This window comes from Chelon labrosus (genome assembly GCF_963514085.1).
Source record: "Chelon labrosus genome assembly, chromosome: 15".
NCBI lineage: Eukaryota > Metazoa > Chordata > Actinopteri > Mugiliformes > Mugilidae > Chelon > Chelon labrosus.
In genome coordinates, this window is record NC_140348.1 from 27,543,884 (window position 1) to 27,604,415 (window position 60,532).

The 60,532-nt window shown below is 42.9% G+C and overlaps 1 protein-coding gene across 1 annotated transcript; it reads right to left on the reverse strand.

The window, feature by feature from the left end:
• Positions 1 to 16,906: 16,906 nt before the first annotated feature.
• LOC311500729 (TBC1 domain family member 12-like) lies at positions 16,907 to 35,412 on the reverse strand. The gene is made up of 13 exons (XM_084562302.1): positions 33,912 to 35,412; positions 26,359 to 26,494; positions 22,463 to 22,587; positions 22,159 to 22,241; positions 21,965 to 22,082; positions 21,764 to 21,870; positions 20,927 to 21,010; positions 20,738 to 20,832; positions 20,588 to 20,659; positions 19,993 to 20,121; positions 19,633 to 19,742; positions 18,406 to 18,664; positions 16,907 to 17,042 (listed from the first exon to the last, which is right to left on the reverse strand). The coding sequence occupies exons 1-13, from the start codon at positions 35,096 to 35,098 to the stop codon at positions 16,971 to 16,973; spliced, it is 2,577 nt and encodes an 858-aa protein (XP_084418428.1). The 5' UTR covers positions 35,099 to 35,412; the 3' UTR covers positions 16,907 to 16,970.
• Positions 35,413 to 60,532: the final 25,120 nt, after the last annotated feature.

Sequence of the window (60,532 nt, forward strand, 5' to 3'; positions counted from 1 at the left end):
TTTCATGTTTCATCTCTAGTTCACACCTTGACTCTGGAGACTCTGGACGTTAATTAGAGAATCATTCACTGGAGAAATTAAACTAGAAAGTTTAGATTCTCCATCGAATCTCCTGATCCATCAACATGTTCAATTCTTACCTGAAAGAACCTGATGTAAAGAGTTAGATCCTCGTCTTCTCCTCATCATTCCATGCTCTACAGTCTGTAGCTCTTGGCAGCCGTATCCAAAATGGCCACCTTCATGGACCCTCTAGTTTTTTTGTTTTTTTTTTCAGGAAAATCTTTGTTAATTTTGAAAACAGATTAAATAATATTTACATTATTAAAGCGACCTCTGATTACTGCATTCGTTATTCATCATGTTATTATTAAATCATGTTGTTGAGTAAATATGATGCAGCTACATGTGGTCAGTTACATCGTTAGTGTCATGATGTCATGCTAATTTAATTAAACTGATTATTTAAAAAGATTAAAATGTTATCTTAAAATACATATTAATTTATTCCATGTTGGAGGAATTCTAGATATTTATGAGATTTTTCTGTTCAACCTAATGTGGAATTAGTTGATCAATTAAATGACTGACTAACTTATATAAAAGATTATCCTGTTTGAGAGAAAATATAAATAAATAACCAAACCAACAGAAATTATTTAAATGTTCCAAATACAATAAATGTTTTAGTTTTGTTTTATATCAGATAAAACACTGGATTTATTGTTACTGCACATTTTTGCTCATGGTTGTTTGGTTGTAAATTCATTTCATTTCATTGTAGTTTCGTTTTTAATATTCATTTATTTTATTATTATTCTAAATATTGTGCATAGATCTTTGTTTTCCTGTCTTATGTCATGTTATATATTATGTACGGTATGCTGAGTGCCTGTACATGCTGCTGCAACAGTCTGTCTATCTGTCTGTCTGATAAAATATGACTGAATATGAATATATGTTTAAAGGACCTTTAAGTTCTAGTATTTCACAGACCAGTAGATATATTATTATTATTATTATTATTATTATTATTATTATTATTCATAATTACAGGGTCTGATCTCTAACCTCTAGTTGTTCTTCTACTTGTCCTGTTTCCAGACTCTAAACCACTGAGCTCCGTCCGTTGACCACCCACAACCACAGCCCTACCTGAGCGACTACCATCCTCACCACAAACACACAGTCCAGCTGTCCCTGCTCCATCAGTAGCTGGAGCCCCCCACCACCACCACCACCACCTACCCTCCATCTCTTTCCATCTTGGAGCTGATGAAAGCGACGGGGCGGTTGGCGTGACTGCAGCGGTGGCATTAAGTGCTGCAGCTTGTTTCCACAACAACACACCACAGATTATTAGAAGGTGTCACTTCCTGGTTTGGCATCCCCACAGCAACCGAAACTATTAAAGAGGAGGGGCCGCCTTTGGCGCCGGTCAGCTCCCAAGGTTGTGTTGATGCGAGGAGCGTTGTCTGATCATCTGACCCCAGCGACGCTTTCACTCGCTCACGTTTCTGTTCAATCTCTAAAATATTAACAACAAATTGTTTTTTTATGAGCTACTTAAATAAAAGTCCTAAGTTCAAAGCTTAAATTATTGATCTGATATGAAAAATGTTTTATGTTGTAATGTCGTCAAATTAATTAACAGCTATTTTAGGTGCAGGAAGCAGCATTCAAATCTTCATACACGACAGGTGGGAAATACCACATGCAGTAAACTAGCCACTTGTGCATTAGGATTCATTTACAGTATCTTCTGTATTTCTAAACCAGTTAACGCTGAAGAGGCACAAACTAAATACAGAACTACGGAAATGTGCAGCTTGTAAGAAGCCCTGGGCGGAACATGAAGGAAAATGTTTCAGAAAATGAACTTTTCCATTTAACGTTGAGCCAGAAAACGTCCTGGCTTTTTTAAAAATCTTCCAGAAAAGGACACGCTGTGGATCAGTAGCTCAGCAGTGAGGTCCCTGGTTCAAGGCCTTTAAGAATCGAGGCAGAAAATGTCCTGACTTTCTTAAAAACGTCCCAGAAAGGGAAATTTCTGCGTTGATAGCTGAATGGTAGAGTGGTGTAGTCCATGCTCAGGCTTCAAAGGCTTCAAGCAAATACATGAGCATTATTTCTGGAGCATTTAAGAATCTGAAGCAGATGATTTCCTCAATTTCTTAAATTTTCCAGAAAATTTTTCACCTTCTTAAGAGTTCAAGAAATGTTCTAGAATATAATCAAACTTTTTTTATTTTTCCATGTTGCACCACGTTACCATTCATCTACCTGACAATGCTCTAACGCTTGTACTCTATTCTGCTTCATAAATATCTCCTTGGCTCGTCCCTTGTCCTCGTCCAGGGATAAAGAAGAGACGCGGACATGAGTGCATTAAAGACGACGTCTGTCAGAGAACTGAAATCTAAAACCAAACTGACATAACTTCCCGTCAGCACCAGCAGGCCTGGAGGAGTGTGTGTGTGCATGTATGTTCCTTCAGAGGCCTACCCGAAAACATCTAAAGAAGGTGATAAGTGACGAACACAAAGCGTTGACTCAACCTGACAAGGTGAGTGTGAGATGTCCCAAAATGGCCACCATAGTCTCAGCGCTCGCCCTTCTCGTCTGGCGCCACCCTCAGGACGAACTCCTGACTTGCTGCTCCTTCTGTGGAAGGATTACTAATTTTTATCCTAAATATTCATCCTCTAGCTCCATGTGGATCCACGGATGCAGACTAGACGTACGTGCAGAACGTTTACATGCAAAATAAATAAAAAAAGAACAGTTTATGTTTTTTAAAAACAACTTCATCTTCCTGACCAGACCCAAACACGTGCAGACATTTCCTCCGTCTGTTCTCATCAGCAGCCCTATTGACAGCAGCCTCCATCCCTCCATCCCTCCTCCGACTCTCCCTCCATTCTTCAGAAGGGCACAACCTGCACTAATCCGCCACCCGGCGCTGGTTCATTCCCTCGTTCACCCTTCTCGTTCGTGCACAAGAAGAATACCGGCTCCTCTTCCCTCTGTTTTTCTTTCTCATTCTGCTTCTGCTGCTGCGGGGTGAACGGCAGGTCAGCCCTATTAGCCTTTTTCACTGTTAGCGGCCCGCTAAACAAGACAAGCTTTTATTTCACTGACAGAAAGAGAGACACACACACACAAACCGGACGGACACGAACGGTTGACCACCAACAAACTCCCTAAATCACTTTGTTGTTGTGTCGCTCGTCTTTTATGTGATTTTTTTTATGTCTTTTCTTCTTATTCTTCATCTATACGTCCAACTAATACATAAACTGATTCTCTTTAGTCGGGTGGGAATGGAGCAAAAAGTGGTGCAATGATTGCAAAGGATCATGGGTAATGGAAGGAAATACAATAGATAAATCAAATGTATTGTTTGTGTTAGATTTAAAGCTGCACCATAGCTCCATTAGCTAGAACACCTTCTGCTAATGCTGGCTACCAACTGTAGCTGCTAATGTTGCTAGCATCTCTTGTTCCCTTGATGGAAAAGTCAAAGATCAGCTTTAGCAGCTAATGTTACATTTATTTAGATATTTATACATGAGTGCCACTGGCCGTGCTCTAGCCTAAGTTAGCATCTAATTATTAACGTTGTATATTCATTTAACATTGTTAAATTTTCTTTGTGATAGTATTGTATGACAGAAATTAGCGGCTAACCTCATCAAGATGTTACTAACTGTAATGGCTGACGCTGGCCATGCTGTAGCCAAAGTTAGCAGCTAATTAACACTGCTAACTTAACACCAACTAGCATGCAGCTATAAGAAGCGAGCTAATGTCAGCAGTGTGTATAATATCGTTTCTTTTTTTTTGTTTGATAGACAACACAGACAGTGTCAATGCTAATGTTTTGGTTTGCATTATTTTCTTTAAGTTTAGCATTAGCGTAGCTTGCCAAAGACCAGCTTTAGCAGCTAATGTTGGCTGACGCTGCCTGTGGTGTAGCCAAAGTTAGCAGCTAATATTAATTAATATTAACTAATATTAATGCTGTGTGTTAGCTTAACCCCGACTAGCATGCGGCTATAAGAAGCCAGCTAATGTCAGCAGTGTATATACTATCATTTCTTTTTTTTGTTTGATAGACAACATGGATGTGTCAATGCTAACGTCTTGGTTTATATTATTATTTTTGAGCTAATGCTACATGTGTTTGGCTGGTAACACTGACATTGAGTTAGCAGCTAATATTAGCATTGTATGTTTAACAGCAGTAGTCGTGTGGTTTAAATTTGGTACTGTGGGCTAAAGTAAAAGGTTCTCTTGTCTTATTTTACTAGATTTGAGCCAATGTCATTTACTTATTGTTCGTTTTCTTACCTGCCCTCCCAAAGATCCGCCGCTGCGTTTCCCCCCGGACATTTTCCTTTGGTTTCAGATGGTTTTTGGCTGTTAACCCCAGCCCTCTGCTCGCCCTGGGTGTGCCAGAGAGGAGTGGATGTGAACTCTGGGGAAACGCCGGAGCTGATTAGGCCATGTCCTGCTGCTGTCATTAGGACACAGTGGAGACACTCAGCTTAATGGGGGAGACACATCGCAGCTAATTGCCTCAATTTGGATGAAGCCCTGTGACAGCTCGCTGGTGAGGAAGGGCACACACAAGGTCAATTGTCCTGCGCCTGAATGCTAAACTCATTTCTGATGTGTTATGATTGACTGAGTAGACACTAATGAACAAGGAAGGGTCATTATTTCAGGGTTCAGGGAGTACAGAAACCGCGGACAAGCACAAGGAGCCCGTTTTCTGCCTCGGTGCACCGAGCTCGGCGACCAAAATCATATCATTTCAACTTTCGTCATTCCAACGTCAGGCCCTGTCATTTGGAAAATGACCTGCGATAAAGTGATTCCCAGAACTTTATGTCCTCCTCCTCCTCCTCTAGTGATTAATTATTAAATCAAACAGCGTGATCAAAAGTACAAGACGTACAGAGGCCCGAGAGCCTTTGAACACAGCAGCGGGCTGCCAGCGCCAACGGATGGCTGCGACCACGTAAATGTGTGCATCATCGTTTATGGACAAAGTACATTTTCATTAGTAAAATCAATGGAAAGCCACAATGAAAGGTACAAGAGGAGCAGTGACGCTGAACGGACTGAACACAAACGCTGACTGATGGGAAGACCGTGTTTGGTTTAATTAAGACCTGGAAGAGAATCTGTGCATCGTTTATTGTGAGTTTTAAAAAGTAGATTTAAACGATCACGGTTTTAATTCTCATAAACGACTATTTATTACTGTAAAAGTTGTAACTTTAAGAGTCTGCAGCTGTAAATGTTCTCCTACATGCAGCCTAGACTGTGAGCATTTATTCTCGTGCACCGGTTCTGCGGTGGTTGTTGTGCCGTTTTCTTTTTTGTTTTTTTGTTTGTTTGTTTGCTTCAAACGATGGCGACTGGAACTGAGCGGCTCACGCTGGAGTTGGAGCTAATAAATGTTGAGCAGCAGTCACTCCTACAGAAAGAGAGAGAAGATGTCAAGGTTGATGGTGTTTTGGAGGAGGAAGAATTTACAGAAGCTTTACAGAACGTAGAGCAAGAAACACACCTCCCTCTAAACGGGAAGAAACCTTAAAGCAGAACACTGTCACAAACGTCTCTACCTGGTGAGGTGCATGTCAAGTAATGCTGCAGGGTACAGGGCAGAGTACCTGGAACAAAACCAAGGGTGTGAACAGAAGCAGAAACTTGTCTTTAAAAATAACTATGAAAGAGCAAGAAGAAACACTGGGAGAAGTTTGAGACGTTGGAAAACAGATAGAGTACGAAGGAAAGAAGATAAAGGATGATGCTGATGATGGTGAGTCAAGGCTTGGGGAAAATTCACATTCTGTCAAAGATCACTGGGTATTTTCTGTAAATCAACATGAAAGTTGACGCATTCAGCAACAGAACTGGAATAAAAGCAACTGAGGACAAAAGTTAAAAGACAAAGGAGATGAAGAAATAAACGAAGAAGATGTTGACGAAGGAACGACTGAGATAAGACATACATGGAGGAGGACGAAGATGAGGAGGAGGAGGAGGACCGGCGCTGTGGGAGCAGGACGGAGTGCGTGTCTCCAGTGTCTCCGTCCCAGACACACTGGAGACACTTCAACAAAGACAGGACAGGAGACGACATGCAAACATGACACACTAATGAACACATGAATCCTTCACGTCACATCACATCATTCAGAACTGTATCTGCTGGAAAAGGGTCACATGGGCCGGGTTAAATAATAATAATAATAATAATAATTGTAATTATAAATTAGAATTAAATTAAAGAACTATACTACAAGATTTATTTATTTTAAGGAGTAATCCATGAGTTAATTAATAAGAATTCAATAATAACAATAATAATTATTATAACAATTTAGTTCTAACACTTTTCATTCGTTATTAATTTTAATTAATTTTATTAGTTATTCTGATTAAATGTAAAAAATATGAAATGATCCAAAATAAAAAAAATAACCTTTATAAAGTTATAAAGATAAACCTAATAATAATAATAATAATAATAATTTCCAATTCAATAAATACATTTTTTTATATGCATCTTTTTTGAGTGCCTCGGATCTTTCTTCTTTTTCTATATCTGGAATCCCTGCACCGAAGAGCACCTAAAAGGATTTACACCTTGCAGCACTCCAAACAGACCTGTTTTTCTGACTCAATAAATACATTAAATGGATTTTTTTAATATTTAAAAAATGTATTTAATGTATTTAATTTTTTATAAAAAAATAAATTTTATAATTAAAAATAAAATAAAATATTTTAGGACGTATGTAAAATATAATTAAAAAGTATTTCAGGTGTTTTTTGGGGCTAAATAATACACAATAATATCAAGTTAAATTAAGAACGAAAATTGAAGTCATTTAATTGCAGGGATAAAAAAATAAAATAAAATAAATAAAATAAAAATAAATAATAATGCCGGATCCCTTAAATCAAAGCTAAATAGTTTGCTGCATTTTCCTGAAATTATAATTTATTTTCTAGTCAACTTAAAATTAAAAAGTCAGTCTTATATTTAAATCGGTTTCAGTGAAACTTGTTGGTTCATGTGATTATTTTTATTAAACTAACATCAGCAGATGAAGGACAACTAATAAGCAAATAATAATTGTTCATAACTTGACTGTGAAACAAACACAAAGAGAAGAAAAAACAGCAGAAAGGTAGAATATAATGAGAAAGAAGAACAAAGAGGAGGAGAGAAAAGAGGAGTGCAGTGTTTTTGTGCCCTTTTCCACTCTGGAACACCACTGGTGGCACGTTCAACCGCTGAAGCTGCTAGCCAATCGCCTCTCCTCGTTTGCCATGTCACCCTGCATCATTAGGGTCAAAGGGCGCTGTGCCTCCCAATTAATGAGCCAGCGAGAGCCCCGGTCCCCCTCTCCACTCCCCGAACTCCCACAATCCAGCGGGGGACAGAAACCTCAGCGGGACGACGAGAGGAAACCTTCGTCAGCTGCACCTGAAGCCGAGCCGTTTGGTTTCCTCTGCGCTGAAGACGAGCCGCTGACGATCTGTTTTCTTTCTGTAAAAACCACAGAGTTGTCTCAGATAAATAAGCCGAGCGCTGCAAGTTCCCCTTTTCCCTGGCGGTAACTGTTCACCCTTGTAATCAGATCATGCCTGCTGAAGGGTCAGGAACAAAGACATGCAAATTCTAATTAAATGCGCAGCGTTGGGACAGGCCCCGTTTGATCGCTGAGCCCTTTCATGCCCCCTAATCGCTCCTGACAGCCCCTTCCAACAGATTCTGTGACAAACTTCTCAATTCAACTGAGGGGGATTTTTGAACTTTGCTTGCTCCTGCGGCCTTGGCTCCGGGTCTGTCAAACAATCCAAATCAATGACCCAATTGACCACTGGTCCCCTTGTTGATAACCTCAATGAGCTCTATGTTGCCATTCATTGTGTCAGAAGGGCTAGATGCCGATAGCATTTTATGGTAATTAAACATTCGTTTGGTTCCTAGCTTTGAATACAAACACTGGAGGAGGGAGGGGGGGGCGCCGGAAAGCACGGGGCGGCACTGGGAGGGGGGATGCAGGTGCAGGGAGAGGACGGCGAGATGGAGGGCTGAAGCGGGAGGAGGGGCGGGGGCGGTCCACCGAGAGACGGGTACAACCTCGGCACTTTCCCACCAACATGGCCCGGCGCCACCGGCACACTCATTAGGTCATTACAATAAGGAAGGAGGCATTTTTTGTTTTATTAAAAATCTCATTAATCCCACAACAAAAGGCACGTACTGACCTCATTGGTGCCCCTGTTATCTGAATATGCCTTTATATAATGGAGTGTCTAATTGCAGCTCGGCGCCGAGCGGTTTCCCTCCGTCCGACCCGCCGGGGTTTGGTGTGTGTGAGGAGTGAAAGGGGAGCTAAAGAGAATTGGCCTGTGGGGGCGACCGCTGACCTAATGGGAAACCGGCGCAGACATGAGTCCCTGCTCGCCGTCGGACGGGCCCAAGCCTTTCCACAGGTGGGACGTCGAGTTGTACGGCTCCTCCGGTTCCTCAGTTTGCTCATAGACGCTCTGGGAGGAGAACGTCAGGGGTTTGTGGTTTTAAAGTTTGGAAGAAAACGTGAATCTGAGAAGTTTGTGGAAGCTGAGGTTGATTCACCTGAACTCTGATGTTAGCATGTCTGCACAGGGTGCTACGCCAAGGGATTCTCTCATCGTCCATCTCTTTGGACGTCCCAGGCTCTGGTCACCGAGGTAACACTCATAGAGCCAGATCTTCTTCGTCTTCTTCTTCATGGTGTCATGACCTGACTGCAAGCTGATATGTTCCTACAACAACCACAACCCAGAAAGGAGACAGACACTGAGACCACCTGCCCCAGTATTTATAGGTGGGCAGTCACAGGTGTCAGCAATTAGGGAAAACAAGCCCCTCCCCAGATCCTAGCAGCCATCCTTAACAGGAAGTAGGCCTTGAGGCCCAAGGGGGTGTCACCATGGTGGATCTGGTGGTGGGAACCAAAGTGGCGGACGGTGTTTCCTTCGGTGTAAACCTGGACCTGCCAAACTAAAAAACGTTCATGGAGGAAGACGTCAACGTTGCTCCATCTGGTTCATCTGACGACTCTGGTGGTTGGAACCAAAGTTGTGTACGGTGGTTTCCTTCAGGTCTGTGTTGGTGTAGGAGTTTCTCTCGTTGGTTGTTGAAGTTGGTTCTCTCCAAGTCGCCTATCAGCCCCACCTGTAGAGATGAACACATGAATGCTTGATTTAATGATTTCATCCATCTAAATGGGTTAAAGACATCTCCACTGTCCACCCTGACATCCGTCCAGACTCTGATTTACATATTTCATGAGTCTTCAGAGACAAGAGACAGAAACGTTACCACAAATAGGGTTTAGGTCATTTGAGGTGTAAATTCTACTTTAATTTCTACTTTACCAATCACAAACACGGTCAGTTCACACAGGATTAAGATCATAGACGACCTCCGACATGATTACAAATTACCAGAGGCACCCCGATAAAACTAGTCCCATGTGAATAGAGCTTTAATCAAAACTACATGAACTCCTGTCTCCTCATCACTGCTACGTCTCTTAACTGGTCGTAAACAAAGAACTGAATAAACTAAAAGTCTGACCTAAAGGTTTGTTATCAGAAAACCTTCAGCTTATTTTCTCCTGCACGTTAAACTACAGATTCATGGGCAAAGATCTCGTTGTTAATATAACCGAGCCCTGATAAGATCACTGACTGAGTAAATGACTTGTAAATGTAAAGTTCAACCTTTAATCCGTTTCCTCTCCGTCAGAACAGAGAGGGAAGCCCCGGGCCACATGGATGAGCCGTCAGCCGGAGCGTGTCCCTCATGCAAAACCTTCCGTCTCTTCTCACGATGAGTCAACGGGATCAGAGGAGCTTCAGAGGAGCAGGTGAACGGGAAGCTTTCTGAACGTTTGTGCTTTTAAACCACACGTCAGATCAAACTCAGTCAAAACAGGAAATTCATCTTGTAGCTGTTTGGATATTCAAACCTGACGTCGTGTGTTTCTTTCATCTGTGTGAGTCGACGGCTTCTGTGTTATTATAACATTTATATTTAATTCTTTTAGATATTAGAGCGGACGTCATGAGGGAGCTGATCGATACTCTGAGAACCACGAAGCCACAGAACAACAACAGAACATGGTTATGATTTAGGAAAACAGATTCTTCACTGATTCAGTCTAAATGTTTTAAACTGAACCTTTAATCACGTTGTATTTACCAGTACTGACCTTAGTGATCACTCTAACCTTCTAACGTCCTTCTTCTCTTGTTGTTTCACTCAGAATTTTGAGGCAGGGATGTTTGTCATCTTCATGTTTTTTAAAGTTCTGAAAACGTCAACGGTGAAAGTGAAAGTGTTTCTGGAAGCTTTGTGCATCTCAAGCTTTCCTCTGACGCTGTGGTTTGTTCGCTGCGCTAATATTACGCTGAGACATCCTCTTGTTGTCCGTCTCTTTGTAGCAGACACTTGGTCTCTAGTGGACGTCCCAGGCTCTGGTTGCCATGGTAAAACTCAACAAGGTTTACCTGACACTCCAGGAATCAGAATCATTTCATTCATCTTCTGTAACCTCTTGTTCCTGTGAAGGGTCATGGGGGTCTGCTGAAGCCTATCCCAACTGTTACTGGTCTAGAGGCGGGGTCCACCCTGGACAGGTCTCCAGTCTATCCCAACTGTTACTGGTCTAGAGGCGGGGTCCACCCTGGACAGGTCTCCAGTCTATCCCAGCTGTCATTGATCTAGAGGGGGGATCCACCCTGGACAGGTCTCCAGTCTATCCCAGCTGTCATTGGTCTAGAGGGGGGGTCCACCCTGGACAGGTCTCCAGTCTATCACAGGGCTAACACAGAGAGACACTCACACCTTCGGCCAATTTAGAATCACCAATGAACCTAACCAGCATGTCTTTGGACGGTGGGAGGAAGCTGGAGAACCTGGAGAGAACCCACGCAGACACAGTGAGAACATGCAGACTACACACAGAAAGGAACCAGTCGATGGATTAGAACCCAAAACCTTCTGGCTGGGAGACTAAGATATAAGATGCATGAAAAACAAATATTGCATACTTGTGTTTTTAGTTGACACAGAGGCTAGTAGACTCTGTAGCCTGACGTCCACCTCCCTAGAAATATAACCATGCTGTTAACTGAGGAGGTTTACAGATACAGACATCTGTACGACTCGTGTTCGGTGAAATTCTGCCAAAATTTCTGCAAAAGTTTCAGTCTCCATTGTTGAAAGTGAAGCAGGAAGTGGAAACAAAAATGAACCCAATACGTCGTAGGTATGATACTGATCTAAATGAGCCTGAGGCAGGAACAAGCTCCTGCTCTTCAGTGGATGAGTCGTTGTCTGTGGTGGATTAAAGCTAATGATGGACTACTACACTGAACCTCTGTCCACCATCAACCTGAGCATCCTTCAGAAACACAACATTCATCAGTCATTTAACAAACTTCAAACTGACTGTAGATAGTGTTTTTCTGCTCTAAATCTATTTGAGTCACATTTTAATGCAGCAGAGAACTTTATTATTATTTATTTATTTATTTGAATTAAACGTTAAGTCTTTAAAGTCGTCACCGTGTGTCTGGGTCTGTCCATGACTTTGTAACGTCTGCAGAGAAGAGAAACCAAACAGCCTGTGGTGACGGAGTGATGAGAGGAGGAGGAGGAGGAGGAGGAGGAGGGATGAAAGAGTGCAGGAGGAGAGATGAGTGATCCAGTCATCCACAGCTATGGGACGTCCCAGAGGACAGGAAACAGCGGCGTGTTGACCGATGGTCTACGTCTCCTCCTTCCTCCTCCTCCTCCTCCTCCTCCTCCTCCTCCAACTCTTCTTCTGTTACACAAATTCCATCAAAGTATTTATTTTCTCCTCATGTCTGAACTGATTCTGATGTTTCTGGTTCTAAAGGAAGAGACGAAGGATTTGATTCATTTTATTATTTATCTGATCAAACGTCTGTGAAACTAAAAGTACTTTTAAATCACTCCTTCTACTACTACTCCTCCTTTTCCTTCTCTTCCTCCTCCTCCCTCTCTTTTCTCCATTTGTGCTCCCCCTCCTTCTTCCTCTTCTTCTCCTCCTCCTTCTCCTACTACTACTTTTTCTCTTCTTTCTTCTTTCTCTTCCTCCTTGTCCTTTCCCTTCTTCTCCTACTTTTCCTCGTTCCCGTCCTCCCTCTCCTTTTTCTAATTTATCTTCCTCTCCTCCTCCTCCTCCTCCCTGTTAGTCTTCCTCTTCTTCTCCTCTTCTATTTCCAGTAGATGCTCTCTCTCTCTCTCTCTCATGTATCTGATCACATCCTTTTTAATCTGGTCTCCATGGTAATCATCCTGTTGATTCTTAGAAACATAGCCAGTGAACATCTCTCTCCTCCTCTCCTCCTCCTCCTCCTCCTCTGCCCTGACCTCGGCCTCCCTGCCTCCTGCTGTGGTGTCCCAGAGGCCCCCGGGGCCCACCAGCCTCCTTCTTCTGCCCCTCCGGCCCCGCCTCCACAGGAAAGCCCCCAGACTGCCCCCACATACCTCTACGGCCTGATTCTCCCCCCTCGCCGCTCCACCTCCTCCTCCACCTCCTCCTCCTCTTCCTCCTCTTCCACCTCCTCCTCCTCCTCCTCCTCCTCCTCACCGCTGGCCTCCAGAAAACCTGAAGACCCTGAAAGAGGTTCAGATCTTAAACTGGAACAATCTTTATCAGGTAACATGTGATTTATATAAATACACACAACAACTACAACTCCCATGAGGCTTTGCTCTCCTACTCTTCTTCTTTTCCTCCTCCAACTTTTCTTCCTCTTCCTTTCTCCTCCTCCTACTCCTCTCCTTACTCCTCTTCTTATTCTTTCCCTCTCTTCCTCCTCCTCTTCATCCTACTTCTTCCTCATCCTCTCCCTCTTCCTCCACCACCTCCTCCTCTTTTCCACCTCTTACCTTTTCTCCTCTTCCTCCTACTCCTCTCCTTACTCTTCATCTTTTCTCCTCTTCATCCTCCTCTTTGTTTTCTTCCTTCCTTCCTCCTCCTCCTCCAGTCTAACACAGGGCTAACACAGAGAGACACTCACACCTACGGCCACTTTAGAATCACCAATGAACCTAACCAGCATGTCTTTGGACGGTGGGAGGAAGCTGGAGAACCTGGAGAGAACCCACGCAGACACAGGGAGAACATGCAGACTACACACAGAAAGGAACCAGTCGGCCTGGATTAGAACCCAGGACAGGAAACGGCGTTGTGTTGACCGATGGTCTGCGTCTCCTCCTTCCTCCTCCTCCTCCTCCTCCTCCTCCAACTCTTCTTCTGTTACACAAATTCCATCAGAGTATTTATTTACTCCTCATGTCTGAACTGATGCTGATTTTTCTGGTTGTAAAGAAAGAGACGAAGGATTTCATTCATTTTATCTTCCTCCTCCTCCTCCTCCTCCTCCTCCTCCTCCTGTAGACCCTGACAGATGTTCAGACCTCCTCATCCTGATTCAACCTGATCACCAATAACAACTTGTATCCAGGTCAAATAAGACAAACACTGACTCATAAGATCCACTGACCTGATTATCATTCAACAACTACATCTCCCATGAGGCTTTGCCAGTATATCAGCGCTTTAGTTGTATTTCAGGGTCTGACTCACAGCAGCAGTTAATAAAGTTAATAAAGTTAATAAAGACAACTGGTCTTTAATCTGGTCCTCAGGCGCCATCTAGTGGTGAGAGGAGGAAACAGCACAATGATTTAAAACTTAAAAACTATTTAAATTAATTTATAATAATAGAATAATATCAGACAATCCTTCTACAAATCAGATAAAAAAAATAATAAATTAAGTAATAAATGAAGACTGTGTTCAATATGAGAGAATATGTCTCCATTAAAGAGTGGACGTTCTTCCTCCTCAATCTCTTCCTCTTCATCTTTCCCCTTATCACCTGTTTACTCTTCCTCCTCCTCCTTTCTCTTCCTGTACTTTGTCTTCCTCCTCATCTTCCTCCTCCGGTTTTTATGCTTCCTCCTCAATCTCTTCATCTTCCCCATCATGTTTTTTTTTACTCTTCCTCATCCTATTCTTCTTTTACCTCATCTTCCTGCTCCTGTTCTTCATTCTTCCTCTTCTTCTTCCTCCTCTTCTTTCTATACTTTGTCTTCCTCCTTGTCTGCCTATCCTTTTTACTCTTCCTCCTCCTACACTTCCACATCTTCCTCCTCATTTTTCTTCTTCCTCATCTTCTTCCTCTTCCTCCTTCCTCTTCCTTCTCATCTGCCTCCTCTATTTACACTTCCCCCTCCTATTCTTTTTACTTCATCTTCCTCATCCTCCTTCTACTCTTCTTCATTCCTCATTCACTCCTCATCTTCTTCCTCCTTTTTTACTCTTCCTCTTCTCATCACACTCTTCCTCACCCATCTCATTTATTCCATCCAACATGAAAAGATAAAAGACAAACATCTTAATAACTCAAACACACCCACGGCTCCGTTTGCTCAGATATTTATTTACACATTTATTTAACTAGTGGCTGTAATATGAAAAGAAAGAACTGTTTTTTTTTTTAGTTTTAGTCGTTTTGTTTTTTTACAGTTTATTTACATCACCGTTAAGGCATCATGAAAAAAACCTGTACACTGAAATAAATCTGAAACAAGAAGCTGAACGCACACGGAGTATAAAAGATGACACTTAAATAAAAAGATCACGTTAATCTACTAAATGTTTGTGGAGTGACGGGAACGTTAAACCGAGCTGCTGAGGATTCTGGGTAATATCACACTGAACCTCCAACATTATATTGCACTTTATTTATTTATTTTTAGATAAAGTAGACGACGGCATCTACAACACGTCTGGGGTCGATTTATGGCTGAAAACTAATATTTTTATTCTTGAACGTTGAATAAAATCCAAATAAATGTAAAAATAAATAGTTTTAAAACGGATTTAAGGTTGGAAAAATAATCTCAGATGTGTTTAATGGACGAGCCAGCGATTAACTGATTCCTTTAATTAGTTGAACCTGTTGATTCATTAGATTAATTAACAGCTGCTTCGTTAACACTGCTGGTTTAGTTGGTTTTATTTTGAAAAGACGCAACACTTCCTCCATTAAGAGTTTAGTTTGTTCGACTTTAAATAGAATTTAAAAAAAAAGCAAACACAGATTATAACAAAATAAAAATCAAGTTGGTTCTTTTTAACATGTTTGATCCATTTGTTTTCTATTAAGTTCATGCGTCGTCTGGTTGATGGAGACGATCAGATCCTCACCTGGAGCAGGTGTCCCAGGTGAGGATCTGCTGAGCTCCAGGTGTCCCAGGTGAGGATCTGCTGAGCTCCAGGTGGTCCAGTCCCTCGTCCTCTTGGTCTCTTTTGTGTGTCTGTGCGTAGTGTGTGTGTGTTTGTTTCAGGACTTCACATGTTTAGTGTGAATAAATCAAAGAGAAGTGTTTGGAGGCGACGCGACGAGAAGAACAAACTCTGGGTTTTACTTCTATACTTCAGTTCAACACGACGACTTCATTCACTGGTTAATTATTAAAATGAAAACTGTCAATATTTACTGTTCATTCATTAACTTCTTATTTATTTTGGCATCAGGAAATTAAATTTAATGATGAAGGAGTAGGAGGAAGAGGAGGAGAAAAGAATGAAGATGGAAGATGATTAAGAGGAGGAGGAGAAGTAGAAAGAAATGCAGGAGGAGGACAAAGAGGAGGAGGATGAGCATGAAGAGGATAAAATACAAGGAGGATGAGGAGGAACAAAAAGAGGAGCAGGTGGTGGAGGAGGAAGATGAGAAAGATGAGGAGGAGCTGGTGGAGGGAGAGAAGGAGGAGAAAAGAAGAGGAAGATGATTAAGAGGAGGAGTAGGAAGAAAGGTAGGAGGAAGAAAAGAGGAGGAGGATGTGAAGAGGAGGAGGAGGTGGAGGAGGATGAGGAGGAGAAAAGAAGGTAGGAGTAGGAGAAAGATGTTTTCAGTGAATTAAAGTTCAGACGTGCCGTTAAATGAAAGTATAGAAGATCTAAAAGTATAAAGAGACGTGTTGAACGTCTGCAGCTGATTTATTTCTGGATCTAAACTTCATTCTCAGCTCTAACTTCTAAAAGCTCAGCAGCAGCGTCGATGGATTTAGTTTGAGTGTTGACGGTGACGTAGCCGTAGCAGTGCTGCGGAGATAAAGTGCCTCGTTTATCAAACACTGGTGGAGTAAGAAGAGCTGGATCCAGAGTCAGGTCTGGATCCAGAGTCAGGTCTGGATCCTGGTTCAGGTTTGGATCCTGGTTCAGGTCTGGATCCTGGTTCAAGATAAAAACTGAAGCAGCAAAAACAAAGTGTGAAATCAAAAACCACAAAATCCTTAGCACCGACGTATTAAACGGAGGAGGAGGAGGAGGAGGAGGAAGAGGAGGAGGAGGAGGGGGCGGGCCTTGTCCTTAGTGGTGCTGTCGACTGCTTTTATATTTAATTAGTTTGTTCTCCTCCCGGCCGCCGGCGGAGGAGGAGGAGGAGGAGGAGGAGGAGTCGGCCGGCTATAAAATACTGCTGAGAGATGATTGGCTGAACCAACCGGCTCTGGTCCCGACACAGGTTTGAGGAAACTGGTTCTGCTCTGCATCAGCTTCCACTCTTCACTTCACCTTCAGGCTTCGAGCTTCACAGCTGGAGTTTAGTTTGAAGAGAGACGTAGAGGTCAGACGTAGCGTCAGACGTAGCAGTCAGACGTAGCGCCAGACGTAGAGGTCAGACGTAGCGTCAGACGTAGCGTCGGACGTAGCGTCAGACGTAGCAGTCAGACGTAGCGCCAGACGTAGCGCCAGACGTAGCAGTCAGACGTAGCAGTCAGACGTAGCGGTCAGACGTAGCGTTGGACGTAGCCGTAGCGTCACGGAGGAGTTGAGCTAGTGTTAGCTTCTCAGAGCAGGGCTGGTGTTTTTATCCGTCTCTTTACTTCCGTCCTTCATCAACGCAGAAAACACCTGAAAGAAGAAAACACAACAACGTTCACTCAGTCATCTTCATTAACAGCCTCTGATGTGTAATGTTGGCTGATTATCCTGATTAAACTGTTCAGACATTTCATTAACACTTTGGTTTATTTTGTTTTATTTTGAAAAGACGCAACACTTCCTCTGTTAAAAAGAGAAGAGTAAAAGAGGAGAGAAGAAGAAGAATGAGAGGAGTAGGAGGAAGAGGAGGATAAAAGAAGAGGAAGATGATTAAGATGAGGAAGAAAAGAGGAGGAAGAGGAAAAAAGGAAAGTAGGAGGAGAAACAGAGGAGGAGATGGTGAAGGAAGAGGAGGAGGATGAGGAGAAAGGGGGAAGAGGAGAAGGAGTAGAAAGAAAAGTAGGAGGAAAAGAGGAGGTGGTGATGGAAAATGGAGAAGGATGAAGAAAAGGAGAATAAGGAGGAAGAGGGCAAAAAAAGAAGGGGAGTAAGAGGAAGAAAAGAAGGAGGAAAAAGAGGATGATGAAGAAGAGGATGAGCAAGGAGAGGAGTAGGAGGAAGAGGAGGAGGAAGAGGAGAAAAAATAAGGAGAAGAGGAGTAAGGAGGGAGAAGGAGGAAGGAGGAAGGGGGGAAGAAAAAAGAGGACGAGATGGTGAAGGAAGAGGAGGAGGATGAAGAAAACAAGGAGGGGATGAGGAAAAGGACCAGGAAGAGGAAGAAAAATAGGAGAAAGGAAGAAGAGGAAAAGTAGCAGGAGGAAAACACAAGGAGTTGGTGGAGGAGGAGAAGAAGAGGACTAACGAGAAGGAGGAAGAGAAGAAAGGAGGAGAAAGGAGAAGGAGGAAGTGGGAAAAAAAAAGAGGAGTGGGAAGAAAACAAGGAGATGAGGAAAAGGAGGAGGAAGAACAAGAAGAGGAGTACGGAGGGAAGAGGAGGAGGAGTAGAAAGAAAAGTAGGAGGACGAAAAGAGGAGGGGGTGGTGGATGAGAAAGAAAAAGAGGAGGCGAAGGGACGAAGAGAAGAGGGAAAAAGAGGAAAAGTAGAAGAAAAGGAGGCGATGGAAAATGGAGAAGGATGAGGAAAAGGAAGATGAGGAGGAAGAGGAGAAAAAAGAAGAAGGGGAGCAAGAGGAAGAAAAGAGGGAAAAGAGGATGAAGAAGAAGATGAGCAAGGAGAGGAGTAGGAGGAAGAGGAGGAGAAAGGAAGAGGAAGGTGATTAAGACGAGGAGCATGAAGAACAGAGGAGGAAGAGGAGAGTCACCGTTACCTTCTGCATAAAACGACTCAGTTATCTAATTAATATTCTCTGATATGTGATATTGTCTCATTTTCCTAATTAAACAAGTCTAATATTTCTACTTCCTGTTTGAGGACATGTGGGAGGAGCCTAACCTGAGCCCAGCGGCGGTTCCTGCTGATCATGTGAGTGCTGGCCATGGCGTTGAAGAGCGTGTGAGACTGCAGGTCCTCTGGGAGGCGGGTGAGGAACTGGGCGATGTGGATGAAGTCCATCTGGAGCAGGACGTCCTCGTACAGACGCAGGATGCCCAGCCCCGTACGAAACAAGCTCTCCTCCCCGTCCCGGCAGAAGACGTCCCACACTCGACACGCCACGTCCAGGGGGAGGGACTTACTGTAGAGAGTGAAGATCCTGGAGAGAGAAGAAGAAGAGGACGAGAAATATTTAATGGTTTCATCTGTTTTTAATTTACCTGCTCAGATCACAGCTACAGGAAACGAGAACCCTCCCTCCCTCCCCCCAACTCCCCCTTTCCTTCCTTCCTTCCTTCCTTCCACCCTTCTTTCCTTCCTTCCTCGCTACTTTCCTTCCTTCCTTTCTTCCTCCCTCCCTTCCTTTCTTTCTTGTTTCCTTCCTTCCTCACTCCCTTCATTCCTTCCTCCCTCACTTCTTTCCTCCCTCCCTACCTTCCTTCCTTCCTCCCTTATTTCCCTCTTTCTTTCCTTCCTTCCTCTCCTCCTTCTTTCCTTTCAACCTCCCTTCTACCCATCCTTCCTTCCTTCCACCCTTCTTTCCTTCCTTCCTTCCTTCCTTCCTATCTTCTTTCCTTCTGTCATCCCTTGTTTCCCTCTTTTCTTCCTTCCTTCCTTCCTTCCTCCCTTCCTCTTTTTTTTCCTTCCTTCCTTTCTTCCTCCCTCCTTCCCTTTCTTCTTTCCTCCCTTCCTTTCTACCCCCCCTTCCTTGTTTTCTTGTTTCCTTCCTTCCTCACTCCCTTCATTCCACCCTCCCTCACTTCTTTCCTCCCTCCCTCCCTTCCTTCGTCTTTTCTTTCCCTCCTTACTTCATTCTTTCCTTCTTCAGTCTTTCCTTTCCTTCTTCCTTTATTTCCCTCTTTCCTCTCTTCTTTCCTTCCTTCCTTCCTTCCTTCCTTCTCTAAAATAACCAGCGTCATAAATCAATCAGATCTTAACATGTGAGAGTCTTTCCATCTTGTTCCAACATCTGGATCATGTCTCCAAGTCAACAAGCAGCCGTTGATGGTTCTGATCCAGCGGTAGGTAGAGATCCATTAGAGACAGCAGCTGCTACAATATTCTACTGACCACATGATGGCGCTGCTCATTTACAGAGATCAGATCTCCAGTCGTCTCATAACTCACCAGTCGATCAGGTAGAGGTCAGGGGTCAGGTTGTTGGTTTGGAAGTGGCTGAAGAGACGAGGAAGATTCTCCTCAAAGAAAATCTCAAAGGCTGCGAAATACTTCAACATCTGAAACGTTGAGAGAAGAAGACGAAGCTTTAAAAAGATGAAATGATTCACTTTTAACCACAAACATTTGTCTTTTATGGAAGCTGGGAACAAATAAAGAGAATAAATCTGAACATATGCATTTATTCTTTATTCTCCACTGATCATCTGAATCAACCATCCTCCTCTGATCCACTCGGCTCAGCTTTTAAACTCTTCTGTGTGAATCTATATTTAATTTAATAATTCAACCATCGCTGTGCTGCTTTACCAGTTCATGGTCGACTCTGAAGAAGGCCATCTGACAGGGTTTGTTGAGCAGGTTGGCGAAGGTGATGAAGGCTTCGGCCTCCTCCAGGTTGAGGATGAGCACGGCAGCGATGAAGGACATCCCCTGGACCTGAAACATTTAGTTTAAAACATTTAGAAGATAAGAATCGTTACCATTAATCTGTAATTAATCATAAATCCCACAATATTCTTTTTGTCTTAATAAAAAACTCTAATTATAACACTATGAATACATGAAACGTCTGCACGTAGAATAAGATCTTGAGTTAGTTTTCTCAGTCCGTCATTAAATTACCGTAACGATGCTAATGTTGGATTTAGAGTCATTACGGTAATTTAATGATGTAGCGACAAGTAGCAGCAGATGTGCAGTAAATATATTCATGAATACTGAACATAAAGCTGTTGAGACGTGGCTTTCTGTGGACAAATGTAGGTACAATTAAATTTAACTTTTAAGTTCAGCTAGTTAACGTTACGTCTGGAGTCGTTTCCTCCAGGTTTTTGAACCAACTACACGAGCAAAAATATTTCCGATTCGTTCTGAGAGTAAATTAGAAGAGAAGCCGACTCACGTAGCCGATGTCAGGTCTGTAACAGGTGTAAGCTCCCAGAACGCTGTGCAGGAGGTCATGATAAGGACCGCCCTGCAGAAAGAAAAGAGAAGCGTTACCTCTGGTTACCTGCTGCACCGTCGACGCTTCACCTGTCACAGGTGAGTTTACCTTCTGGAAGATGAAGAGAGACGGGAAGGTTCTGGAAATGTCCAGTTTGATGAGGTCCAGACTGGACTCTCTGTCGGCCAGAGACGCTCCTCCGTCTGAAAACACCAGAGGAAAACGAGATTTCAGTTCAGACGTTCTATTTATTTATTTATTTAAACTTTATTTAGTGTAACAGCAGCTGAGTGGTACCGCTCTCGTTGTCGTTGACCGAACTGGTCTCACTGTAACTCCTCCACTTCTCTTTGGCTCTGGACAGAAAGATCTCGTACAGCTCTGAATAAAAACACAAAAGACGACCAAGTCAGGAGAGAGGTGAGGTTTCCTAAACAAGTTAACAAATGTTCTGCTGGTAAAAGGAGCTTCACGTCAAAACAAAGTCTGACGTAAGATTCTGTTGTCTGTGGTTTAATAGTAAATATCTGTGGAGGTTTTCAGTCATTCAGGTCATAGTTTATCTAAAAAACTAATCTGAAGCAAATGCGTTTCGTCCAAGTCTTCAGTTCTAAAGAGAAGTTGGGGTTTTATTAGGAGCATCACATGTCTAGAGTGACTGGAGGTTTAGTTTTGATCCTGTTAACCATTCTTTAGGCAGAACGACTTGTGTCTTCAATGAGAGAGAGGCCTTTAGCTGCTTAGAAGTTCCCCTGGGTTCCTTTGGGACCTCTCAGACTATTATGGAGTGATCTTTGTTGGTGGACCACTCCTGTGGAGGGGAACAGTCGTCTTCAATCTGTCTGACTGTGGATTATTTGTGGGTTCCAAACTCTTTAGAGATGGTTCTGGAACCTTTTCCAGCCTGATGAGCAACAACAACTCTTTCTCTGAGCTCCTCAGAAAGCTCCTTTGTCCACAAACATGTGTTGTGAAGATCAGACTGAGACAAATCCCTGATTTATTGAAACTAAACCAGGAACTGAACCACACCTGATCTGACCTCTAAATTGACTTGTCACCTCAGTGTTATGACTGTTTTAAGTCATTTTTATGCTGAAGACATGTGTGGAGGGTGTGAGTGCTGGTTCAGACCTGGAGTGATGTTCAGCTCGTTGCCGATGGCGAGGCTCCACACTCGTCCTCTGACGCTGGGAGGAAGTCCCTGCCACCACAGCTCCCTGACCCGCCTCGTTCCCTTCCTACAAACAAACACCAGATAAACACACTGCACACATACACACACTTTGTGTCACACATCACGTCACATCACATGACAGAGCTGTGGAGACGTACACGACGTCCCAGTGAGGCAGGATCTCGTTGTTCCAGATCACCATGGCGTTGGAGATGCTGTCCTCCTGTCGGTGTCTCTCCTTCATCTGACGCTTCTTCTTCTGGGCTTCTTTCAGCTCTGACGGATCAGACCGCAGATTAGATCTATGCTCCGGGGTTAACTGTGTCTGAGACTAATCAAATCTGGATTCTACCTCTCCTCTTGGCTCCTGCCACCATCTCCTCGTACTCCAGCTTGTGCCTCTGAGTTTCCTCTGTAGACTTGGCGGGAAGGTTCCTGGAGGACAGACAAAGAACGATGAGCGAGATGGACAGTTTACTTCCTGTCAGATTACATCTCCACCACCCACACAGTCAATACTTCTCTAAAACACCTACTCTAAACCATTTGAGACTTGCCACCTCTTTCTTTCTGACACAAACTTAATAAGCTGATTCTGTCCTAAACTGGAGGTGACAAGATCAGAGCTGTTAACGTCGATATGTTTCGTGACTTACGACGGCCGGTCCTCCAGGATGAGGGCTGTGGTGGAAAGAGGCTCAAACTCCAGGTTCTTCCTCCTCCCTGCAGACAGGGGGCGCTGAGGACACGACGGTGCGTCCCAGTCGTCCACCTGCTCCTCCTGTGGACGCCAAAAACAAAGAAAGGAGCTTAAAACAGATACCCCAGCTTCTTCTTTTAACTGCTGCACCACACAGTTATCAAAATGTCCAAGACAACGGGGTGATCTTCATCTGCTGAGGAAGACTGTGGGATGAGAACGCCCAGATAAGATTCTGTCTGGGGCGGTTTAAAGATCAACAAAAACATTTCAAATTACTTTAGTTCTTCCAAATATATCAGTCTGTGAAGGTTCTTATACTTCCAGGTCATGGTTTATTATTTATTGTTGAATGTTTAATTCAAGGCTTCAGTTCTAAATGACTCTTGTGGAGTTTAGTTTTATTTGGAACATCTGAAACTCGCCCTCCACAAATAACCTGGACTAACCCTAACCCTAACCCTAACCTGGACTTCAGATCCTATCATCATCAGAGCACCATTCACTGGGGAAGGTAGGATTAAAAAAACTAATTCTTGCAATTACAGGCGAGTATTCGGTCATTAGTCGTCCACAGATTGGACAGGACATTCACGGCAGCTTTGTTATTTGGATATAGCACCGAGAACCTTCATAAACATTTACTAAGAAGAATAAACGCGACTGAAAGTTCCTTGTTTATTTTTAAACCTTTGTATCTCCGTTTTAAGTGCAGCTGCTCTGGAGTAAGACCGTTGGTGTCATTGTCTACAACCTACACACAGACTCTCTGAACAGAGCTGGTTATTCGTTAGTATCAAACCGAGAAGGAAATCTTTTTGCGAGTGGGCGACTGAATGTCAACGTGTCCGTTTCGGTCGCAGCTATGATGTTTTGTGTGTTCATTCACGGAGCAGGACAGCTGAGGGTCAACGGGACAACAGGTTTTTTATGAGCTGATTCCAGAGCGTCGCCAGCAGAGGGAGACAGAGCTCCTTCTGTGACTCTGACGCTCTGTGATGAAGTGAAAGTCAAAAAAAAAAAAAAAAACATCATGTGACTGATTGAGTGACTTCCACGTAAAGTGCTGAAAATAACTTAATTTGTTTATCACGGGTAAATAACCAGCGAGCTGATCGAATCTCACATTTAAATAAGTGCAAATGAAATGCAGAAATGCTTTGAGCTCGCCTCCGTCACACACTGAAGATAAACGCTCGTGTTCACAGCTTGTAGCTCGGTGCTTTCTCACTAAACTTTCCTCCCTGTAATCATCACAGCGGTCTGCGCAGCTTTAATTCACGGCTCACTCTAACATACCTGATTAAACATCCTCTCTCCTGGTGTCTTTCCACCAGATGTTGGAGGCCGGCTGCAGGGATTTGTTCCCTCTCAGCTGAAACTGCATGACTGATTCTGGGTGATACAGAGTTTTATTTACTTCTTCATGGAGCTGTCTTTGTACATGAAGCTATTGTGATGCTGGAAACAGGAAAGGGCCAAACCTAAAACTGCAGCCACAAAGTTGGAAGCATGCTATTGTCTCAAATATCTCGGTACTCAGCAGCAGCAGTGATTCTACGCTGGAGACTCTGAGTTTCGCTTTAAACTCAGAGTTTAACTCAGAGTTTAAAGCGAACTATAAAAACCAGCCGGCGTAGTAAAAAAAGAATCAGGTCACCGCCGTTTAAAGGTCACTTTAAGAGAAACATTTCAAGAACAAGATCATAGTTCAAGCTCAAGTTAAGATCATAGTTTTGGCCGACATCCCTCTAAGCAGATGTATTCAGAGGAAGAGTTTAAGTGCTCCTCCTCCTCCTCCTCCTCCTCCTCCTCCTCCTCCTCCTCTTTTCTTCCTCCTCCACAGATTTGTGTCTGACGTGTCAACCAACTTAAGCCAAACCACATCTGGACGGCTCCTTTTCCCGGTGAATCATCTGACTCTGGCAGCCTCCATGAGAGCAGGGCCAGCGCGAAGGCCGGCGGCTGTCAGACGGTTTGTTGTTAGCGGCGTTAGCGGCATTAGCGGCGTTAGCAGCGTTAGCTTTCAGATCGGTCAGAGGTCACACCAGGAGCAAACCAGGGAGCTTTGGCATCCTGCTACAGCAAGATGGAGGACTGTGCAGGGGGGGGGGGGGGTTCCATTATGAGGGTAAAAACCAGTTAAGACTTGGTTATGGTTAAGGGACGGACCTAGAGGACGCTTTATGTCAATGGATCTGTCCTCACAAAGACAGAAAGACGTGTCTGTGTGTCGGACACCACCTGCTCTGGACGGCAGGATGCGCGTCATCGCTGGCTGAGCCCAGACGAAGCAGCACACAGCGGGGACAGAGGGGAGGATTGTGTGTGGGAGTGGGGTGGAAGGGGGTGTAATCATCATCTGCCTCCTCAGCTGCAGGCTCTGTGTGGAGGTTGCTTAGCGACCACGTACTCACACAGTAAATCCATTTTAACTCCGTGTCTCCGTGTGAACAGATGCAGGCTAACGCCGTTAGCTTCTGGAGCCAGAAACACACACACACACACACACATCGCCTCACAGGAGTCCACACACACCTCCACACTGCAGCATCTTCCTGTCCAGTTCATTAGGTACACTACTGAAGTCATTCTGATCTGAATAACATTGAGCCGATGTTTAAACTGCGTCAGATAGAAAATGATTGAACTGGACTGATTTGAAGAGGTCTCGTCTCTCGTCCGGAGGAACCCCCAGGTGTTCCCAGGCCAGATGAGAGATATAATCCCTCCATCGTGTCCTGGGTCGGCCCCGAGGTCTCCTACCGGTGGGACATGCCTGAAACACCTCTCCCGGGAGGCGTCCGGGTAGCTTCCATAACCGAGGATCAGACGCCAAGGCCCCCACTTTGGTCTGCTGCCCGATCCACAAAGCACCGGACCCTTCATAATCCTCCTGCGGGTGGTGGGCCTACAGGGAGGCGAGCCCATGTCTCCCGTTCGGGCTGGGCCCAACCGGGAGACATGGGCGAAGGCCCGGCCACCAGGCGCTCACCCACGAGCCCCAGTCCCAGGCCTGGCTCCAGGGTGGTGCCCCAGTAACCCTGATTTGAGGAGGTGATACATGTTTTGGAACAAGCTTCAATGTTTCTACAAACCACAACAGGTCAACGTCTCTGTGTTATTATAAACTAAAGCTGAACGTCATGGAGACCAGATTTAGAGCAGGACTGGTCTCCATGAGTATAAATACACTCTAAACCTGTTCTTAGGTACAAACCTGCATTATTAACATTATTGTTTGAACTCTTAATCATCAATAAAATGCTATCTCACACAAAGACGCCCAACTTAAAGTTATATAAGCTACAAAACACAATACATGAAACCTTGTGACAGGAGAAGCTGGGAGACGAGAATATCTGAAGTTTCATCAATCAGAGATAAATCAGGTTAAATGTCGCTGATCTAATCTGGTTAATGTTAAAGAAACCTCCTCCCAGATGCGGCAGACGATGTTCCTCTCAGCTCAGAATTAAAAGTACAGCCTTTAAATCAATGTCTTTTACAACTGACACCAAAGCAGACTCTAAAACATCTAATTTCTCAGACGGCGGCTATTTTCAAAGCCACAGTGCTCAGATGACGTGTACCGTCTTCACCACATGAAGCCCCAAATAATCTGACTGGCCTGACAGGAGCATAATCAGTTCACAACAAGAGAGACTAACTTTCTTCATCTAAAATGTTTCAGGGGCGGAGCAACATCGGGCGGCTTTCACAGCTACTGACTGACAGGAAATGACGGCAAACACAAACGTACAAACTTCTGCATCTAAAATCAGCTTCTGTACGTTTTCATGAAGAAGTGAAATGTTTCAGTGAAGATATGAATCTGTTTAAAGCGCCGACCTGCTGCGTGGCCAACGTGGAGGCGAGCTCTTTGCTTGGATCTTCCTCTCTGGGCGCCGTCTTGCCAAACAGTCGCCACCCTGTTGCATTGTGGGACGTCGCCCTGGGCTCTTTGGATTTCCTAGAAAACAGGCTCCTGGAAGGAAGACAGAGAGACAGAGAGACAGATCGTTGTTACTAACAATTATCAGCTCCAGTACTGGATGAAATGTACAAGTAGAAACATGACAGCAGCATGAGACTTGAACCTCGTTCTAGAAATTTAATTCTGGCGTCAACAATAATGATCGCTGTGGGAAAATCCCTCCACAAACAAATATTCTAATTGTAAGTTATCAAATATTCATGTTCCTCATACCAGGATGGTTTGACCCAACCTGGCCAATGGGCATCACCTGTCAATCATTGCTGCCTTGAGAACTAAAACAATAGAGTTGTGGTTAAGACGTAGCAACAATGCTAATGAGAACATGGAAGCACAAGTACCAAAGAAGGAGAAGCCAGAGCCGGCAATATTACGGCAACATTCAGAGGAATATGTTTTGATGGGATTTACGTCTTTGAGTTGCAGCCCACCCATGACATTGTGTTTTCTTTGCAGTGAGAAATTAGCCAACAGCAGCATGAAGACAGGACATCTTTAGTTCCCATCTCAGGACAAAACATACACGTCATGTCAGTAAGCCATCTGAGGTTTTTTTTTTTTTTTGGTTTTTTTTTTTAAAGAGGAAACTTTCAGAATTCAGGTCATCTCAAGACACGATGCGGAAAGCCTCCACGGCATCAGCCAAAGCCCTGGAAGCCTCTTACGCAGCGTCTCTGCTCATAGCTAAAGCCAAGAAACCTTTCACCATATGTGAAGATATGCTCCCTCCCTCTGCTGTGGCGCTAGCAGAGAAATTACAGACTCAGAGTTGATAAAATGCCAACGGATACTGTCAAGAAAGTTGTGGAAAAACTTAATCAGACACTGATGCTACAGAGCTGTGTTGTACATGTTGTTTTCTCAACCAAAAATGCTTTTCTCTGGTTGGTTGGTTGGTTGGTTGGGTAGGTAGGATCAGTCTGTATACAACTAAGTTTAGGTCAACTTTAAACAACTGCGCAAGTGATGATGTGCAACAGCAACATATTTAAAGCTCCTCTGCAGCTTGTTCAAAAAATAAGCATTATCTGATCATGTTTCACTCTAGTAACTGATTTCTCTAAATGTCTGCTTCTTGTGCTCAGTCAAACACAGAAGGACTAAACTGACGTCGGACTCAGAGGAACATTTCAGTTCCTCAAACGGCGACGAACGCTGTGAACTCATCCCGATCGTGCAGCTTGCAGCAGCACTTTCTGAAAGTGATGCCGGAGGTGGAAAAAAAAAACAAAAAAAAACATATAAATAAAAACTGCCAGATCAACAGTTTTACGCTGGTTTCTTTGGAAGAGTTTGCGGGAAAGACAAAGAGGAATCGTGAAAAGGAAGTGGGGGCGCGAAGGAGAACCAACACGACGCTGAGCCCTGAGCAGACGGCCAAGCAAATATTATTCCTCCCTCTCAGCAGGATCAAGTTTCTTCACTCTGAAGCGTGTCGGAAACAAGAACTCACTTAGAAACGTCAGAACCCAGTCGTCTCAAGCCACGTTCAGACCTTACAGTAACGGATGTTGATAAATAAATAAGAAAGAGACTGTTATCATCTGACCAAGTCATGTCACAGCTGTTCATAGTTCTGATCCAGCAACGGTTTGATGAATCCAAAGAGTCTGTCACGTAAAATCAACCTTTCTGTTCAAGATCAAGAATAAAAGAGTACAGCAAAACAAACAAAACTTGACGTATTTGACTAAATAATTCAGCAGCTGCTTGAACTAGAACTGAAAGTAATCACACACACATGCTGAAGTGTCTCACAGCTGCTTTGGTCTTGTCTGATAACAGGAACTGAACAGAGTTGGCTTTTGTTCGCTTGAATCATTGTTTTCTGATCTTTTACAAAGATGTTTTGATCTTCTGAAACTACTTGACTATTACAACCAACAATAAAAAGGTTTATATCCTAAAACTGAACGTAAACCAGACGCCTGTGATGTGGAAAGCTCGCAAACTGCATGTTCGTCTCCTTATCTTGTCGAGCAACAAGTGAAAGAACAGACCAGAAATAGAAAAGAGGAAGCTTCTTCTCTGCACATTTAGGTTTAGTTTGTTCTGGCGTAATCGTGGGTTGCCTGCAGATCACAGTCAGTACGAGCTTCTTCAAAAGCTTTCAGAAAGAAAACAAAGGAGAATATGGTCACAAGCAACAGGTTAGGTTGTCACAATTCATCCTCCTGCATGTGAAGACGTTCTGCTTTGTGTCGTCTACATCAGAGGCATCCTCGTTCTGCCAACATCACACCTGTAGCTGCGTATTCAGCCGACGCCAGAGCGCTTTAAACCCGATCACGGCTGCAGAAATCCTCCACGTGGATAACTGCTCTAGGCCGAAGCAGCGCTGCAGTCGGTCTGGGTGAAGTAGCATTCCTGGTGGTGTTTGTTATGTGTGGATGTGACCCTCCGTGACCCGCCCCCTCAGCGCCGTGAAACCAAACAGCCAGCGTGGAGTTTTTCCAGCGGCATTCCTCTCCGTCTGCCTGGATTTCCTCTGAGACGCGGTGACATTGGAGCCAGCTGCCGAGGCCTGGCTGGCGCAGACGGAGACTTAGCAAACAGAAACGCTCCTACACCTGCCGCTCAGACTAGGTATCTACGCTGCTCAATTCTACTTTCTTCTCTTTAATAATCCAGTAAATAAACAACATTCGGCGCCGTTTTTTCATTTATAAAGAACCAGGAGCTGACGCCGTCTTCTCAAACCGTGAGACAAATTATCAGAGGAAACCGTTAAATGACGACTCAGATTTATCTCCAGGGTTTATTGTGCCCCCGTCGGCGGTGACTGACGTCTCGTCTTCGCCCCATTCAGTCGGCAGAGACACGATTACCGCGCAGATTAAAATTAAAGACACATGTCCACTCACAGCTGGGAGCGTTTTCTGTCTCTGGCACGGGAAGACGAACAACATCATTAACGTAGCTCAGGACCACATTAAAGACACCAGACCCACCTCCGCCATCTGGAGACGTGTCACGACACACAAACGCTGATCTTACACTCGCTTGCCAGTTCATTAGGTACACTACAGAACGCTTTCTGACGTAACAGGCCTTCATCAAACGACCATATCGATCACTTTCTGATTAGCCACTTCACTCATGAGCCATGTAGCTTTAAACATCATGACGACTAGTCACTGATCACGCGACAATAACAACAGGGACGCCTCCTAGAAGACAGGTGAGGAGCCCAGTGGGTCATTGGTTCATCAAGTGTGTGGAAATACTTCACTAAAGATGAAGCCCATACTACCGTGACATGTCAGTCCTGAAATACAACTAAGGTACTACTGCAAACAAGACATGCTAATGCTAACGCTAGCAGAGGAACGGTCCAAATCCTCTGGACAGCAGTCAGTTAACAACTTCACCAAACGTCCTGTGGTAACAGAGAGAAGGAGGCTGCACATCAACTATTTGATAAAGTTATTAGACCTTTAGCTGCAGGACACGCAGAAGGCTTTATCCCAGCTACATAATATGGTCTAACAACACGCTGTGAAGTTCTATTAAACACTATTGATTGTGCTGATTTTTACAGGTTATATATATCTCTATACTCACTGTATTGATAAGCTCATGTGTTCACGTTGTGTGCTATTAGCTGACGTTGCTGCCGCGGCTGTAGAGCGTGTTTTTTTGTCCTTGATGTCAGTGAATGCACCACGTTGGTGATGGCGTTACAATAAGTATTCAGGTCAAGAATATAGATTTCATTACGTTCTACTGTGTTTTTATGTGTGGTGGCTAGTCGACGTCGTCACGACTTTCACCACACATCAGTAGGGATGAGCGATATGGACTAAAAATTTTATCCCGATAATTTCTGGTATTTATCACGGTAACGATAAAAATGACGATAAATCTTTTTGACTATAATGCATCGGCAGGTTTTATCTGAGTTGTTGTTTTTTTACCGGACTCTTTGGATGAAGTCGACGCTTGTGTTTGAGGTGGTGGAACCTAATTAGCGGTGTTACTGTCCTTTTTATGCTCTATTTGTTTGCAAACCTTGCATGTTGTAATTTGCTGCTCCGCATCAGACTTTTTAACCCCTTCATGCATAGTGTCGCGAATTCACGACGCACTGTTTCCGTTCAGACTGCAGCCGAAATAACGCATGTAATACTCCAATGTCGGTTTGTGCACATTCAAAAAATTCCTAGGAACCTTTTGCAAGCACCAGTTTCTCGTAGGACCGGCCGGAGTGGTAAGCAAAAATATTTAATTTCTTTATATAATTGAAAAATCAATTCAGGCGTTAAGGGGTTAAAACCAAACCAGATAATGGAGGCGGAGCCTTCCACCATTGTCAATTTGTAAATATTCCGTACGTGTTGGGCTGTGAGTGTGTCGCACACATATATACGTCATATATGGGAATTTACCGTTTTTATCGCGGGATGACATATTCTTACTGTAGGGAACGTTTTTGACGATATATCGTAAACGATGAAATATCGCACATCCCTACATATTAGTCACCTTCAAAAAATCCAAAGTTAATCAGCCACTAAATAAAAGACTTAACTTTCCATATCAGAGCAGAGCCACGTCTCTACTCTTAGATTAATTACCTCTGGCTGACTGATGTGTAAACCTTAATCTGAGGTTTGAACAAATGGCCTCCAGGCTGCTGCCATCGCTGCTCCTCACCAAACCTGCTCGCCTCTGAGTTCTGCTCCGTGGTGTCAAACTGAGAACTGGGTTGATTCTTCACAAATCAAACAAAATGCATTTATTATATTATTAGTTTCTGTCTTTCCTCCATTTATTTACTATTTTCTCTTGTGTTGTTTTAGGATAGTCCACTGTAAGACTGATCAAATTGTGTTTAAGTCGCCATTCTACTCTATTTCTGTACTTATGTGTTTGTTCAGACTCGATGTTCTGTCGATTGCGACATTCCTCAAATGTCAGCTTTTCAGGAACCGAGTAATCTTCTTCCCGCTCGACAGTCGGACGCGTGCTGCGTCACAGCAGCTAAACGACGCGATGAATCGGCCTCAGAGACGAGAGAGGAAGCGGCGAATGTGGGCCGAGCCCCGAGGAGAGAGGCCGAGTTCTCTGCTGTATCACACACACATGATTAACACTCGGGCTATTACACAGCTATAGGCATCAGACTGTAGGTCGTCTGGCTGACATCCTCTTTAATGCCACGTATATTAATATGGAGTTATTCCCCCAGCGTTCCTCTCCAGCTGGAAAATGTAATCAGAAACCAGGAAATAAGAATATTTCCTGAAAGGATGAAGTATTTCTGATTATTCCCAACTTTGGTTTCTATTTTCAAACAAAGAAACCTGATTTTATGAGCGTGAATCTTTAATTTTCCAAATATATATGTGCTTTCTACCGTTTGTTTTGCTGCATTTATTCACATTTATTCGTAAAAGATCTTATTGCATTTCCTGCATCCTCTCGTTTTGTGGCAATAAGACAAAACTCTGGAACTAGTTTTGTTAAAATCTCTTTTTAACGTAAATAAAAATGTTTTAAAACCAATATATTTCTAAATGAATTGATAGTGAATTGAACCGTAGTGATATCCAGTCCTAATAATGTCTGTTTACAAACGTTTTATTCTGGTGAAATGATCCGATAGTTTTGCCTCTGCAGCTCTAAATGAAACCCGTGACAAGGAGTTGTAAGCAAACACAACTTTAGAACCATATTTCCAGTTCTTTGTGATTCTAGATATGATGTCAGGGTTCTATTTCTTGCATCAGATTTAGTGGAGGTGTAGCTGAAAGGTTTGAGAACAGGTTCAGGAACATTAGTGTCAGTTAACTCGTTGTTATGAAGGTTAATTACTGGTCAACTATCACTCAGACGGTGGAAACTGATGCCAGTGTTGCTCAGTCTGGTCTCAACAGTTACAGATGTTATTCAGTAGAATATTGTAGCAGCTGCTGTCTCTAATGGATCTCTACCTACCGCTGGATCAGAACCATCAACAGCTGCTGGTTGACTTGGAGACATGATCCAGATGTTGGAACAAGATGGAAAGACTCTCACATGTTAAGATCTGATTTATTTATGAGACAAAGACTCAGATTAGACCTGAACCCTGGAAGCTTCATCTTCAGAGGAACCAGGTCACTGATGAGGGAAGGAAGGAAGGAAGGAAGGAGGGAATGAAGGGAGGTAAAGATGTAAGGATGGAGGGAAGGAGGTAAGAAAGGAAACAATGAAGGAAGGAGGAAACGTTGAAATAAGGGAAGAGAGGAAGGAAGAAAGAAAAAAGAAAGAAAGAAGGATGGATGGAATGAAGGAGGGAAGGAAACAAAGACGGAAGAAGGTAAGAAAGGAAACCAGGAAGGATGAAAGGAAGGAATGAAGAGAGGAGGAAGGAAGGAAAGAAAGAAGGGAAGTAAAGATGGAAGGACAGGGGGAACTATAGGGAGGGAAGGAGGTGGGAAAGGAAACAAGGAAGGAAGGAGGAAAAGTTGGAATGAGGGAAGGAAGGAATGAAGGAAGGAAGGAATGAAGGAATGAAGGAAGGAATCTTCCCTCCTCAGAGTAATGTCTCTCCTGAGTTGATTCTAGTTCAGATTAGTTTCTAGTTTAGTTTGGTTCCCAGACTCTTTTAAAAGTCTCTCAGTACTAATGAACAGACATCACTGATTCATGTGATCATTTCTACTAGTGGTTGAATGAATGAGTTAAACTCCTCTTCCTCAGATCAGCCCTGTTGAGTAGGTGGTCTTTAATGTGACCCAGGACTCATTGTGTGTTCACACTACCAAAGGAAGGAGGTCACATGTGTCCCAGACCACCTCCACATGTGGACTGACACCAGATCAGTGTTCACACCTGGACACCAGAGACCAGATGTTAACACAAGGTCTGAACGGGACCCAGAGATGTCTCCATGGGCCCTAAACTGTAAAGCTTATCTTATTATCAATTTAAATTCCAAATAAAATCTGTTGCTGAATGACATCCAGACCAAAGGGAGGTAGAAAATTAAGAAACTACAGAAACTGCTCAAAGGGGCCGTTAGATTCTTACAATCATTTGACCATCTATCATTGTGTCCTGAGCTGTAGAGAGACGTGTCCTGAGTCGACCTTCAGAAAGTATTGATTTCTGATTCTGTGTTAATGCTGAAACAACACAAGCAGGAAGGATGATCCACGGTGGCAGCGACTGGGAGGAGAAAGTAATTGATTTAAAGGCCTATTTTCAGTTTAGCATTGATAGAAAATAAATCATCTGTGTGCTGGCTGCGCATTAAACCGTTTAATTTGTCGCTGTGTTGTTTGAATATGATGAAAACGTGACGTCTTGCAGCTCTCGTGTGGTTTAGTTGGTGGCGCTTTGGTTTCCGGGGCTTTGTGGTGTTTTCCCCACATCACTACTCTGAGTGTTCACGGGGGGGGGGGGGACCACCTCACTTTACCTGGTGAAGAAATCAGCGATGCCGAACCTCTTTGGCATCAGCTTGGGGTCCGAGCCGTCGCTGAGCTCGGGCATTTTGTCCGGGGCGCTCTGCCTGCGACCCCCCTCCAAGACGCTCCTGAAGTCCTCGTCGTAGACCCCCTCGTCTCCAAAATAAAAGCCTCCGTCCTCGTCGGGGGACAACGGGGTGGCGTCGCAGCTGAGGGACACGGTGAAGTTGGGGTTAGTCCTCAGACTCTGAGGCCTGACGGGTAAACTGAGGTCACTGAAACCCTCCTCATCCTCCTCCTCCTCCTCCTCTTCTTCTCTGGTGTTGTTGGGTTCAGACACTGGGCTCTCACTGTTCAGATTGGAGAGCGTTGAAGGGCAGGGTGAGGGAAGTTTGGCACTTGATCCAGGGGTGGGGGAGTCCTCGGAGGGGTCTGGGGCTAGTGCATCCTCCCCAGGGCACTGAGAGGCCAGCTGGTCGCAATAACCAGACCTGACCCCCTTCTCTTCTTGCCCCAAGTCCACATGAAAGTCAGAGCTGTTTTCCTGGGAACAGTCAGGAAAGTCACATGTTCCTCTGGCGGTGGTCACGATATGCAGACCCCCGTTGGCTAGACAGAGTTTCTGATCCAGCTGATACGGCCTGTCAACACCCCCGTTGGGCATGTTCCCCTGCTGCTGCTTCCTCCCCCCCGGGCATGTCAGCCCCACACAGCCGCCGCCGCCCGTTAACTCCTCTCCAGGGGTAAATCCATGGGTTTCCCCCTCGCTCTCCGCTGAAACCCGAGCCCCGAGCCCAGCTGGACAGGAAGCTGCCTCCTCCGGCTCCTCCGGCTCCTCCGGACCGAGCGGCTCCGTGAAGCCGTTCAGGCCGCCGTGGTCGCCTCGAATCCCCGACACCCCACAGCTGTCAATCAGCTGCCCGGGGAGGTAGCTCCTCTCCGCCGCCGCCACCAAATCCAACATGATCTCCTTGCTGAGTGCGTCCGGTTGAACGGGGGCATCTGTGTTTACATTCCTGCCGTTACCGGTCACGTAAACACGACCCTTCCCGGCTTCCTGACCCCCGCTGACACCGGCTAGCACCGCTACGCTCCGGTCCTTGAGAGCGCTGCTCCCTCCTCTCCCTCCTAATTCCTCCTCTGCTTCTTCGTTCTCGTTCACGTCGACGGCAAACGACCCCCCGTTCTCCTTTTCCATGACCTCTCAGTCCGCCAAGCGAGCCTCGGCCCCGGGCGTAAATTCCTGCGACGTCGGCCGAGCTCCGCAGCGGCGGCTTCTGTTGTTCTCAGAGGAAGGGGCTACCATTTTTAGCCGGGGATACTCTTCCACGTTACCGGACACACAGCGGGTGCAACATATTAACTTCTGGTCTGTAAAATAAAAACGTAAAAATAAACATATATATATTTGTTTTAGGTTGACGTCTCCGACCGGTGGAAGATTATTTAAATCCCTCAACGCTCAGCTGGCTGCAGCAGCGGCATTCCGGCCACAGTCCAGCGCCATCTTGAAAATACCCCAACAATGACGTCACCCCCCTCCCCAGCCCACTCGCTGGTGTTTTGATTCGCTGGGAGGTTAACAGCGACGCCCACCGGCCAGTCCGCGTAACTGCACCCGGAAGTCCATTTGGAATACTAAACAATACTTAGTTTTTACTTTTAGTTTAAACACAATAATAAATAAATAAATAAAACAGTAAATTTCACGTTTATCTTTTTTAAATACTAAAGTAATATATGTTTTATTTTTTATGTTATTAATGATAATGCACATTATTGCACCTTATTAATTCTTACTTATTACTTCTGTCTCTATTTCTTCTACATTTGTTCATATGCAATTTTTGTGCATTTTTGCTTATACTATTTTATTTTATTTTACTATATTTTTACTTATATTTTTTTATTTTATTTTATTTTTACTTGTGGTTCTCAAAAGTGCAGAAAAATGGTTCCTCTGTTGTTACAGGCCTATGTTATCTTTTCATGTGTTTTTATTGATATTTCATAAGACAAAAACATTTTACATATATACTGTGTAATTTTATTAGTGAAAGTAAATAAGAAACAAAAGCATTATCATTTTAACTAAAACACAAAAATCTAAGTGAGTATGAAGAAAAATGTCTCCCCTGAACCTTGGTACAAGTTTTAATATAATATATATTTACTTCTATTCTATTTCTTCTACATTTGTTCATATGCAATTTTTGTGCATTATTTTATTTTATTTTATTAGATTTTTATTTTTTTTATATTTAATTTTTACTTGTGGTTCTCAAACGTGCAGGCTATGTTATCTTTTCATGTGTTTTCTGATATTTCATAACACAAAAACTCTTTACATACTGTGTAATTTTATCAGTGTACATAAGAAACAAAAGCATTATCATTTAAACTAAGACACAAAAGTCTAAGTGAGCATGAAGAAAAATGTCTCCTCTGACTCTTGGTACAAGTTTTAATAAATCTTTAAAAAACGTTTTAACAGTTCAATGTGTAACTGTATCGGCGTTTATTAGGACCAAAAGTCAAAAAGAGGTGTGATGAAATCTAAAAATCCTCACTACATGTAAATGTCATTTTATTTTTATTTCAAATGCAAAAGTAACGATTATTAAGTTATTTTTTGTTTTCATTTGTTTTCTAATATCTCATAAGACAAAGAAGGTCTAATTTCACATATATAATGTGTAATTCTATCAGAGCTGACGAGGAACAATAATGTTAATGTTGTGTATGTTGTATGAAATGTTTCCAAAGAATAATAAAAAAAGAATTAACAAGTAAATGCAAAGTTTATTTATTGTTTACGTAATCATGTAGCAAACATGCAGAAAAATGGGTCCTTTGAATATTATAAGAAGCTATATTATTTTTTCATTGGTTTTCTGATATTTCACGAGAGAAAAACTTGTAATAAAAAACTACATGCACTTTAATCATGCTAAATGAATACATGGTAAGGATAAAGAGCAAAAGCAACAGAGAACAGAGTCCAGGTTCCACCAACCTGGCAGACCAAGAGCTTTATCAACGTTATTATCATTATTATTGTTACTATTATTATGAGGAAAATACTGCAGGACAGTATGGTTGGAAAGATGGTTAAGCTGCATTTACACTGACAGATATAGATTCGTATTCACCACTGAGAGCAAATAAATGCTCTGAGAAGAACATGGATGCCAGAATCAGAGTCGTCGGTTTTTCTCTTGTTGAAACGGATTAGGTTCAGGTTCACTGACTGGGTTCTTCATTCTGCAGGAGAACGTCAGAACTTTCCTCATTGTTGGTGATGTCCATGTCTCGTTTTGACTCCTTCCCATCCTCCAGTAGAAAGTGACAGGTTCAGCCAGAGGTTAATGGTCTCAGATTCACAGAAGGTTGGGGCACATCCTTGATCTCCACAGCTTCAAACCTTTGAGGCAGGACAACGTTGTTGATCTCCACTACATACTCTCCAATGTCACCATTACTCATGTTGTTGATCTCCAACTCTCCAGTTTCAGTGTTCAGGGTTGTGCGTCCATTAAACAGACCATAATAAGTCAATGGAACCCCGCTCACCGCCCATTCAGCCACCAGGTTACCTTTGAACTTATAAATAATGTTGTTGATCACCCCGGAGAAAGCAGGCCTCAGAACCATCGTTCCACCAAACTTGAAGTACGATGTTATTTTGTTGGATGCTGCAGCTTCCCCAAGGAATGGATTAGGTTCAGGTTCACTGTCTTTCTCACTGACTGGGTTCTTCATTCTGCAGGAGAACATCAGAACTTTTTTAGTTTCCTCATTGTTGATGATGTCCATGTCTTGATTTGACTCCTTCCAGTCTCCGTCTCCCATCCTCCAGTAGAAAGTGACAGGTCCAGACTCTTTAATGTCTCCATCACACGACAGGTTACATCTGTTTGAAGCCAGGCCACAGGTTAATGGTCTCACAATCACAGAAGGATCAGGCACATCCTTGATCTCCACAGCTTCAAACCTTTGATCCTGGGTGATGTCATTGATCTCCACTACATACTCTCCAATGTCCTCTTTACTCATGTTGTTGATCTCCAACTCTCCGGTTTCAGTGTTCAGGGTTGTGCGTCCATTAAACTGACCGTAATAAGTCAATGGAACCCCACTCTTTTCCCATTCAGCCAGCAGGTTACCGTTGAACTTATAAATAATGTTGGTGATCATCCCAGAGAAAGCAGGCCTCAGGACCAGACTGCCTCCAACCTTGAAGTATGACGGTATTTTCTGGGCTTCAGCAGAGCTCAGCATTGCCAACAGCAGCGCTGCCAGGAGACAAAATCCAGCCATGACCACAGATCAACACGCGACTGACAGAAACTCACTGACAAAGTTGTAGAAAGCTAAAAGCTCAGACCAGTATCACTGGGTCACAGCCTCAACCTCGAAAGAATTGTCAAACTAGACCCCGCTAACTTTTCAGTATATGCAGGCAAGAACTGAATTTCAAAATAAAAGCAATTTCACAATAAATCCTTGGTTCAGTTAGGATTTAATAAATGAGAAAAATGGCTAAACATCAGATAAATATCAAATATAATAAGTCTCAACCTGGGAGAGAGGTTAATTAAATTCCTCAACTTCAGCTGGTTCAGCGCCATTTTAAAAATACTTCCAGGCTCCTCCGTGAGGACTTTAAGCCCGAGATGAGTGAACACTTTCTGGGATCCATTTCACGCCAGTTCCCCTCCCTCTCATAGAGGATAAAAATAATGTTGTTGATCTCCACTACGTACTCTCCAATATCATCTTTACTCATGTTGTTGATCTTAAACAACTCTCCAGTTTCAGTGTTCTGGGTTGTGTGTCCTTTAAACTTGCCATAATAAGTCAACTCAACCCTGCTGGTGGAAAGACGAAGGACAAGCTACAGGTGTCCTTCCAGATGCTGAGGGACAGCTGGATGGTTAATATAATGTTGATACATGTTCGAGTGTCAATCTTTTGAATCTGTTTTGTTTTAGCTAGTTATTTGACGCTATAGAAACAGGATGTGACATACCAGTTGCCATGCCAACCGCTAGGTCCATGAGGTAGTAAAAATTATTATTGTTTAAAATAAGTTCAGTGTAGGGCAGCACAGTGGCGTGGTGGTTAGCGCTGATGCCTCACAGCAAGTCTGGAGGAAGTGTGGGCGGGGCATCAATATCACGGCTCCACGTGGCTCCGCCCTCAGACCGTACTGATCAGACTCTGGATCCAAACTCACAAGATGGCGCTGCCCATATCCCCGGGAAAATAGAGTCAGTTTGACCAATGAGAGGAAGAGGAGACGTGGTGTCCATATTTATATACAGACTATGGTTCACACCACTGATTAAAAAGCCTGCCTTGGACTTTTCTGTACTTTCAAATTTTAGCCCAGTCTCCAAACTCCCTTTCCTCTCTTAGATTCTGGAGAAAATAGTTTGCTGCTAGCTGAAGTCTTTCTTAGATGAACATGACATTCTCGAGATGTTCCAGTGTGGGTTTAAAACCCGTCACAGTACTGAGTCAGCACTGTTGAGAGTTTGTAATGGCGTTCTTTTAGCCACTGACTCTGGTCACTGTGTTGTTTTGGCTCTGTTGGACCTAACAGCTGCCTTCGATACAGTCTCACCTGTAGAACTGGGTGGACATTCACAGCCGTGCTTTAGATTGCTTCAGGTCCTACCTAACCAAGAGAAGTGTCCGTGTTGGAGCCGTTGAATCTTATATAGCGCCTCTCACATCGGGAGTGCCTCAAGACTCTGTACTTGACCCTCTTCACTTCTCCCTCGACTTGCATCCTCTTGGATCATTTCTGTGGAAACATGGCATCACATTCCATTTTTACGCTGACGATAGTCAAATTTGTGTGCCACTTAAACAAGAAGATGATTTCTTTGCAAGCCGACATATTTTGCAGAAATCAAGATATGACAGTTTTGCACATAAACGATAAAGAGACTGAGGTTGTGATGTTTGCGTCTAGTGATGCCTCCAAGGTCCATGCTGATCTGGGGCCTTTAAGTCAACATTTGACACAGACAGTAACTAACCTGGGTGTAAGACTAGACTAGAACGATCTAAGATTTGATGCACACCTTAAATCAGTGGCCAACTGGCTAAAGTGAAACCATTTCTATCTCTGCATCACTTTGAGATTTTAACCTATGCTTTAGACTACTGCAATGCTCTTTATGTTGGGCTTAACCAAATGTCACTTTCTCGACTACAGCTGGTTCAAAATGCTGCTGCTCGACTTTCATTCATTCATTCATCTTCTGTAACTGCTCGTGCTCTGGAGGGTCGTGGAGCCATATCTGACCATTGAATGAGAGGTGGGGTCCACCCTGGACAGGTCTCCAGTCTATCACAGGGCTAACACAGAGAGACACTCACACCTACGGCCAATTTAGAATCACCAATGAACCTAACCAGCATGTCTTTGGACGGTGGGAGGAAGCTGGAGAACCTGGAGAGAACCCACGCAGACACAGGGAGAACATGCAGACTACACACAGAAAGGAACCAGTTGACCTGGATTAGAACCTAGAACCACAGTGTTAACCTAACCCTAACCACCACACCACTGTGGCGCTCAGCTTTTAATTGGTTCCAAAAAACATGACCACGTTACCCTAATTTGGCAGCAATTCACTGGTTCAATTTCTGGATTCACTTTAAAATAATTGTATTTGTTTTTAAACGTGTTTACGATCATGCTCCACAGTATCTGTCCGACCCGCAGATCGGTCAGTGTTGGTCGTCACTAAGACAAAGAGGAAGTTGAGAGATGATCACGTCTCAAACTGCATAACAACCTTCCTTTTGCTCAGCAGGCAGAAGACTCACTTCTTTTTAAATAATCTCTTAAAACACATTTTATCTCTTTGGCTTTTAACTCAGTTCAAGGTTCAAGGTTCTTTATTACAGGGGTGGAAAGTAACGAGTTACATTTACTCTCGTTACTGTAATTGAGTAGTTTTTTTGTGTTTTTGTCTTTTTTTTAGTACTTTTTAAAGTCAGTAATTTTACTTTTACTTAAGTACATATTATTGGAAATAATTTACTTCACTACATTTTAAATAGCTTCCGTTACAAAGTAAAAAAAAAAATAATAATGACAACAATTTCATCATGCAATGTAAACTTTGTATGCCGGAAGAGACGCAGCTATCCACCTACAAAAAGTCTGCTTCCAACCTGGGCAAGCATGTACAGGTAAGATAACCTCACGTGAAGCTAAATAAGTTTACATGCAAGTAATCATGGATCCATGCAATTAATAACTTTACTTGGTGATGGTATGCTAACGTCAGTGTTAGCGGAAAGCTTTATAGTGCTAGTTAACGTTAGCTAACGTGGTAATTAAGTAAGCCTCATTTTAAAAAATCAAATTTGACTCATTCCTTAATTTCACACAAAATTATGGTACTATTGCTATGATATGCGTTGAAAATTTCTTATGAGTGTATTAGCAAATTGAAAAATGCACCAAAAAGTTATTAAGTTTTGGCTAAAATCTTCTAGTGTTGTTCTAATATTGGGTCTTTTTAAAATTAAATTAAAGAGTATGGTCTAGACCTGCTCTATGTGTAAAGTGCCTTGAGATGATTGTTGTTGTGATTTGGCGCTATATAAATAAAGACTGACTGATTGATTGATATATTGGGGAATGTTTTTCATTCAGTAATCTTCTATGCAGGATAAAACCAGGTGATCTGGGACCACACTTAAAATCTGCCAGTGACCTATCCATGATATAGTCTACTCTTTCTACATGTCACTTATGTGACGTGTGAAATATGAATTAATCTATTAATATAAAAATATTTTAACTGCATGTTTAATGGAAACATAGTATTGATTATGTGTATGATGATGTTTGTTTTTTATTCACAGAGGAAACATCCAGCAAAGATGAAAGTCTACACTGACCTCGTGGCAGCACGGAAGCGGACCCTGGAACCAGAAGAAACCCCAAGCAAGCAAAAATATCTGATTTGGTGGCAGTGGGTGGAAACAAACGTGTTTCCCACAAATTATTAACTTAATTTGTGAAGGCCTTCATCGATTTTCTGTGGTTGAACAACCTGCTTTTAAAGAAAAGAGGAACTTTAAAGAGGAACTGTAATCTGGATCTATCTGTGATCTGTGTTTTCTTTAATAAAAAAGTGAGTTTGAGCTTTGTATATGTTTTCGTACTTTTTTATTGCATGGGGAGAGATTATACACCTCGCCTAAGAAGTAACTATGTAACTTTTACTCTGAGTACATTTTAAATGAGATACTTTTTACTTTTACTTGAGTAGATTTTTATACCAGTACTTTTACTTTTACTTAAGTAAAATTTCATCAAGGTAACAGTACTTTTACTTGAGTAGATTTTTTTGGTACTCTTTCCACCCCTCCTTTATTAGGCCATTTGTGCATAAACCAACAGTCCAGGCACATTGGAATTCTTGTGCAGGGCTCTCACAGAGTCAACAGTTTAGTTAAAAAAAAGAAGTATAAATATAGAAATCACTATACAACAAGAAAATATAAATACAAAATATAGAAGCACTATGAAACTGTAATATTACAATAAACAAGTATGAAGGTGAGAGGGCAATGTTGGTGACTGAGTAATAAATAATAGTAAATAGATAAACTGGTTAGACTGGTTCTAGGAATGTGGGGTGGGGGTGAGAGGGAGAGAGAGACTATTGGGAATATTGCACTTATGGACTATTGCACATTTATCAGCGAACTACAGAACAGATTGCACACATAATAATATACAAGTCAGCTATTGCACATGTAATTAAAGTGATGTAGTGTTTGGTTATTTTTACACAAGTTCAGTAGTTATTGTTTTGCCATCAGTCTAACTGTGTCTAAGCTGTTGAAGAAGTGAGTTCTATGTGTGATGGTACTGTCTGCTCTGCTGTGTCTCAGGTTGTACGTGCAGTGTTTGTGTCTGACCTGGGTGGAGTGAGTCTCTGATGACTCCCTCTGCTTGTTTCTTGCATCGCTGCACGTACATACAGTCTCAGTTTCAGATGTTGGTTCTTTTTCCTTTTATTGTTTAATTGTTTTATGATTTTAATTTTGTTTTTTTAATTCTTTTATGTGTTCTATCTGATCTCATGTCTGTGTACAGCACTTTGGCCACCTGTGTTGTTTTTAAAGTGCTTTTTAAATAAAGATTGATTGAAACATTTAAAAAGAAAGAAAACTCTGTAGAGATGAAGCATGATGATTTGAACTGCTGCAGTTTGAACTATTTGTGCACACAGATTAAAACTTAACTTCTGCAGCTTTAAAACATTTTCTTTCTCATGACTCAGTGAATAAAATGAGACCAGGTCCAGATTATAAGAGGAAGTCTTCAACTTTACTTCCTTTGACATGAATAAATATTTCTGGTCTTTATCTACGTGGTTATTAACGTTTGGAGAGTAAAAATAATTAGTTTAACATCTTTAATCACCTCTCAGTCAACATGTATCACACTCTTCTCTTTTATAAAAACTCTTTATTAGTTTTCAAACAAATCTTTTCTTTAAAAACTTTCAACAAGTTTAATGTGAAATTTGATGAGTTTTAATCAGGAACCAAAGTCAAAAGAAGAAGGTCAATGAACACATGATGAGGATAAAACAGAACAGAGTCCAGCTTCCACAACCCTGACAGACCAAGAACTTTATCTGATAGATTATTATTGTTAGAATGAAAATACTCAGGTACAGTTTAAGGAGCTGATAGATGACTAAACTCCATGATCATCTCCTTTTCCACATTTACACAGAAAGACAAGGTTTCACCAAACCAGGAAGACAACCACCCCAGAGATTGACAGGACAAGCAAGGATCTCACCACAACTCCTACAGGTTCAACCCTGAGTCCAGAGTCTGCAGCTTTCTCCAGGAATGGATTAGGTTCAGGTTCACTGTCTTTCTCACTGACTGGGTTCTTCATTCTGCAGGAGAACGTCTGAGCTTTTTTAGTTTCCTCATTGTTGGTGATGTTCATGTCCCGTCCTGACTCCTTCCACTCTCCGTCTCCCATCCTCCAGTAGAAAGTGACAGGTCCAGACTCTTCAATGTCTCCATCACACAACAGGTTACAGCTGTTTGAAGCTGGGCCACAGGCTAATGGTCTCAGAATCACAGAAGGATCGGGCACATCCTTGATCTCCACAGGTTCAAACCTTTGAGGCTGGACCTTGTTGTTGATTTCCACTACATACTCTCCAATGTCATCTTTACTCATGCTGTTGATCTCCAAAACTCCATTTGTAGTGTTCAGGGTTATGCGTCCTTTAAAGCTGCCGTAAATAGTCAAGTCAACACTGCCCTTCGTCCATTCAGCCACCAGGTTACCTTTGAACTTCCAAACAATGCTGGTGATCGTCCCGGAGTCAGGAGGCCTCAGAACCATTGTATCACCAAGCTTGAAGTACGACAGTATTTTCTGGGCTTCGGCAGAGTTGGACGTCGCCAACAGCAGCGCTGCCAGGAGACAAAACTGAATCGATCCCTCCATCATTACGAATCAACACAGAACTGACAGAATCGGTCTGTGACAGTTATAGAAAGCTCAAACCTCAGCAGCTTCCTTTATTTTCCCCTCAGCGTCTGTGGTGACGTTTGTCAACAGAATATTTGTGACAAACAGAGCTCAACTAAAAATAGTCTGTTGTCACTGACCATCTCTAGAAGCTTCTTTATTAGGCCCCAGCAACGACATAGCAGAGACCCTATTGTTTTTATTCTGTTCATTATTATTATTTTATTTTTTTCTTCTCTTTCCGTCTCTTTAGTTGGCATTTTAAGTGTGGCAAAATGTCTCGGTAGCGCCATCTACGGACCAGCGCCTGAAGCCTGTTGTTCCTAAAAATGTGAAAATGTAACATTCGAAGACGCACAAAATGTCAGTTGGAGCCATGTTGTTAACCCAAGAGGAAGTCTGTTATTTTGATTGGAACATTGAAAACTGGACATTTTGAGGGTGTGTTATTGTTTTTTTTTACTACCATTCTTGACGCCTTATCAGATTGACCTCAATCGACGCTGCTTGCAGCTTTAATTATAGTTATTTTTAACCTTTTGCGTTGCTTTTGCATTCATAAAAAATAAAAACACTCACCCTCAAACATGTCATTTAACCAAACAGCGATACTAAACGTCGCAGCAGATAAAATCATTATGAGAGCTTATGATCTGTGTTTAAATCAATCAGGAGGAAGAGAAGAAGAAGAAGTGAAAACTAAACCTGTTCCGTCTCATAACACGATGAACAAACTGAGACCAAGTCAAGATTACAAGAGGACGTTTATTTCTCATTACATAAATAAATAATTTAAACACATATTATATTTCTGTACATTCATTTTACATCTGTAGAGTAAAAAATAATTATGTTTTACATCTGTTTTACATCATGAGAAGGCACAGTAGACAGAATGATTTCATTAGCTTGGGCTGACGATGCAGCAGCCACTGTCAGTTTGATAAAATGTTTTGCCATTATTTATCTGAACATGAACAGATTCTCTGACCTGCAGCTCAGGGTTTTACGGTCCACGCCACAAACAAAGTTCCTTCCTGTTTTATTAGATTAGTTGTGGGATGGAAACAGACATGAGACCACAGAGAAATGACAGTTTCTCCACACAGAAAGGAACCAGTCAGTCTGGATTAGAACCCAGAACCTTCTGGCTGTGAGGCACCAGTGTTAACCTAACCCTAACCACCACACCACTGTGCCACTCAGCTTTTAATTGGTGCCAAAAAAGCAAGACCACGTTACCCTAATTTAGCAGCAATTCACTGGTTCATTTCCAGATTCACTTTAAAATTATTTTATTTGTTTTTAAACGTGTTCATGATCATGCTCCACAGTATCTGTCCAACCCACAGATCAGTCAGTGTTGGTCGTCTCTAAGACAAAGAGGAAGTTGAGAGGTGATCACGCCTTTTTAGTCGCTGCCCTCAAACTGTGGTGGAACGACCTACCTTTTGCTCAACAGGCGGAAGACTCACTTCTTCTTTTTAAATCCTCTCTTAAAATGTTTTTTTTTATTCTTTTATGTGTTCTATCTGATCTCATGTCTGTGTACAGCACTTTGGCCACCTGGGTTGTTTTAAAGTGCTTTTTAAATAAAGGTTGATTGAAACATATAAAAACACTTGTGTGAAGAAAACTCTGTGTAGAGTTGAAGCATGATGATTTGAACTGCTGCAGTTTGAACTATTTGTGGACACAGATTAAAACTTAACTTCTGCAGCTTTAAAACATTTTCTTTCTCATGACTCAGTGAATAAAATGAGACCAGGTCCAGATTATAAGAGGAAGACTTCAACTTTACTTCCTTTGACATGAATAAATATTTCTGGTCTTTATCTACGTGGTTATTAACATTTGGAGAGTAAAAATAATTAGTTTAACATCTTTAATCACCTCTCAGTCAACATGTATCACACTCTTCACTTTTAGAAAAACTCTTTATTAGTTTTCAAACAAATCTTTTCTTTAAAAACTTTCAACAAGTTTAATGTGAAATTTGATGAGTTTTAATCAGGAACCAAAGTCAAAAGAAGAAGGTCAATGAACACATGATGAGGATAAAACAGAACAGAGTCCAGCTTCCACAACCCTGACAGACCAAGAACTTTATCTGATAGATTATTATTGTTAGAATGAAAATACTCAGGTACAGTTTAAGGAGCTGATAGACGACTAAACTCTATGATCATCTCCTTTTCCACATTTACACAGAAAGATAAGTTTTCGTTTTCTCCAAACCAGGAAGACAACCACTGCAGAGAGTGACAGGACAACCAAGGATCTCACCACAACTCCTATAAGTTCAACCCTGAGTCCAGAGTCTGCAGCTTTCTCCAGGAATGGATTAGGTTCAGGCTCACTGTCTTTCTCACTGACTGGGTTCTTCATTCTGCAGGAGAACGTCAGAACTTGTTTAGTTTCCTCATCATTGGTGATGTTCATGTCTTGTTTTGACTCCTTCCAGTCTCCGTCTCCCATCCTCCAGTAGAAAGTGACAGGTCCAGACTCTTTAATGTCTCCATCACACGACAGTTTGCAACTGTTTGAAGCTGGGCCACAGGTTAATGGTCTCAGAACCACAGAAGGTTTGGGCACTTCCTTGATCTCCATAGCTGAATACCACTGAGGTTGTAAGACGTTGTTGGTCTCCACTACATACTCTCCAATGTCATGTTCACTCATGTTGTTGATCTTCAACTCTCCAGTTTCAGTGTTCAGGGTTGTGCGTCCATCAAAGCTGCCATAATAAGTCAATGGAACCCCACTCACTGCCCATTCAGCCGCCAGGGTACCATTGAACTTATACACAATGCTGGTGATCGCCATGGAGACAGGAGGCCTAAGAACCATTGTACCACCAAGCTTGTAGTACAACGGTATTTTCTGTGCTTCAGCAGAGTTGGACGCTGAGTCTGCAGCTTTCTCCAAGAATGGATTAGGTTCAGGTTCACTGTCTTTCTCACTGACTGGGTTCTTCATTCTGCAGGAGAACGTTTGAACTTCTTGTGTTTCATTGTCATTGGTGATGTCCATGTCTTGTTTTAACTCCTTCCACTCTCCGTCTCCCCTCCTCCAGTAGAAAGTGACAGGTCCAGACTCTTTAATGTCTCCATCACACAACAGGGTACAGCTGTTTGAGGTCAAGTTACAATCCATTGGTTTCACAACAGGTTCGGGCACATCCTTGATCTCCACAGCTTCAAACCTTTGCAGCGGGACTATGTCATTGATCTCCACTACATACTCTCCAATGTCATCTTTACTAATGTTGCTGATCTCCAACTCTCCGGTTTCATTGTTCAGGGTTGTGCGTCCATCAAAGCTGCCGTAATAAGTCAATGGAACCCCACTCATCGCCCATTCAGCCACCAGGGTACCATTGAACTTATACACAATGCTGGTGATCGCCACGGAGTCAGGAGGCCTCAGGACCATCGTACCACCAAGCTTGAAGTACGACAGTATTTTCTGGGCTTCGGCAGGGTTGGACGCTGAGTCTGCAGCTTTCTCCAGGAATGGATTTGGTTCAGGTTCACTGTCTTTCTCACTGACTGGGTTCTTCATTCTGCAGGAGAACGTTTGAACTTCTTGTGTTTCATTGTCATTGGTGATGTCCATGTCTTGTTTTGACTCTTTCCACTCTCCGTCTCCCATCCTCCAGTAGAAAGTTACAGGTTCAGACTCTTTAATGTCTCCATCACACAACAGTTTGCAACTGTTTGAAGCCAGGCCACAGGTTAATGGTCTCAGAACCACCGAAAGATCGGGCACTTCCTTGATCGCCCCAGCTGAATACCACTGAGGTTGTAAGACGTTGTTGATCTTCACTACATACGTTCCAATGTCACCTTTACTCATGTTGTTGATCTTCAACTCACCAGTTTCAGAGTTCAGGGTTGTGCGTCCATTAAACTGACTGTAATAAGTCAGCGGGACCCCGTTCGTTGCCCATTCAGCCAACAGGTCACCTTTGAACTTCCAAACAATGCTGTTGATACTCTCGGAGTCAGGAGGCCTCAGAACCATCGTATCACCAAGCTTGAAGTATATATTCTTGATTTCAGCAGAGTTGGACATCGCCAACAGCAGCGCTGCCAGGAGACAAAACTGAATCGATCCCTTCATCATCACGAATCAACACAGAACTGACAGAAAAGCTCTGTGACAGTTATAGAAAGCTCAAACCTCTGAGCAGCTTCCTTTGGTTTCCCCTCAGCGTCTGTGGTGACGTTTGTCAAGAGAACATTTGTGACAAAAAAAGAAGTCAGCTCTGTGTGCTCACTGTGTCTTGGTGCTTGTTTATTGTCTTTTTTAAGTAACTTTACAAGTCATTTTTAGTCTTTTTTGTAACTTTGCATCTATTTCTAGTCATTTTCAGTCTGAGAACCTGCAACTCTACTCCAGCATCCAGAAGCTTTATTGTCTTTTCAGTCTCTTTGCATCTCTAATTAAAGTCATTTTTAGTCTTTTTATTCATCTTGCATCAAACATTTCACGTTACCAACAAGCAGTGGTGCATTGAATAATATCTGTGGAGACGATGAACGCTGATGTTTGATTAATTTAAAAAACATTTCTGTGAAGAAAACTCTGTGTAGAGATGAAGCATGATGATTTGAACTGCTGCAGTTTGAACTATTTGTGCACACAGATTAAAACTTAACTTCTGCAGCTTTAAAACATTTTCTTTCTCATGACTCAGTGAATAAAATGAGACCAGGTCCAGATTATAAAAGGAAGTCTTCAACTTTACTTCCTTTGACATGAATAAATATTTCTGGTCTTTATCTACGTGGTTATTAACATTTGGAGAGTAAAAATAATTAGTTTAACATCTTTAATCACCTCTCAGTCAACATGTATCACACTCTTCACTTTTATAAAAACTCTTTATTAGTTTTCAAACAAATCTTTTCTTTAAAAATTTTTGAACGAGTTTAATGTGAAATTTGATGAGTTTTAATCAGGAACCAAAGTCAAAAGAAGAAGGTCAATGAACACATGATGGGGATAAAACAGAACAGAGTCCAGCTTCCACAACCCTGACAGACCAAGAACTTTATCTGATAGATTATTATTGTTAGAATGAAAATACTCAGGTACAGTTTAAGGAGCTGATAGATGACTAAACTCCATGATCATCTCCTTTTCCACATTTAGACGGAAAGATAAGTTTTCGTTTTCTCCAAACCAGGAAGACAACCACCCCAGAGAGTGACAGGACAACCAAGGATCTCACCACAACTCCTATAAGTTCAACCCTGAGTCCAGAGTTTTCAGCTTTCTCCAGGAATGGATTAGGTTCAGGTTCACTGTCTTTCTCACTGACTGGGTTCTTCATTCTGCAGGAGAATGTCAGAACTTTTTTAGTTTCCTCATCGTTGGTGATGTTCATGTCTTGTTCTGACCCCTTCCACTCTCCGTCTCCCATCCTCCAGTAGAAAGCGACAGGTCCAGACTCTTTAATGTCTCCATGACACAACAGGTTACATCTCTGTGAAGCTGGGCCACAGGTTAATGGTCTCAGAATCACAGAAGGATCGGGCACTTCCTTGACCTCCACAGCTTCAAACTTTTGAAGCAGGAAGACGTTGTTGATCTCCACTACATACTCTCCAATGTCATCTTTACTCATGTTGTTGATCTCCAACTCTCCATCTTCAGTGTTCAGGGTTGTGCGTCCTTTAAAGCTGCCGTAATAAGTCAATGGAACCCCCCTCACCGCCCATTCAGCCACCAGGGTACCATTGAACTTATACACAATGCTGGTGATCATCCTGGAGACAGGAGGCCTCAGAACCATTGTACCACCAAGCTTGAAATACGACAGAATTTTTTGGAATGGATTTAAATGAAGCTTACTGTCTTTCTCACTGACTGGGTTCTTCATTCTGCAGGAGAACATCAGAACTTTTTTAGTTTCCTCATCGTTGGTGATGTCCATGTCTTGTTTTGACTTCTTCCACTCTCCGTCTCCCATCCTCCAGTAGAAAGTGACAGGTCCAGACTCTTTAATGTCTCCATGACACAACAGGTTACAGCTGTTTGAAGTTGGGCCACAGGTTAATGGTCTCACAGTCACAGAAGGATCAGGCACATCCTTGATCTCCACAGCTTCAAACTTTTGAAGCAGGAAGACGTTGTTGATCTCCACTACATACTCTCCAATGTCATCTTTACTCATGTCGTTGATCTTCACCTCTCCATTTTCGGTGTTCAGGGTTGTGCGTCCATCAAAGCTGCCGTAGTAAGTCAGTGGAACCTCGCTCTTTGCCCATTGAGCCAGCAGGTTACCATTCAACTTATACACAATGCTGGAGATCGCCCTGGAGACAGGAGGTCTCAGAACCATTGTATCACCAGGCTTGAAGTATATTTTCTGGGCTTCAGCAGAGTTGGATGTCACCAACAGCAGCGCTGCCAGGAGACAAAACTGAATCGATCCCTCCATCATCACGAATCAACACAGGACTGACAGAAAAGCTCCGTGACAGTTATAGAAAGGTCAAACCTCAGAGCAGCTTCCTTTGGTTTCCCCTCAGCGTCTGTGGTGACGTTTGTCAAGAGAACATTTGCGATAAAAAAAAGAAGTCAGCTGTGTGCTCACTGTCTCTTGATGCTTGTTTATTGTCTTTTTTAAGTTACTTTACATTTTTTAAAAGTCATTTTTAGTCTTTTTTGTAACTTTGCATCTATTTCTAGTCATTTTCAGTCTGAGAACCTGCAGCTCTACTCCAGCATCCAGAGGCTGATCATCTGCAGTTGATTCATTGTCTTTTCAGTCTCTTTGCATCTCTTATTAAAGTCATTTTTAGTCTTTTTATTCATCTTGCATCTCTGTCGCTGTCGTTCCAGGTGTAGCTAAACACACTGCCAACTGCTTGGAGCTTAAAAACCTGCAGCATCACTCCAGCATTCAGAGGCTGATCATCTGTGGTTGAAAGCTTCCTGCTGCAGAACCACTCCTCAACACCTCAGCTCATGTTTTAAACTAAATACTACAGCTGACTATATGAAGAGTGTGACTGCTGTGTCCAGCAGGTCTGTTCAGTAATCCTTCCATCTGAGGATACACCTCAAACATGTCACATTACCAACAAGCAGTGGTGCATTGAATAATATCGGTGGAGACGATGAACGCTGATGTTTGACAAATTTAGAAACATTTGTGTGAAGAAAACTCTGTGTAGAGATGAAGCATGATGATTTGAACTGCTGCAGTTTGAACTATTTGTGGACACAGATTAAAACTTAACTTCTGCAGCTTTACAACATTTTCTTTCTCATGACTCAGTGAATAAAATGAGACCAGGTCCAGATTATAAAAGGAAGTCTTCAACTTTACTTCCTTTGACATGAATAAATATTTCTGGTCTTTATCTACGTGGTTATTACCGTTTGGAGAGTAAAAATAATTAGTTTAACATCTTTAATCACCTCTCAGTCAACATGTATCACACTCTTCTCTTTTATAAAAACTCTTTATTAGTTTTCAAACAAATATTTTCTTTAAAAATTTTGAACGAGTTTAATGTGAAATTTGATGAGTTTTAATCAGGAACCAAAGTCAAAAGAAGAAGGTCAATGAACACATGATGAGGATAAAACAGAACAGAGTCCAGCTTCCACAACCCTGACAGACCAAGAACTTTATCTGATAGATTATTATTGTTAGAATGAAAATACTCAGGTACAGTTTAAGGAGCTGATAGATGACTAAACTCTATGATCATCTCCTTTTACACATTTACACAGAAAGACAAGGTTTCACCAAACCAGGAAGACAACCACCCCAGAGAGAGACAGGACATCCAAGGATCTCACCACAACTCCTATAGATTCAACCCTGAGTCCAGAGTCTGCAGCTTCCCCCAGGAATGGATTAGGTTCAGGTTCACTGTCTTTCTCACTGAATGTGTTCTTCATTCTGCAGGAGAACGTCAGAACTTTTTTAGTTTCCTCATCGTTGGTGATGTGCATGTCTTGTTTTGACTCCTTCCACTCTCCGTCTCCCATCCTCCAGTAGAAAGTGACAGGTCCAGACTCTTTAATGTCTCCATCACACAACATGTTACAGCTGTTTGAAGCTGGGCCACAGGTTAATGGTCTCAGAATCACAGAAGGACGGGGCACATCCTTGATCTCCACAAGTTCAAACCTTTGAGACAGGACCTTGTTGTTGATCTCCACTACATACTCTCCAATGTCATCTTTACTCATGTTGTTGATCTTCAACTCTCCATCTTCAGTGTTCAGGGTTGTGCGTCCATTAAAGCTGCCGTAATAAGTCAATGGAACCCCGTTCGTTGCCCATTCAGCCACCAGGTTACCATTGAATTTCCAAACAATGCTGTTGATCCTCTCGGAGTCACGAGGCCTCAGAACCATCGTACCACCAAGCTTGAAATACGAAGGTATTTTCTGGGCTTCAGCAGAGTTGGATGTCACCAACAGCAGCGCTGCCAGGAGACAAAACTGAATTGATCCCTCCATCATCACGAATCAAGACAGGACTGACAGAAAAGCTCCGTGACAGTTATAGAAAGGTCAAACCTCAGAGCAGCTTCCTTTGGTTTCCCCTCAGCGTCTGTGGTAATGTTTGTCAAGAGAACATTCATGTAAAAAGAAGTCAACTGTATGTGCTCACTGTCCCTTAATGCTTGTTTATCATCTTTTTTAAGTTACTTTGCATTTTTTAAAAGTCTTTTGTTTTTGTAACTTTGCATCTATTTCTAGTCATTTTCAGTCTGAACCTGCAGCTCTACTCCAGCATTCAGAGGCTGATCATCTGCGGTTGAAAGCTTCCTGCTGCAGAACCACCCTTCAACTCCTCAGCTCACGTTTTAAACTAAATACTACAGCTGACTATATGAAGAATGTGACTGCTGTGTCCAGCAGTTCTGTTCAGTAATCCTTCCATCTGAGGATAAACTTCAAACATGTCACGTTACCAACAAGCAGCGGTGCATTGAATAATATCTGTGGAGACGATGAACGCTGATGTTTGACAAATTTAAAAAACATTTCTGTGAAGAAAACTCTGCAGAGATGAAGCATGATGATTTGAACTGCTGCAGTTTGAACTATTTGTGGACACAGCTTAAAACTTAACTTCTGCAGCTTTACAACATTTTCTTTCTCATGACTCAGTAAATAAAATGAGACTAGGTCCAGATCATAAGAGGAAGTCTTCAACTTTACTTCCTCTGACATGAATAAATATTTCTGGTCTTTATCTACGTGGTTATTAACATTTGGAGAGTAAAAATAATTAGTTTAACATCTTTAATCACCTCTCAGTCAACATGTATCACACTCTTTACTTTTATAAAAACTCTTTATTAGTTTTCAAACAAATCTTTTCTTTAAAAACTTTCAAATCAAATCAAATCAAATTTTATTTCTATGGCACTTTTCATACTAAAAGCAATACAAAGTGCCTCACAGAGGCTAAAATCAGCAAAGACAAAACACAGGCTAAAAACACGAAGGACAAAACCCAACCCTCCCACCCCCGTAAAAACACAGAGATACACAGAGACACCCACCCACCCACACACACATACACACACACCTCCCATCCCCCCCACACGTAGAAACACATACACACGCACACACACAGAGGCTCACATTCACTGTACACGTTAGAGAGCGACATGGCTGGCACCGAGACCTGGAGCAAGGAAAAAGCCACCTTTGGGGGCCGACCGCATCGAGAGGGCCTCCAGCCCACGACTATAGGCAGCGCCGCCATAGAGAGACAGCCCCGACCCGGGTAGACAGGAGGCCCTACACCAGGTTTCAACAAGTTTAATGTGAAATTTGATGAGTTTTAATCAGGAACCAAAGTCAAAAGAAGAAGGTCAATGAACACATGATGGGGATAAAACAGAACAGAGTCCAGCTTCCACAACCCTGACAGACCAAGAACGTTATCTGATAGATTATTATTGTTAGAATGGAAATACTCAGGTACAGTTTAAGGAGCTGATAGATGACTAAACTCCATGATCATCTCCTTTTCCACATTTACACGGAAAGATAAGTTTTCGTTTTCTCCAAAACAGGAAGACAACCACCCCAGAGAGAGACAGGACAACCAAGGATCTCACCACAACTCCTATAAGTTCAACCCTGAGCCCAGAGTCTGCAGCTTCCCCCAGGAATGGATTAGGTTCAGGTTCACTGTCTTTCTCACTGACTGGGTTCTTCATTCTGCAGGAGAACATCAGAACTTTTTTAGTTTCCTCATCGTTGATGATGTCCATGTTTTGTTTTGACTCCTTCCAGTCTCCGTCTCCCATCCTCCAGTAGAAAGTGACAGGTCCAGACTCTTTAATGTCTCCATCACACAACAGGTTACATCTTTGTGAAGCTGGGCCACAGGTTAATGGTCTCAGAATCACAACAGGATCGGGCACATCCTTGATCTCCACAAGTTCAAACCTTTGAGACAGGACCTTGTTGTTGATCTCCACTACATACGTTCCAATGTCATCTTTACTCATGTTGTTGATCTTCAACTCTCCAGTTTCAGGGTTCAGGATTGTGCGTCCATCAAAGTTGCCGTAATAAGTCAATGGAACCCCGCTCACCGCCCATTCAGCCACCAGGTTACCTCTGAACTTCCAAACAATGCTGGTGATCCTCTCAGAGACACGAGGCCTCAGAACCATCGTATAACCAAGCTTGAAGTACGACGGTATTTTCTGGGCTTCAGCAGAGTTGGACGTTGCCAACAGCAGCACTGCCAGGAGACAAAACTGAATCGATCCCTCCATCATTACCAATCAACACAGGACTGACAGAAAAGCTCAGTGACAGTTACAGTTATAGAAAGCTCAAACCTCAGAGCAGCTTCCTTTATTTTCCCCTCAGTGTCTGTGGTGACGTTTGTCAAGAGAACATTTGTAACAAACAGAGCTCAACTAAAAATAGTCTGCTGTCACTGACCATCTCTAGAAGCTTCTTTATTAGGGCCCCAGCAACGATGTAGCAGAGACCCTATTGTTTTTATTCTGTTTATTATTATTATTTAATTTTTTTCTTCTCTTTCTGTCTCTTTAGTTGGAATCTTAAGTGTGGCAAAATGGCTCGGTAGCGCCATCTACGGACCAGCGCCTGAAGCCTGTTGTAAACCCAAGAGGAAGTCTGTTATTTTGATTGGAACATTGAAAACTGGACATTTTGAGGGCATGTTGTTGTTTTTTTTTTACAACTGTTACGGCCTGTGGGCCGATTTCTTTAAATTGTGTGTGTGTGTTGCCACTCCTCCCACATTGCCACAGTTTGACCCATTATCAGTGGAGTCCTCTCCTGGCTCTAGATTAGACGGCCGGTTGAGGGTGCGCCTTGCCCGCCTCCAGTTGGAGAGGGGGGAGCGAGAACGGGAGTTTCAGCTCCGCAGGGACCTGGAACTCAAGAAGCTTGAGGCAGAGACGGCTATCAGGATGCACCAGTTAGAGCTGCAGGCTGGTTCCAGGCCTGCCGATATGGTGTCGCCACCCACTTCGGCAGGGTTTGATGTAGGGAAGAATATCCCTTTGGTCCCCATCTTTAGGGAGGCGGAGATCGACACATACTTTGGGGCCTTTGAGCACATAGCCACCGCGCTCGGCTGGCCGCCGGAGGTGTGGGCAATTTTAGTTCAGTGTCGTTTAAGTGGTAAGGCGCAGGAGGCCTGTGCTTCCCTGTCCGCGGCTGACAGCTTCATTTATGAGAAGCTCAAGTCTGCTGTCCTGAGAGCATATGAGCTGGTGCCCGAAGCGTACCGGAAGCGGTTTCGGGGGCTTAAGAAAAGCTCTGGTCAGACTTACACTGACTTAGCCAGGGAGAACGGGCTATTGTTTGACCGATGGTGTGCAGCATGTGATGTCAGGGACATGGTCACCATGCGGGAGTTGGTCTTGGTGGAAGACTTTAAGACCTGTCTCCCAGAGCGCATGATCACCTACCTTAATGAACGGAAGGTCTCTACATTGCAACATTGCAACACACAAAACCAGCTTTGCACGGCAGGATGCGCCTTCCACCCACAGCCCCTTTCCCGAGGCTGGTAGTTCACCTGAGCCTCACGCCATCCCGTGCTTTCCAACACAGAAACAAAAGGCGCTGAGGCAGTGTTTTTACTGCCATAAGCCTGGCCACCTAGTGGCAGACTGTGACGCGCTTAGGCGTAGTCAGCAGGGGGCTGTAGCGAAGCAGCCAAAAAGTGTGGTGGCGTTGATTAAGACAGTGACGGCCCCAGGTAACCAGCGTCCCGTTCCAACAGAGCTGGATGAATGCTTTAAACCGTTTGTCTCAAGCGGATTTGTCTCACTCACGGGGAAGGTGGAGGACCAGCGTCCCGTCACCATCTTGCGTGACACCGGAGGCTCAAAGTCCCTTCTGCTCTCCTCAGTTTTGCCTTTGGGGGATGCATCGTCGTGTGGTGCTAGCACAGTAGTCAGGGGGATTGGCAGGAGCTCTGTGCCTGCTCCTCTCCATAAAGTCCATGTGTGTTCCAGATTAGTAACTGGATTTTTCTCTGTTGCTGTGTGTTCCTCTTTTCCGGTTGAGGGAATTCATTTTATTATGGGCAATGATCTGGCCGGTGGGAAAGTGTACCCAACACCTGAGGTGGTGAGCGTGCCCATTTTTGATTCCAAGCCGAATGTGTTAGCCAAAGATGTGCTCAGTGTTGGTGTCTTCACCCGAGCTCAGGCCCATGATCGGGGCGAAAAGGTAAATTTATCAGACTCTGTGTTCGCAGCTGCCTTGTCGGAGGACAAGCTGCCCTCTGCTGGTGTGCCAGAGTTTGAGCGGAAAAACCTAGAGAGGCAGGCAAGGCGGCCACAGTGCCCGATGTGGCGGTGCCATTGAGCCGCGATGCGCTCATGCAAGCTCAGAAGTCTGACTCTTCTTTAGCTCGGTGTTTCTCTGCTGTGGTGGCGGAGGGAGATGTGACACTGGATGGCAGACCAGTATATCTGCTTAGGGATGGTCTGCTGGTGCGTAGGTGGGTCCCGCGGCTGGGAGCTGCGGGCGAGTTCTGGGATTGTATGCAGCAGGTGGTGGTTCCAACTGGATGCAGGCAGCAAGTACTCGCACTGGCGCACAAACATCCCTGGTCGGGTCATCTGGGGGTGACAAAAACCCTAGACAAAATATTGAGACATTTCTTTTGGCCGGGGTTAAAAACGGATGTGGCGCGATTTTGCAGGACCTGTCATATCTGTCAGATGGTTGGAAAGCCGAACCAGAAAGTTCCTCCAGCCCCGCTGCATCCCATTCCAGTTGTCGGTGCCCCCGTTGAGCATGTTATTGTGGATTGTGTTGGCCCTTTGCCAAAAACAAAATCTGGAAACCAGTTCAAAACCAGCGCCTCATGCGCTGGGCCTTGCCGGCGAAGAGTTACCCCATTGAGATGTGGCACAACCGTGGTGTTGACAACGTAGTAGCTGATGCCCTCTCTCGTGCATAGAGCGACAGGTAGTATGGCTATTTGGTGAATATGGTGGTAACGCTGATATTAATAGGTGATAGCTCTTTTCTTTTTCTCACAAGTCAAGGCTTGTGTTTTATGGGTGGGGGTGTTACGGCCTGTGGGCCGATTTCTTTAAATTGTGTGTGTGTGTGTGTGTGTGTGTGTTGCTGCGGTGCTGTTCTCTCTCTCTCTCTCTCTCTCTCTAGGTGGATGCATGCCACTCCCCCAGCTCACAGTAGTTTCCAATCCCCTAATCAGTAGCCAGAGTTTAAAAGGAGAAGAGAATAGCACTCTGGTCGGTTGGGACACACTCTGGTTGGGGACACAGTGTGGCATTGCTGCGGTGGTGAGATTGTTCCTGTTTTGGCTGTTCCTGTCTTTTGATTACCTTTCAGTGGAAAGGTGTGTGTGGTGCTAAATTGTTAGCGTTGTGTTTTGAGTTTATTCAATCATCCTGGTTCCTTTTGCAGGCCAGCTGCTTTGGTTTCACCCTGATTTTGTCCTTTTCTAATAAACGCCTTATTTTTGTTTGCCCATAAAACTGTCTCTTTGTCTTAACTTTCCGTGATCAATCCTGGGAACATTATCTTTTGTTACTCCCCTCGTCCCCTGTAGCACGGGGTCGTAACAACAACCATTCTTGACGCCTTATCAGATTGACCTCAATCAATCTGCGAGGGGACATTCAACGCTGCTTGCAGCTTTAATTATAGTTATTTTTAACCTTTTGCGTTGCTTTTGCATTCATAAAAAATAAAAACACTCACCCTCAAACATGTCATTTAACCAAACAGCGATACTAAACGTAGCAGATAAAATCATTATGAGAGTTTATGATCTGTGTTTAAATCAATCAGCAGGAAGAGAAGAAGAAGAAGTGAAAACTAAACCTGTTCCGTCTCATAACACGATGAACAAACTGAGACCAAGTCAAGATTACAAGAGGACGTTTATTTCTCATTACATAAATAAATAATTTAAACACAGATATTTCTGTATATTCATTTTACATCTGTAGAGTAAAAAACAATCATGTTTTACGTCATGAGAAGGCACAGTAGGCAGAATGATTTCATTAGCTTGGGCTGACGATGCAGCAGCCACTGTCAGTTTGATAAAATGTTTGTAAAAGATAATTTGCCATTATTTATCTGAACATGAACAGATTCTCTGACCTGCAGCTCAGGGTTTTACGGTCCACGCCACAAACAAAGCTCCTTCCTGTTTTATTAGATTAGTTGTGGGATGGAAACAGACATGAGACCACAGAGAAATAACAGTTTCTCCACACAGAAAGGAACCAGTCAGTCTGGATTAGAACCTAGAACCACAGTGTTAACCTAACCCTAACCACCACACCACTGTGCCACTCAGCTTTTAATTGGTGCCAAAAAAGCAAGACCACGTTACCCTAATTTAGCAGCAATTCACTGGTTCATTTCCAGATTCACTTTAAAATGATTTTATTTGTGTTTAAACGTGTTCATGATCATGCTCCACAGTATCTGTCCAACCCACAGATCGGTCAGTGTTGGTCGTCTCTAAGACAAAGAGGAAGTTGAGAGATGATCACACCTTTGTGGTCGCTGCCCTCAAACTGTGGTGGAACGACCTACCTTTTGCTCAGCAGGCGGAAGACTCACTTCTTCTTTTTAAATCCTCTCTTAAAACACATTTTATCTCTTTGGCTTTTAACTCAGTTTCAGATGTTGGTTCGTTTTCCTTTTATTGTTTAATTGTTTTATGATTTTAATATGTTTTTTTAATTCTTTTATGTGTTCTATCTGATCTCTTGGCTGTGTACAGCAATTTGGCCACCTGGGTTGTTTTTAAAGTTCTTTTTAAATAAAGATTGACTGAAACATATAAAAACACTTGTGTGAAGAAAACTCTGTAGAGTTGAAGCATGATGATTTGAACTGCTGCAGTTTGAACTATTTGTGGACACAGATTAAAACTTAACTTCTGCAGCTTTAAAACATTTTCTTTCTCATGACTCAGTGAATAAAATGAGACCAGGTCCAGATTATAAGAGGAAGACTTCAACTTTACTTCCTTTGACATGAATAAATATTGCTGGTCTTTATCTACGTGGTTATTAACGTTTGGAGAGTAAAAATAATAAGTTTAACATCTTTAATCACCTCTCAGTCAACATGTATCACACTCTTCACTTTTATAAAAACTCTTTATTAGTTTTCAAACAAATCTTTTCTTTAAAAACTTTCAACAAGTTTAATGTGAAATTTGATGAGTTTTAATCAGGAACCAAAGTCAAAAGAAGAAGGTCAATGAACACATGATGAGGATAAAACAGAACAGAGTCCAGCTTCCACAACCCTGACAGACCAAGAACTTTATCTGATAGATTATTATTGTTAGAATGAAAATACTCAGGTACAGTTTAAGGAGCTGATAGATGACTAAGCTCCATGATCATCTCCTTTTCCACATTTACACGGAAAGATAAGTTTTCGTTTTCTCCAAACCAGGAAGACAACCACCCCAGAGAGAGACAGGACAACCAAGGATCTCACCACAACTCCTATAAGTTCAACCCTGAGTCCAGAGTCTGCAGTTTTCTCCAGGAATGGATTAGGTTCAGGTTCACTGTCTTT

Coding starts and splice junctions, on each gene's coding strand:
- LOC311500729 (XM_084562302.1), bottom strand. CDS start 35,098: ATGGAAAAGGAGAACGGGGGGTCGTTTGCCGTCGACGTGAACGAGAAC. Junction 21,871..21,964: donor CTGCCTCACTGGGACGTCGT/GTACGTCTCCAC, acceptor GTTTGTTTGTAG/GAAGGGAACGAGGCGGGTCA. Junction 19,743..19,992: donor TCAGAGTCGACCATGAACTG/GTAAAGCAGCAC, acceptor TCAACGTTTCAG/ATGTTGAAGTATTTCGCAGC.